General features: G+C 33.8%; 3 protein-coding genes across 10 annotated transcripts; all 3 read left to right on the top strand.

Annotated features, from left to right (window-relative positions):
• The first annotated feature begins 25,576 nt into the window (after positions 1 to 25,576).
• Positions 25,577 to 26,038, top strand: LOC107899874 (uncharacterized). Its single transcript, XM_016825618.1, has one exon. The coding sequence runs from the start codon at positions 25,577 to 25,579 to the stop codon at positions 26,036 to 26,038; it is 462 nt and encodes a 153-aa protein (XP_016681107.1).
• Positions 26,039 to 41,521: 15,483 nt separating this feature from the next.
• On the top strand, positions 41,522 to 46,242 carry LOC107900670 (zinc finger BED domain-containing protein DAYSLEEPER). Of its 5 annotated transcripts, none has more exons than XR_001685000.2 (5): positions 41,522 to 41,714; positions 42,730 to 42,777; positions 43,972 to 44,147; positions 45,833 to 45,957; positions 46,047 to 46,242. XR_001685000.2 is itself a non-coding variant. In XM_016826337.2 (5 exons), exons 3-5 carry the CDS (start codon positions 43,985 to 43,987, stop codon positions 46,122 to 46,124), a joined length of 744 nt encoding a protein of 247 aa, XP_016681826.2. In that variant the 5' UTR covers positions 41,527 to 41,714; positions 42,730 to 42,777; positions 43,972 to 43,984; the 3' UTR covers positions 46,125 to 46,242. The 5 variants fall into 5 exon arrangements, 3 of the variants coding, with proteins under 3 accessions (XP_016681826.2, XP_040954372.1, XP_016681827.2); XR_001685001.2 differs by having other exon boundaries at positions 41,527 to 41,714; positions 43,972 to 44,138; XM_016826337.2 differs by having other exon boundaries at positions 41,527 to 41,714; positions 45,455 to 45,957.
• Positions 46,243 to 46,982: 740 nt separating this feature from the next.
• On the top strand, positions 46,983 to 50,074 carry LOC107900672 (transmembrane protein 45B). Of its 4 annotated transcripts, XM_041098437.1 has the most exons (4): positions 47,029 to 47,495; positions 47,893 to 48,362; positions 49,324 to 49,800; positions 49,886 to 50,074. In XM_041098437.1, the coding sequence occupies exons 2-3, from the start codon at positions 48,016 to 48,018 to the stop codon at positions 49,793 to 49,795; spliced, it is 819 nt and encodes a 272-aa protein (XP_040954371.1). In that variant the 5' UTR covers positions 47,029 to 47,495; positions 47,893 to 48,015; the 3' UTR covers positions 49,796 to 49,800; positions 49,886 to 50,074. The 4 variants fall into 4 exon arrangements, with proteins under 4 accessions (XP_016681828.1, XP_016681831.1, XP_040954371.1 ...); XM_016826339.2 differs by having other exon boundaries at positions 46,983 to 47,495; positions 49,324 to 50,074; XM_016826342.2 differs by having other exon boundaries at positions 46,983 to 47,495; positions 47,890 to 48,362; positions 49,324 to 50,074.
• Positions 50,075 to 65,819: the final 15,745 nt, after the last annotated feature.

Below are 65,819 nucleotides of genomic sequence, written 5' to 3'. Positions count from 1 at the left end.
AAATTTGGAATTTTGCGAAAAATTTCCTATGGTTTTGATTAAATCCCGATTTGGTCCCAAAGTATGTTTTGGGCTTTGGAGACCCATCTAAAGGACGTCATGACATGTTTCAGTAAATGAATAGTAATTAACTCATAATAACAAAAAATTAATTCAGTAAACTCCGGTAATGCCTCGTACCCTATTCCAGCGATGAATACGGGAAGGGGGTGTTACATGAGCATCCTGATATTTAACCCTCTTGAGCTTCCCGTTAATAGCTCTTTTGAGTATCCCGATCGGTTGTGATCCTGCATGTGCTGTGGACACACTGCAGCTCTTATGAGCATCTCGTTATATGGCTCTTTAGGAGCTTCCCAATTAAAGGCTCTTTTTGAGCTTCTTGATTAATGGCTCTCCCGAGCTTCCCAATATGGCTCGCTTGAACTTCCCAATATATAGCTATCCGGAGCTTTTCGATTAATGGCTCTTCAGAGCTACTCGTTATTGGCTCGCATGAGCTTCCTGATTATGGCTCTTATGAGCTACCCGTTATACAGTATGGATAAGCTTCTAGTTACATGGCTCACATGAGCTTCCTATTACATGGCTCACATGATCTTCCCGTTATATGGCTCGAGAGGGGGCTTCCAGATTATGTGCTCTAATGAGCACTCTCGAATATGAATTGACGAATTACAGTTTGTACACTTCAAGTGTACTATCTGTGTATCTATTGATATTTCCAATAAATTCAACGGGAAAAGTTTCGACAAGAAATAATCTGAATTTGAGATGAATTATTATGAAAATGTATATGTTATATGGATATATGATATGGAAAGCATATGTATATAAAAACTTTTACATGATGAGCTCATCTTTGATTCTTGATATTCACATGAAGTGCGTGACTAACATGTTTCTTTAGATTATATATGTTTAGGTAAATTGCCAAATTTTCTTTGAATGAATTTTGCATGCTTATTTTAAATATAAATGAATGGTAAGTTAATTTCCCATTATATGAACTTACTAAGCATAATATTCTTACCTTGTAATATTTTTCCTGTTTTATAGTATTTCGGAAGCTCGTTGGGTTGGAAGCTTGGCAGAGATATCTCACACTATTAATCTAACCAACAGCTCGTTTCGGTATAAATAGTAAATTAAATATTAGGTTATAATGGCATGTATAAGCTAAATTTGACCATTGATGGCATGTAAATGTATGGTTAAAACAAGCCATTGGTATCGCTTGTGATTGATATGTGTTTTGGTATGTTTAAATGATAGTTAACTAATAGGTGTAGTTTGATTTGGTATAGTTAATGCAAATGAGTTATATATTATTGATCAGTTTGGTAAGATTGAATACTTGGATGTATGAGGTAATATGATATGTTTAAGATATGTATTTGGCTTGTTTGGTTGCTTGGTTATGGCTTATATATGTGCAATTTGATGTGTTTAGGTTGAAGCTAAAAAGGGGTGAGGAATATGGCTAGGAAGTGGCCTTATTTTGTCCACATGGGTAGAGACATAGGCTTCTGTCTCAGCCGTGTGTCAGCACATGGGCGTGTGTCTTGGTCGTGTGTCATATACATCTTAAAAATTTCAAAATAGAATGCTTAGAATTGATCATACGGCCTGACACACGGGCGTGTGGCTTGGCTGTGTGACCCCTGCACTTACATACGGCCTAGCACATGAGCGTGTGACTTGACTGTGTGACTTAAGTCAGAGAGTTACACAGGTATAGACATAGGTTGGGACACGGCCGTGTGACCTATTTTGAATGCCCACACGGCCTAAGACATGGGCGTGTCTCTTGGCCGTGTGATCCACATTGCCTGACCACATGGGCGTGTGTCCCTTGCACCTTGGAAAATTTTTGAAATTTCTTAAAAAATTCTCTGAATACCCGGTTTAGTCCTGACTTGTTTCTAAATTATGTTTTGGGCCTCGAGGGCTCATATAAGGGACTTTATGAATAATTTCTGACATGAATGTTAAATAATATGAAAGTTCTGTATTTGATTTGTATATTTTGGTAATGCTCCGTAACCCTATTTCGATGACAGATACAGGTTAAGGATGTTACATTTTTTGGTAATAAAGCTACGGTTTAGTCAATTCTCGGACTAACGTAGCATGTACGAGTTGAGTTATACATGCTATTATATAACATGTGATAGTGTGATATCTCCTAACCATTTTAAATATGATTTTTATATAGTAATGTTGTCCAACCGAGCTGAATCTAAAGAAGCTGAGAGCAGTGCTGAAGCTTCAGTTCAAATAGTAGCATCTAGTAGTAGAAGGCCTATATTTGAGGGCTGAGAAGGAGAGGCTAAAGAAGCCTTCTTCCAAATGATGAACGAATGATTTACAGATTTTATAAGAACAAATTCACTTGTGCAACAACCTCCACTCCCTCCTGTTTCTCAACCGGTTCCCGATATGCCACAAGGTATAGAACTTGTTAGAACTGGTAAGCCTCCTGTGGATAAAATTCATAAATATAGGGCAGAAGAATTCAAAGCCACAGCTGAAGATGATCTTGAAAGGGTCGAATTCTAGTTGGAAAATACTATTAGGGTTTTGGATGAATTATCATGTACACTGGCTGAATGTCTGAAATGTGCTGTATCTTTGATAAAAGACACAATTTACCAGTGACGGAATACCTTAATTTCTGTTGTGCCAAAAGAACAGGTTACTTGGTAATTTTTTCAAAATGAATTTAAAAAGAAGTATATTATTCAGTGATTTTTGGATAAAAAATGAAAGAAATTTTTAAAGCTTAAACAGGGTTACATGACTGTATCTGAGTGTGAACAAGAATTAGTCTGACTAAGTAAATATGCCAAAGAATGTGTTCTGACTGAAATCGCAATGTGCAAGAAGTTTGAAGAGGGTTTAAATGAGGACATAAAGTTGTTAGTTGGGATTCTTGAACTAAAAGAATTTGTTGTACTGGTTGACCGGGCCTATAATGTTGAAGAGTTTAGCAAAGAGAAAAGACAAGCTGAGATTAAAGCCCAAACTTCAAGTGAAAGATTTACGGGGAAGTCACAACAATCAACCTCAAAGAAATAAAAAAAGGTATCATGACCATTCTGCCACCTCTGTAGGATACTCTGGGAGAGACAGAAGTATTCAATACTCTAATTCGAGATCTCGAGCTACATCTGTAACAAGTGTAGGCAGTGTTGGAAATCCTAAACCTAGATGCAAACATTTTAATAAACTGCATTTTGGTGAGTGCCGTATGAGAAGCGGAGTATGTTTTAGATGTGGTTCCTTTTACCACTATCTAAGAGACTGCCCGAAAAAGCTTGAGAAAGATACTGTTCAAACTTCAAGACTGAGCAACCTCGCTACAAGAGGTAAATCATCTCGTGATCCCAGTAATGTAAGTGAAAGTCGAGGTACGGAAAAAGGTTCAATTGTCAAATCTTAGGCATGAGCACCAGCAAGGACATATGCTATTCATACAGGTAAGGATGTCTTTGCACCCAACGTTATCACTGGTACTTTTTCTCTTCTTGATACTGATATAATTTCTTTAATTGATCCTGGTTCGACACATTCATACATTTGCACGAATTTAGTGTCAAATAAACATTTGCCTACCGAGTCCACTGAATTCGTGGTTAGAGTATCGAACCCCTTGAGCCAGTATGTGATGGTGGATAAAATTTATAAAAAATTTTTGTTAATGATACGGATTTTCTATTTTTCGGTTGACTTAATGTTATTTTCATTTGATGTAATTCTAGGTATGGACTGGTTAACTCAACATGATGCCGTGGTAAATAGTAAACAGAAACATATTGTGTTAAAATGTCAGAATAGAGAATTACTCTGTATTGAATCTGATAATTTGAATGGGTTGTCAAATGTGATATCAGCCATGTCAGTACAGAAATATGTCAAAAAGGGTTATGATGTTTATCTTGCCTATGTATTGGACTCTAAAGTATTTGAATCCAAGATTAAATCAGTGCCAGTGGTATGTAAATATCCTGATGTGTTTTCAGAAGAGTGTCTCAGATTACCGCCGGTTAGAGAAGTGAAATTTTCTATAGATCTTGTTTTGGGGACAACACTGATATCTATAGCACCTTACAGAATGGCTCCTACTGAATGAAAAGAGTTAAAAGTGCAGTAGCAAGAACTAACTGACAGAGGCTTTGCTCAACCTAGTTTCTCACCATGGGGTACACCGGTTCTATTTGTTAAGAAAAAAGGATGAATCTTTGAGACTATGTATTAATTACCTACAATTTAATAAGGTTACAACCAAGAATAAATATCCACTTCCCCATATTGATGATTAGTTTAATCAGTTGAAAGGTTCTACAGTATTATAAAATTTGATCACCATTCTGGTTACTATCAGTTATGAGTGAAAGACTCAGATGTGCCAAAAATAGCTTTTAGAACTAGGTATGGGCATTATGAATTTCTTATGATGTCGTTTGGTTTAACAAATGCGCCTGCGGTATTTATGGATTTGATGAATAAAATTTTCAGACCGTATTTGGACAGATTTGTGATGGCATTTATTGATGATATTCTGGTATATTCTCGAGATGAAAATGAACACGCTGATGATTTAAGAATTGTTCTGCAAACTCTGCGTGAGAAATAATTGTATGCTAAATTAAGTAAATTTGAATTTTGGCTTCGGAAAGTTGGTTTTCTTGGACGTATAGTATCTGCTAAAGGCATTAGAGTTGACTCGAACAAAATTTCAGCTATTGTTAACTGGAAACCACTGAAAAGTGTGTCTGAAGTTAGAAGTTTTCTAGGATTAGCCTGTTATTATCAGATATTTGTATAAGGGTTTTTAATGATAGCTTCAAAAATGACACGACTATTACAAAAAGATGTAAAGTTTGAATAGTCTAGTAAATGCCAGTAAAGTTTTGACCGGTTGAAAACCCTGTTGACTGAAGCACCAGTTCTAGTTTAGCCTGAATCGGGTAAAGAATTTGTGATTTACAGTGATGCATCATTGAATGGTTTAGGCTGTGTTTTGATGCCATAAGGTAAAGTAATAGCCTATGCTTCTAGACAGCTTAACCACATGAAAAGAATTACTAGATACATGATCTAGAACTAGCTATTGTCTTTGCATTGAAAATCTACCATCACTATCTGTTTGGTGAAAAATGTCATATATTTACTGATCACAAAAGTTTGAAGTATTTGATGTCACAAAAAGGTTTAAATTTGAGACAGCGAAGGTGGCTTGAGCTATTGAAATATTATAATTTGGTAATTGATTATCATCCGAGAAAAGAAAATGTAGATGCTGATGTTCTGAGTAGAAAGTCTTTGTTTGCTTTACAAGTAATGAATACTCGATTGTCACTTTTTGATGATAGTTCAATGTTGGCTGAGCTAAAAGCTAAACCAATGTTTGTGCAATCGATCTGTAAAGCTCAGAAAAGTGATAGTGAGTTACAAGCTAAATGGGTACAGTGTGAATCGACTTTTGATTTAGAATTTCATATTGGACCTGATGACTGTCTGTTATTCAGAGGTAGAGTTTGTGTTCTGAAGAATTCAGAGCTTGTACATAGGATTTTATATAAAGCTCACAGTGGTACTATGTCAGTGCATCTAGGGTGTAATAAAATGTACAACAATTTGAAACAAGATATTTTTGAATTCTTATCTAGATATTTGATATGTCAGCAAGTTAAAGCTGAACAGTAGGTAGCTTCAGGACTATTACTGCCAGTTACGATACCGAAATGGAAATGAGAAGGAATTACTATAGACTTTGTATTAGGGTTACCCCTATCTCCGAAAAAGAAATATGCCATTTGGGTAATCGTTGACCGTTTAACAAAGTCTGCACATTTTATTCCGGCATGTACGGATTTCTCCCTAGATAGATTGGCTAAGTTATATGTTTCTAAGATTGTCAGAGTACACGTGTGCCAGTTTTGATCATTTCTGTTAGTGATCCACGGTTCACATCTCGATTCTGGAACAAGTTACAGGAAGCTATGGGTACGCAATTACATTTCAGTACTGCATTTCATCCTCAGACTGATGGTCAATCTGAACGTGTAATACAGATTCTAGAAGATATACTACAGTGTTGTGTTTTAGAATTTGAAGGCAATTGGGAAAAGTATCTGTCTTTAGTTGAATTTGCATATAATAATAGCTATCAGTGAAGCATAAAGATGACACCGTATGAAGCTCTGTATGGTCGTAAGTGTAGAACTCCGTTGTATTAGACTGAGCCCAGTAAGAAAAAGATACACGAAGTTGATTTGATTCGTGAAACCGAAGAAAAAGTGAAAGTAATCCGAGATAGTCTAAAAGCAAATTCTGATCGTTAGAAATCCTATGCGGATCTTAAACGTAAAGAGATAGAATTTTAAGTTGGTGACAAGGTATTCTTGAAAGTTTCACCGTGAAAAAAAGTTCTTCGATTTGGCCGTAAAGGAAAATTGAGTCCACGATTTATCAGTTCATATGAAATTATTAAAAGAATCGGACCTGTTGCGTACCAATTGGCTCTGCCACCGGAACTTGTTAGGATTCACAATGTCTTCCATGTGTCTATGTTAGGACGATATCGGTCAGACCTTTCACATGTTATCTCTCTGACAGATGTCGAGATTCAGCTTGACATAACATACAGTGAGGAATCGATAAAAATTCTGGCATATGAGACGAATGAATTAAGAAATAAAAAGGTAGCTTTAGTAAAAGTTTTCTGACAACGACATGGAATAGAGGAAGCTACTTGGGAACGGGAGGAAAAAATGAAAAAGTAATACCCGAACCTCTTTGCTGGTAAGATTTTCGAGGACAAAAATTCTTTAAGGGGGAGAGTTGTAACTTCCTGTTTTTAGTGAAATCGAAACAGTGGTTTTTGGACCACAAATCTGATTCCGAAAGAGAATTTATTTTAATACTATTTTATGATCTACTGTATGATAGGAATATCATATAAAAATTTCGTTAAGAAAAATTTTACCGATTACATGTTTAATTGATAAAAGGATCAAATTGCATGAAATGCAAAAGTTGAGTTCTAGTAGCTATAAGTATCAAATAGCTATGGAATTCAAAATTGGAGGTCCTTATATGGTAAATAAACCATTAAGAGGAGTTAGGAGATAAATATGATGATTCATCCATGGAAATTTAAGAAAAGAAAAGTACTAAATTGGAAAGTAAATAAATAAAATATGATAAATAGAATAAATATCTAATATCATTATTTTATATCATCTTTCCCAAAATTAAATACATGGAAACCCTAGTTAAGAGAAGAGAACTCGAGCAAGTTTACTTGGCTTAATTGAGTAAGTAATCTAGTCCTATTTTTAGTATTTTTTATATTTTCGAGATCGTAATAGCTTAATCTAGCTATCTCGAGGATTAATTTGTAAAGTTGTAAAAGTATTAAAGTTTTTCCATGGATTAGTATGCATGAATTATGAAATTTATGGTAGAAAATAAAATGTTGTTGATAGATAAACAACTTTTGTAAAGTGAATTTTGATGAAATTGGAATTTAGGGACTAAATTGTCAAGGTGTAAAATTTATGGAAAATTTCTGAATTTTATGAATTACATGGGCTACAAATGTTACATGTAAAAATCATTGAGGCTTGGAATAAGGGTTAAATTGCATGAATTTCATTTTTCTAAGCCTAGGGAAAATTCGTCATTTATTAATAGTATAAGGGCAAAATAATAATTTTTCCTAAGATGTGAATTGAATTGAATATGAATTGTATTAAATTTAGTTAAATTTATTCGTATAGATCCGAATAGACAAAATGCAAAATTAGATCGAGGAAAAGAAAAAGTGTCGGATTAGTAGACAACAAATCAACGAACATTTGTCAAGGTAAGTTCGTGTAACTAAATTGTGTATATTTATATGTTTGAATTGGATGTTGTATATGTGAATTGTATAAATACCATATGTATAAAATTGTTCACATATCTGATAATACTTGTTAAATAATAAATCTCGTTTGGATAAATGAGATTTGATAGATACAGGGTTCCCGAATTGGTTGTGGTCCTGCATATGTTGCGGACACACTATAGCTCGAAAGAGCGTCCCGTTATTAACTCTAATGGGCATTATGATATTTTTCCCTCTCAAGCTTTCCGTTATATGGTTCTTATGAGCTTCCCATTAATAGCTCTTTTGAGCATCCCGATCGGTTGTGATCCTGCTTGTGTTGTGGACACAACGCAACTCTTATGAGCGTCCCGATATATGACCCTTCGTGAGCTTCTTGATTAATGGCTCTCCGGAGCTTCTCGATATAACTCACTTGAACTTTCTGATATATGGCTATCCGGAGCTTCTCGATTAATGGCTCTTCGGAGCTACCCGTTATTAGCTCGCATGAGCTTCCCATTATATGGCTTACATGAGCTTCTCATCATATGGCTCAAGAGAGGGCTTTCCGATATGTGCTCTAATGAGCACTTCTGAATATGAATTGATGAATTACAGTTTGTACGCTTCAAGTGTAATACCTGTGTATCCATTGATATTTCTAATAAATTCAATGGGCAAAGTTCTGACAAGAAATAATTTGAATTTTGAGATGAATTATTATGAAAATGTACATGTTATATGGATATATGATGTGGAAAGCATATGTATATGAAAACTTTTACGTGATGAACTCATCTTTGATTCTTGATATTTATATGAAGTACGTGACTAACATGTTTCTTTAGATTATATGTGTTTAGGTAAATTGCCAAATTTTCTTTTGATGAATTTTGCATATTTACTTTAAATATAAATGAATGGTAATTTAATTTCCCATTATACGAACTTACTAAGCATTCTATGCTTACCCTGTAATATTTTTTCTATTTTATAGTACTTCGGAAGCTCGTTGGGTTGGAAGCTTGGCGGAGATATCTCACACTATCAATCTATCCAATAGCTCGTTTTGGTATAAATAGTAAATTAAATATTAGGTTATAATGGCATGTATAAGCTAAATTTGGCCATTGATGGCATGTAAATGTCTGGTTGAAACAAGCCATTGGTATGGCTTGTAATTGATATGTTTTTTGGTATGTTTAAATGATAGTTAACTAATAGGTGTGGTTTGATTTGGTATAGTTAATGCAGATGAGTTATATATTATTATTGATAAAATTGGTAAGATTGAATACTTGGATGTATGAGGTAATATGATATGTTTAAGACATGTATTTGGCTTGTTTGGTTGCTTGGTTATGGCTTATATATGTGCTATTTGATGTGTTTAGGTTGAAGCTAAAAAGGGGTGAGAAATATGGCTAGGAAATGGCCTTATTTTGTCCACATGGGCAGAGACACGAGAGTGTGTCTCGGCCGTGTGTCACACACGGCCTAGCACATGGGCGTCTGTCTTGGCCGTATGTCCCTTGCATCTTAAAATTTTCAAAATAGAATGCTCAGAATTGATCACATGGCCTGGCACATGGGCGTGTGGCTTGGTTGTCTAACCCCTGTACCTACACACGGACTGGACTAGATTGACAGTACATTGGACTGGACCCAAGAAGAATAGATCCTGAATTTGTTTATGGATTTATTCACTCTTAACATTCATAGTGTGACATACCTAAATCATGAATGGATGACAGACAATGTATGTGTGCCCCGTTTACTTTGGTGTAAGTAAAAACCTGAGTTCAAATAAATAAGGAACTGAAAGCTGGTACGTTAGTTATATGACTTCTACAGTATGTAGCGTAATTCACAATAGTGGTATTCATAACCTAAAACACGGCTAAATGATATTCTCCCATTAGCATTGCATGGTTGATGAAAAGTAAATGTGGTCATGGGTCGTTCTTCTTTATGATGAATGACTTTTGTATTGACATTCACAATAGTAGAATTCATAGCCTAAAATACAGGTAAATGATATCCCCTTATTGCCATTGCATGGTTAAGGAAAAGTAAATGTGGTAACGGGTCGTTCGTCTTTGTGATGAATGACTTGATTACTATTTGAAAGTAATGGACTTTTCATGAATAATGACTACCATGAGACAAAATAGAATCATATTGGGAGAATGAATACTATCCTAAAAAGATTAAAGATATCCTACGAGGGCAACACACTTTTGACAAGGTCATTGGACGAGCACTGATCGAGTTGCTTTCGTAATGGTATGTTGTTGGGCAAGCTTAGTCACGATACTATAGTGGAGTGACTTCGTGACTAAATGAGTTTATACTTAATAGGCGAAAATTCAAAACTTAATTATAAATGATTTGAGCCTTAATTACATATGTCCAATCGATCCCTCCGTTAGCTCGTAGAAACTATAAACGAATTGCATATTAAACCAAAATGAACAAAATGAATAAAAATAGAGAAATGAGTTTCTCAAAAATGGAAATGGAAATGGAAATGAAAATGAAAATGAAAATGAGAAATGGTTCTTTGGCAAATATATATGGATTACTAAGCAATGGTTAGAAGAATGAGTTTATATTTTTGAGTAGTTTTAAAGTCTGAAAATGAAAATAAATCATTTTTTCATGGTGAACAAGTTGAGTTGTTAAATATTGAATATTTTCTCAAAAATTTTACCAGAGGTAAAATCGTCATAATTTTTCCAAAGGTAAAATTGTGATGAGAAAATTATTTAATTGGAAAATTAATGTTTATTTTGGAAAATAGAAAAATATGTATTAGGTTGAATTAAATTATAAAGTGTTGTTTTAAAAGTTTAGAAAACATATAATTGGGCCCAATATAATAAGAGGTCGAATCCTCTTCATAATACATATGAGGGGAAACACACTCTATTAGTCTATCTCCCTCTCTTATTAGTACCTTTTCTCTTTATAAATAGATGACAGCGGTAGAGCTATTTATGCAACTTGAAAATATTGTTACTCTGGCGAAAAATAAGAGAATTTATTTTCAACTATTATATATATTTTTCTAAAATAATAATTATGTCGGTTTCTATTTTGAAGAGAGAATTTTTATTTTCACCCCAAAATAAAGAAAACTTGTTTTAATTCTATGTTTTGATTCGATTGGTTTGAGCCCATACTTGAAGCAGTTTGTGGTACGAGAATAGCGAAGAAGATCGTTTGGTTGAATGTAGGAAAACATTAAGAATCTGTTTATCCGAAAACACATGTATGATTTTTATTCAATGTTTATTGCTATAAATATTACAAATCGGGTTTGTTTTCAAAATTTTAATTTGTCGTTGTGTAAGAAAACTATTTTCAAACTGAATTTTTTCCAACATTTACTCTACTGAAAAATAGAGAGAATTTATTCTCAACTATTAAATATATTTTTTCAGAATAACAATTCTACCAGTTTCTATTAAAGAAGAAAGAATTTTTGTTTTCACCTCAAAAGGAAAAGAAAACTTTTTCTAGTTCTGTATTTTAATTCAATGGTTCGAGCCTACACTCGAAGTAGTTTGAGCAGAGAAGATTGTTTGGTTGAAAGCTGAAAAACATTAAGGATTCGTTTATCCGAAAACACATATATGATTTTGGTATAAGGTTTATTGCTATAAATATCACAAACCGAGTCAATATTCAAAATTTTAATTCTTCGCTATACAAGAAAACTATTTTCAAATCCAATTTTTTCAAAAATTGGTATCAGAACACCAAGTTGTACTATGTTTATTGTGTAAACTGAGACTGAATCTCTTTCTTTATCTTGTTTGATTAGTATCTGATAAGATATGACATTCTTATAATTATTCACATGTTTTGGGGAATTAATGTGAATGAATGCATATAATTATTTTATTATTATGGATGATAAAGTAATTTTGCCAAAGTTGGAATTCCTAGAAATTTATCTGTAATTTAATTTATTTTTCAGGCATGTATATTTTAGAATGTGGACTATTATCTTTACGTAGGATTTTAATTTTATTATTTTAGAATACAATATGTGAGCCAAAAATGAACATAAAATTTTTTGTAAGATTATTTTCTAACTAAACTTGAGAACCAAGACAACACAATATGAACCTAAACTGGAGGGTGGCAAACAGTGTTCCAACAGAAGGAGGCTGCCGGTGGTCCTACGGTGGCTGACGGTGGTCTGACGATGGCCAACGATAACCCAACTTTTCTTAAGAATGATTTGGCAATGGCCGACGGTGGTCGATGGTGACGATTTTGGCGACAGTCGGTGGTGGTTGGTGTGGCCCGATAGTGGTCAACGAGGGTGATGACATGGAAACAACGGTGGTGGTCAACGATGATATAAACGCGAATTGGTACAGCAACAAAAGTTTGTGGTGGCAAAATTGAAGACCCAATGTATGCCTTGGATTGAATTTTGTAATTTTATAATTTTATTATTTTTCTAGAATAGAATCATAGAAACTTTGGATGGTCAGAGTCATTTAAATTTTATGCTTTTATATTTATGATATAAACATGATGATATCTATATGACTACGAATGTATGTTTATGCATATATGAGATAAGCATGTCATATAGAATAGGAAAGAGTGTCACATGTACTTGTCATGAATTTATTGATCATTCATGATTGAAATTGAATTTAAAAAGTTGTATATTTTTTTAAAATATTGAGTAGGAGAAAGTCCCTAAGCAAGGCATACTACCTCCATCAATGATCTCTTGTAATGGCATGGCAAGTGCACTACCCTATAATAGGATTGCCATGTGGGTTTCATTAAGGAGATTTCCTGAAAGTAAGAAGAACTATCTTCTATTCATATGATAGTTGGACCGATATATTTGGTAGGTATTATCATATGGAATAACTAGAAACTCTATATTCAAATAGGACAACTAGCCAAAGTATACTACTCGGTGAGATTGTCCCATGATAACTAATTTGTAGTGTATGATGCAATAGGTGTTGAGTTGATGGTTATACACTCAAAATCTTCTAGTTAAGTAACTCCCCACGAAGCTCTACTTAAGTTAGAATGATGGTCAAACGTTATATGATTATTAGCATGTGCAAATCCATAAGGAATTAGGTTCATGTACTAATTGGATGAAAATCCATGTTCTTACTAGTTGATATGATCACCTCACAGTGACTTGATTAAATGGGTGTGGGAATTATCGTTGCAATGACTTACAAATGTTTTCAAGGTTTAATGTAAGACGCATGCATCATCTTAATGCATATCGTAATGTTGCAAAACCTTTTCAAGCATTTGCTTATACAAAGATATTAATAAATGAATGTTTTATTTCAGTTAAAAAATGAGACCCACTCCTTCATTGAACATACTCACTGAAAACAAACTGAATGAAAATAAATATAAGGAATAGAAAAAGAACATGATAATTTTCCTAAGCTATGAGAAAGTTAAAATAGTTTTTGATAATAAATGTCCTTCGGCCACTAATGTAATAGCCCGATTTTTAGAAATGTCTAAAATAGTGGTTCGAGACCACCAAATTCGACAAATAAGCTCATAAATTTTATTATTTAATAATTATGAGCCAAATATGATTTTTAAGAGATTTTTTGAATTAGTAATTTGTGTTTTATAAAGATTTATTAAGTCAAGAAATTGAGAAAAAGAGTGATCAAGACCTTGATGTTATAAGCCGAGTCGTAAATATTTTTATAAATATTTACGGAGTGTCAATATGGTAGTGTTAAAGTTTCATCAGAAAATTTTAACGCTTCGGCAATCAATTAATTAAAAATGACCAAATTGAAAAGATGCAAAACTTGCTAAAGTGATTAAATAGCTTAACAATTAAATAAGGAAGGACTAAAAGAGTAAATGGACCAATTTAAGTGGCTGAGGCGGCATACTTTTAAAAAATCAAATATTTTTATGCATTTAAGGACAAAATTGGAATTACAATAAAGTTTATGTGGCCAAAATTTATTTTAAGGATTTCAAGACCATTTCTTCATCAACTTCCTGTCAAAAATAGCCATGGAAGAGTGTTTTGAGTTGGTATTTCATATTTTAGTTTCAAGTAAGTTCAATTCTTGCTTTTTCCTTGAAATTTTTATATTTTTGGACTTTTACAATGAGGTCCAATTTAGTATTCTATTAGTTTCTGATTTTGTTGAAAGTTTTGGAAGATACCATTGATAAGTTCATATGGTTTTTGTTATTTGATGATGAAATTGAGATTTTAATGAATGTTTAAAGGTGTTTTACTAAAGAATTTTGGATGAAAACATGTTTTAGGGATTAAATTGAAAAGTATTGAATTTGTGGAAAAATTCTAAAATTTCATGGAATTCATGGGCTGTTATTGATATGTACGAGAATGATTAAGCTTGAAACAAGGATTAACTTGCAAGAATTTTATTTTCTGAGCCAAGGGATGAAATCGCCATCTATTAAAAGTTTAGGGTCAAAATGGTTATCAACATTTTGCACTAAAACAGTTTTGGGCAGCAGTAGTAGTCTAACTTTGACAAATCACCAAAAATTGTGGGAGTCGGATCAGAAGATAAATAAAATATGAAATTAAATATTATTGAGTGTAGTTTCTCATATAAGAAACGGTGTAAGCAATGGAATTGTAAATCATGATATATTATAAATTTTGTGATATAAGGTCAGAATGATTTTGGGTTCCCCTGTTTTTATTTTGGAAAATCATAAAAAATTGGAGAAAAATAATTATGAGCTTAAATTTATATGTTTAAATTCTTAATGAGTCTAATTTTAATAGAAACAAACGAGAGCATTATCTGAATCCCGTACAAGGAGATAATTAATTTTTAGTGACGAAGAGTCAAAGCTGATAGATAGCAGAATAGGGATGAATTTAAAGAAAAAATTGTACTTATTGGCGAAACCATAAATTTTGAAAATTTTATAGTAATAAGATATGTGAGGCTAGTTTCAGAGGAATTTAGAGGATCTTAAATTGGAGTTTTGTAGCTCAAGATAAAAATAATTTAGTGACTATGACACGGATAGACAACTTTGAATATACATATAAGTAAATAGTGAAATTATAGATAAAGTTACTTATAAGCGTGTTATATACATTAAGGATGTGGAATGGAGAAGAGGAAGAGGAAAATATATGAATGACTTGTGTATAAATTGGTCATATGCCCGATTATAATCGATAAACGTTGAATTAGAAATGATATAATGTTTTATATCAAATAGTTATTATGAAATTGTAATACCCAATTTGTACCCGGCTCGTACCAAATAAACAAATAAATAAAAACAGTCCATAGTGTCCGATTACAAACGGGCCACAAGGCCCAAACCAAAACAAAGTGGTGGCCCAAATTACAATGGCCCAAAACAGATGAAAAACCCTAGGGTTTCTAAGCTTCAGCCACCGCAACTCCAATCTTCCACGCAAGCCGAATCTCCACCCCGATCTTCATCTGCACACAAAAGGAAATAAGAATCAAAGATTACAGATCAAGAAGATATGGAATAGGATTAGTTTCTTTATTTTTTGTTATTATCGGCTATAAAAAAGGCCATCGAACACTGTAATAAGGATCCAGGAGAAATCAATAAGAGAAGTAGCAAATATTTTTCATAGCAAACACAAAAAACTCCATCAGAGGATTAATCAGGAAATACAAAGGTTGATACTTTTATTCTCGGTTTTTTTATGTTATTTTTTTTACTTAACGCAATAAAATAGAATAAAGGGTAAGAGACTTATCTTTGCTCGCTTCTGAATCGCCGTTAGGGTGGTCGAGGTTCGTCTCCGAGGATAGACGATCGGAAACCGAAGGGTTTTCTAGGCTTTTGAGGTCTTTTTGTTGATACTTTGACGGATTTGGACCCAGATTTAGGCTTAGAGTAGTCTAAAGATCCCAATAGGGTATTTTCCCCTTTCCGGCCACCGCGGATGTTGGTGCCGGCGCCAGAGATCGGTGGCTGGCGCGGTGGCTGATGACTGGTCGATGATCGGGACCTGGCCAGACTAATTGAAAAAGGAGAGAGTTTTTGTGGTTTTTTTAAAGAAGAATGAAAAATGAATTATTTTTGTAACTTTTTGGCTTAAATAGCCTATTGAAACGACGCCGTTTCACTCGGCCTCCCCAGGAGCCAAAACGGCGTCGTTTTGGGGAGGCCGACCCGACTCCGACCCGACCCGGCCTAGGATCTGCGTGTTTTTGAACGGAGGGATAAATTGCGCTTTTAGTCCCTCCGCCTTTTTTAATGTTTTATAATTAGGTTTTTTTTATTTTTTAATTCGCCTTTTAATTTATTTTTATTTTCAATTTAGCCCTATTGGAACGACGCCGTTTTGGAGGAGAAGGGAAAATTTCCCTTCCAGCCCCTCTATGTAATTCGCGTGTTCGATTTAGTCCTTTGGGCTTTAATTATTTTCGGATTTCCCGAGATTTTTTTATTTGCAGTTCAATTTAGTCTTTTTTTTAATATTTATCTTAAGATTAATTAATTTTAATAGTTTTTTTATATATTTTTCATAATTTTCATATGTAATTATTTTTTAAAATCTATATACATATATATTTTGTACATATTTATATTTTTTTTCCAACTAATATTTTTCTCATATTTATATATATACACATATTTTATTTATTTTGATAATATAAATATTATATATATTTTATATGTAAATCATATGTATATTTTTTAAGCTTCATAATTTCAACGTGTATATTATATACCTTCTATTCTTTATTTATTTTGGTTTTTTCTTCATTTGCTATTTAATTGTGTTTAAATTTATTTATGTATTCATTTGGGATTTTGGCATGTCATGGATTATTGTTTTTTAGTTCCATTTATTTATTTGTTTTATATTATTTCTATGCCATCGTTAAAATTATTATCATTGTATTTATTACTATTGTATTTGTTATCACGATATTTGCACATATAATATAATGTTACATCATCTTTTTCTCAAATTTAAAAATAGAAAATTTTCAAAATTGAGATAATGCTCGTATTTAGGATTTTCAAGGAAATTGAGCCCTAACGTATTGGGTTCCGATTTTCTTTGTTAAATCTAACAATCGAGCATTTCTCTTTCATCAAAAAATAAGAACTCATTATTGGGAATTCAACACATTGTGTCCTAACGTATTGGATGTGACACATTGATTTCTTGAAATGAAGATTTTTTTCTAAAAAATAATAAAGGAAATATTCCGAGTTTGGGATTTTGGAGGAATTGTGCCCTAACGTATTGGGCCGCGATTTCTTAAATTTTGAATAAATGGATATTCTTTTAAATTTTTACTACACGAGTATTCTGGCCTAATTCATTTTTGAGGAAATTAGAGTGTCGTGCCCTAACGCATTGGGTGTGGCATTTTCTTTCTCTGAAATGATAAGGGTCTTAATAGTAACGTTTAAGAGTTTTTGCTAAGGATTATATTTTTCAAATTTTCGACATTAAGACATTAATTAATTAACTAGGTACCAATTTTTGGGTGTAATGAGGGTGCTAATCCTTCCTTATACGTAACCGACTCCCGGACCCGTTTTTCTAAAATTCGTAGACCAAAGTCATTTTTAGGTGACCCAATCACACCTTAAAAACAGATTGGTGGCGACTCCTAATTTTTCCAAATTTTCATCGACAACTAATTTGTTTTTTTTCCAAAAATGAAAATGGTTTCGACAGCTTGGCGACTCCACTGGAGATCAAACATTTTTTAAAAAAATAAGAGAGTCGAGCCGCAAAGTTGATTAATTTTTGTCTTATCGTCGAAAAAATGAAATTCATTTTTAAAAATCCTCTTCCAGTCATACTTAATTGATTTAAGTACTTTAAATTATTTTGCATTATACATTACATGTACTGGATAATTTTACCCTCTAAGTGGGAGTGAGAAGCTATTCCTTCATGAGGTTTTCACCTTCGTATAGGATAGTGGATCGCTTTCGGGATACATCGGTACCTATGCCTTCGTGAGATTTTCATCTCCGTATAGTCATTGGGAAAATGTGTCCCCTTGAACTAAACTTGATCTATATGAGCCTATAATTAGTGAAGATCAAGGAATCTGCTGGTTCGGGTACCTTTACTTTAGAGCCAAACCGCATATAATGAGCCTTAGGAGCTTGCCTTAAGTAGAACTACACTAAACCCTAGTAGATATCCTAATAGACATTTTACTCTTCCTTGATTATATGCTTATATTTGATACTGGCTTTTGTGTTTTATTTTATTTGCATGACATGGCATTTCATTTCATCATAAAAGGCGTCAGTTCAGATTCAGTTGCTAGATAGAAGGCTTGTCATGGAAAAAGGGTTTCTTGATAAAGTGGAGGACAATTCGGCTGTCTGAACTTGGTCTGAAACAACACAGCAAGAAAAGGGCGATAGCCTGGCCGATGGGTATGTATCGGAATTATGGGATTTTACTCGCATCAATGTAACTCAAAACAATTTGCAGGAGTTGAAAGAAATTTTGGATCAGTGGAATAATGAGGTTAGACAATTATTTTATAAAAATTATGAGGATTTGCCTTATTTGCTTGATGTGAAGGTAGACAAGAATTTGTTTCGAGCCCTCGCCCAGTTTTGGAATCCTGCTTACAGTTGCTTCACGTTTGGGAATATTAATTTGGTGCCTACGATAGAAGAATATGTGGCTTTACTCCGATGTTCAAAGTTTCAAGTGGACAGGGTCTACTTGAGAGCGGTAAATGTGCCAACCTTTTCAAAGAAGCTGATAGGTATAACAGGGATGAGTGAGCAGTGGATTGCTGCACGGATTAAGCAAAAGGGGAATAGTAAATGCGTACCTTAGAGAAGTTTGAAAGATGCAATTCTAACACATCCAGATGTGAGAAAGAGGTTAGATGTCTTTGCTTTAAGTATATATGGCTTGGTTGTCTTCCCCAAGGCCTTGGGGCATGTGGATGAAGCAGTCATCGATTTATTTGACCAACTTGATAAGAAGGTTACACCAATTACGGCAATTTTGGCAGAAACCTTCAGGTCATTGAGTGCATGCCGAAAAACAAGTGGGGCCGATTTATTGGATGTGCACAGCTTCTACTTGTATGGTTTCACAGTCACTTTTGGAGGGTGGATAAGGTTTCGTATCGGGTTTTCTCTGAAAATTATTCACCACTAAAGGAGATAGTAGCTACGCCGAGGAGGGACGACATTTCAGAGGAGAAGTGGATGGCGATTCTTCAAAGTCTTCAGGAGGAAGATGTTGAGTGGAGAGCTCCTTGGTTTCTTCCAGATGAGATCCTATATATGTGTGGTAATTTCGATTGGGTTCCACTACTTGGGATTTGGGGAGTTAGTGGATATGCCCCATTGTTGGTGTTGAGACAGTATAGGTCAAGACAGTTTATACCTGCGACCCAAGGGATAGCTGATTGTGAATTTTCGTACAAAGATGATGGTTATAGAAAGAAGATTCAAGAGATGTCTAGCGCGTGAAAACAGACTCGCTGAATGAAGGGGTTAGCTGTGGGTCCGATGAGAACTCCTGAGTATAATGAATGGTGGGGGTAAGAGAATCAACGACAATATACCCAAGGTAAATCAAGAAGGTCGCCAACCAATAGAGGAGCATTTGCGAGTTATTCCTTCTGAGTTGGAAATTATAAGACGAGATTTTGAGAGAAGAAATACGGATTTAGAAAAGAAGATAGAGCAAATGGAGGAAGAAAAGATGAACTTGAGATTGGACATAGACGTTTAGAAGCTTGAAACTAAGAAATTAAGGAAAGAGAAAAACAAGGCTGAGGAGGAGCTGGGTAGTCTGAAGACGGATTATAAAAAGTTGCGTCTGTCAATGAAAACTATTGGGCTGGGAAAAATGTCAGAATAGTGGCGAGTAGAAATTCAAGAAGAAAAGGACAAAGCCGATAGATGGGAACAGAAATTCCAAGAAATGCAGAGGCAGAACGAGGCTTTAGAAAAGAGTTTGTCAGAAAGCCAAAAGGAAAAGGGCGAGTTAAAGGATAGGGTAATCATGTTGGAAGGATCTCTTCGTCAGTATCGAAATCAAAATTCCGCAATAGAGTTGAAAGCAAGCTTGAGCAAGATTGAGGAAATGAAGCAAAGAATTGAAGAGCTAGAAATGGCGTTGCAAAATTATGAAAACCGGATCAAGCACTTGGAAGCAAATGAAAATCGTAATAAGGAATGACTACAATACTTTTAGAACCAAGTTAGGAGCAGAGATAATATTATGGAGGAAGCTGTGGTCCAGATCCGAGAACTAGCTGATCACGTACAAGCTTTGGCAGTACAAGCAGACATGCTGAGTGTGAAGCATGAATTAGAATCAGATCAGGGGCAGGAGTTAGCTGTGTTACTTAGGAAGATTAGAACGTTGAGCAATAGGGAAAAGCTTTATTTGTAATTCACTTTATGTAAAGAAATTTGCTTTCTGGTAAAGTTTTCTTAAATGGAATTGAATCAAAATTGACGCCTTTTTTGCATTCATGCATTGCATTACTTCATATGCATTTAAAAATATTAAAAGATTCTAATTAATTTAAATCACTCCTCAGTTAATCTGGAAACCAACCAGCCTACTAAACACCACTACGGTACTCGATCAAAAACTAAGGATATGGATTAAAGGCTAGAAAGGCTAGAACAGTCCCAAAAGGAAATGCAGGAGCAACTTCAAAAAGCAAATGAATGAGCAGCAAAAAATGATAGACAAAATGATGGAATCTCAAGGGAGTATGATGGCTCAGTTAACTCAATGGTTCAACAAGGGAACTGATAAAGGAAAAGGCTTTGTGCTCAATGTTGAAGAAGTAGATAATGAGGGACCTGTCTATCCTCCAGACTTTACCCCCCAACAAGTTGAGATATACCCGCGTAGGACCTCTGTTACCATTAATCCTCAGCAATTTCAGGGCGACGCTGCAATACTAATGAATCTTCAGGCAGGATCAGGCTCTAACCTCGGAGCCAACCTTATTAATCCTGCTATCCCTGATTTCGATGAGACGGCTGGAAAGGAGAAAATGAATGATGAGTTGCCAAAATAGTTAGAGGAGAAGTACAAATGTCTGGAAGAGAAATTTAGAGCGATGGAATGTGCGGAGAGCTACTATGGGATGGATGCTAAAGAATTGAGCCTGGTCCCGGATTTAGTACTCCCTTACAAGTTCAAAATGCTAGAGTTTGAGAGGTACAATGGAACTAGTAGCCCAGAAGCTCATATTACCATGTTCTGTAGACGAATGAACGGTTATGTCAATAATGACCAACTCTTGATACATTGCTTCCAAGATAGCCTCACAGGGGCAGCATCCAAGTGGTACAATTGATTGAACCGTACCCAGATTAATTCATGGAGAGATCTGGCACAGACGTTCATAAAGTAGTACAACCATGTGACTGACATGGTACCTGATAGGATCGCTCTACAGAATATGGAAAAGAAACCAGGCGAAAGTTTTAGGCAATACGCACAGAGATGGAGGGAGGTTGCCATACAAGTTTAGCCATCTCTTCTAGAAGAGAGATGACGATGCTTTTCGTTAACACATTGAAGGCCCCATTTATTACACATATGTTAGGAAGTGCTACTAAAAGCTTTTCTGATATAGTTATGAATGACGAAATGATAGAAAATGCTATCAGAAGCGAGAAGATAGATGCGGGAGAAAGTAGTAAAAGGTCAGCCTCGAAGAAGAAGGAAAGTGATGTCAACAATACAAGTTCATATTCAAAGATGATTACAGTGAATCAATTGGGAAAAGTGGCTATTAACCAATAAGGATCATCAAAGCGAGAATCTGACACAAGGAAAAATACGGAGAAGCTTCAATTTACACCGATTCTGATGTCGTATAGGGAATTATATCAGAATCTATTCAATGCACACGTGGTTTCCCCTTACAACTTGAAACCTCTGCATCCTCCGTACCCCAAGTGGTATGATGCAAATGCACAACGCGATTATCACGCAGGAATCGTGAGGCATTCTATAGAACATTGTACGTCATTCAAGAAGCTGGTAGAAAGACTCATAAGCATGGGTGTTGTTAAAGTGGATGATTCGCCCAGTACGGAGAATCCATTACCTAATCATAATGAAAATGAAGTGAACATGATAGGAGGTAACATGGGTAGGAAAATCAAAGAAGATATCGCAGAAGTGAAGATTCCTTTGAGATGGATCTGTAAGAAGATGGTAGAAAGAGGGTTGCTTGTATGGGAAAGAAGCTTTGAAGAGGGGGAAAACTACTGTGAGTTCCATCATGAGGAGGGACATGAGATTCAAGAATGCACAGAATTCAGAGCCTTGGTTCAATGCCTCATGGATAACAAGGAAATGGAGTTTTATGAAGAAGTTAATGAGGAGGAGAGTATTTGTACATCCGAATCCATAAAGGTTCCAAGAGTAACTCAGCCTGTGGTCATCATCTCGTGACCAAGGAATGATGAAGTGAGAGCACCAGTAATGCCAAGAATCATAATAAAGAAACTTGCAACCTTTTCTTACCAAGATAGTAGTAAGGTTCTGTGGAACTATGAGTGCAATACAACTATCCCTGGAATGGAGACTACAAAGGACCAGGATGTGAGTACTAATCCAGAATATGTGAAAGGAAGGGCCATAATAGTGGAACAAGAGGGGAAAATAGCTAAGCTTGTGTTGTCTATCAACAAGCCAGTGAAGGAGGAAGAAGTCGTGGAATTCTTTAAATTCTTGAAGCATAGTGAGTGCAATGTTGTCGAACAGTTGCATAAACAACCGGCTCGCATATCCATACTAACCTTGCTCTTGAATTCAGAAGTACACTGAAGTGCGTTGATGAGGATGTTAAATGAGACCTATGTGGCCGATGATATTTCTGTCGGCAAGTTAGATCGGTTGGTCAATAATATCAGTGCTGATAATTTCATATTCTTCAATGATGATGAAATACCTCCTAAGGGCGTGGGATCTACTAAGGCTTTGCATATCACTGCACAATGCAAGAGGCATATTTTTCCAGGAGTGTTTATTGACAATTGATTAGCTTTGAACGTGTTGCCATTATTCACACTCAACAGGCTTCTCATAGACAGTTCGCACATGAAAACATGCCAAAATATGGTGAGGGCATTTGACGGTACAGAAAGAAAGGTCATGGGAAGAATTGAGATACCCCTACTGATTGGCCCAACATTTTATGAGGTAGATTTTATTGTGATGGATATCAAACCTTCCTACAATTGTTTATTAGGAAGACCATGAATACATTCCGCGGGGGCAGTACCGTCATCATTACATTAGAAACTGAAGTTAGTGTCAGAAGGTCGGCTAGTGACAATCAACGCCGAAGAGGATATAATAGCAGTTGTATCCAATGAGATGTTGTACGTGGAGACTAATGATGAGTCAGTAGAATGCTCATTTCGATCTTTGGAGTTTGTAAATGCGACATTTGTGCCTGAAGGAAGCAAAATTTTGGTGCCTAAATTATCCAAAACTACAGTGATGGGTTTGCAGTTGTTGGTAGGAAAATGAGCTTTACCAAGAAAAGGGCTGGGGAGATATCTTCAAGGGAGGATTAAGGTGCCAGTACTGAAAGGAAAGCAAGATCACTTTGGCTTAGGATACAAGCCAGACAGAGGACAGAGAAAGAATGAGCTAGAAAAAAGAAAGGAAAGAATAAGGGCGCGTCTAAGTGGGGAGGAAACCAAATGGGAGCCAATGATAATTCCACACGTATCCAAAACCTTTGTATCTGGAGGAGTTATTCATGCTGAGAGAAAGATGTCGGTTAAGGAAAGCATTGAAGAAATGTTGGGAAATTTGCACATCAATGCCGTTCATGAGCATGAGAATGAAGAGAGGAGCTGGTTAGATATTCGTCCTTATGAGCCTGGGACTGTTCTGGACAATTGGACTGCGGAAGAAATACCTAAAGTCTTTAGAACTGTCTTAGAGTAATATTCAGAACAAACTTATTGTTTTAGCCTAGAAATAACAAGAACTCTTTTGTGAAATAAGCTTATGTTTGAATATCATTATTTTAATAAAACATCTTTGCAATCGTTTCGAGCAAATATTCTTTCATTCTTTCCATACAAGTAAATATATTCTTTCATTTATAATCATTGCACAAGTAATTGTACGTAAATTTATACATTATTTTGTAACCTTATTAAGTCCCTGTATATCAACGACGTGAATGACGCCGCTACGAACTCAGAGTGTCCTTTTGAACGAAACATGTGTTTAGAGGGATCGCACGATTTTGAAGGTGATGAAGATTGTGGTTTATCTCTGGACTTGTTCAGGATGGTAGAATAAGAGGAAAAACAAATCCTAGCTCACAAAGAATCAGTAGAAGTTGTGAGCTTGGAAGAAGGAAAAGAGGTGAAAATTGGAACTGAGATTTCTGCAAAGACAAGACGAGACCTCATTGAATTACTCCGAGAGTTCAAAGACGTCTTCGCATGGTAATACCAGGATATGCCTGGATTGAGCACTGGCATCGTGGTACATCGCCTACCTATAAGGGAGGATTGTAAGCCAGTTCAGCAGAAACTGAGAAGAATGAGGCCCGATATTGTGCTTAAAATAAAGGAGGAAGTCAAGAAACAGTTTGATTTGGGGTTTTTACAAGAGGTCAAATATTCTGAATAGGTAGCCAACATTATTACAGTTCCTAAAAAAGATGGAAAAGTATGAATGTGTGTGGATTACAGAGATCTGAACAAAGCAAGCCCAAAACACAATTTCCCACTGCCGCATATCGATACTTTGGTTGACAATACGGCGGGATATTCATTGTTTTCCTTCATGGATGGTTTCTCAAGATACAATCAGATAAAGATGCACCCTGAAGATATGAGAAAGACTACATTTATTACTTTGTGGGGAACATTCTGCTACAAAGTAATGCCATTCGGATTAAAGAATGCGGGAGCAACATATCAGAGAGCCATGGTAGCCTTGTTCCACGACATGATGCATAAAGATATTGAGGTTTATGTTGATGATATGATTGCCAAATTGAGAACAGAGGATAAGCATGTGCAGGTCCTGAGAAAATTGTTCTTAAGACGAAGAAAGTTTCAGCTCAAACTCAACCCAACAAAATGCACTTTTGGAGCCAGGTCAGGAAAGCTGTTGGGATTCGTGGTTAGTGAGAAAGGGATCGAGATTGACCTAGACAAGGTTAGGTCAATACGGGATTTACCGCCACCACGTACTCAGAAAGAAGTTCGAGGTTTTTTAGGACAATTGAATTATATTGCTCGGTTTATTTCACAGTTGACTGAGAAATGTGACCCCATATTTCACCTTTTGAAGAAACATAATCTTGATGTCTGGAATGAAGAATGCCAGAAAGCCTTTAAAAGATAAAGCAATACTTATCCAATACTCTAGTACTGTCACCACCTAGCCCAGATAGACCCTTGATTTTGTATTTGACGGTGTTCGATAACTCTATGGGATGCGTGCTGGGTCAACATGATATGACTGGAAAGTAGGAAAAGGCGATATACTATCTCAGTAAGAAATTCACTGATTGTGAAATGAGATATTCGCCTATCGAAAAACTATGTTGCGCCTTGATTTGGACAACCAAGAGGTTGAGGCAATACTTACTCTATCACACGACTTGGCTAATTTCAAAATTAAACCCTTTAAAGTATATGATGGAATCAACGGCGTTGACGGGAATAATGGCTAGATGGAAAATCTTGCTTTCCGAGTTTGATATAGTATATGTAAGCCAGAAAGCCATCAAAGGGAGTGCGATAGCAGATTTCTTGGCTAGCAGAGCTCTAGAATATTATGAGCCTCTGGACTTTGATTTCCCGAATGAAGATTTGATGTATGTGGAAAATGCTGAAGAGGATCCCCAAGAAAATCATTCTTGGAGATTAAAATTTGACAGAGCATCGAATGCACTAGGCAATGGGATTGGGGTAGTCCTGGTGTCTCTGAATGGAGATTATCATCCTTTCACCAGTAAATTGGACTTTGATTGCACTAATAACATGGTTGAGTATAAAGCTTGCATCATGGGTATACGGGCAGCCATAGAGCGAAAAATCAAGACATTAGAAGTGTACGGAGACTCAGCATTGGTAATATACCAACTAAGAGGGGAATGAGAGACAAGAGACCCTAAGTTGATCCGTTATCGGAGATTGGTTCTGGAATTGATCGAGGAGTTTGACAACATTACCTTCTGTTATCTCCCATGGGAGGAAAATCAGATGGCTGACGCTCTTGCTACTTTAGCTTCCATGATTAAAGTGAATCAGTTGGAGGACATGAAGCCCATTCAAATTAGTATTTATGAGATCCCGGCCCCCTGTTACAACATTGAAGAAATAGAGAATGATAATCGTCCATGGTACCAAGATATATTACTATATGTGAAAAAATCTCGAATATCCTGATCAGGCAACGGAGAATGATAAGAGGACATTGAGGAGATTAGCTATTGACTATGTCCTAGATTGAGAGATCCTATACAAAAGGGGAAAGGATCAAGTACTGTTGAGATGCGTGGACACTGTAGAGGCTAAGGAAATTCTAGAAGAAGTCCATGAGGGTGTTTGTGGAACGCAGGCCAATTGATTCACAATGGCTAGACAGATCATGAGATTTGGATATTACTGGGCCACTATGAAAAGAGATTGCATCAATCATACCAAGAAATGCCATAAATGCCAAATTTATGGGGGTAAAATGCACGCGCCTCCTTTACCTCTTCATGTTATGACTTCTCCATGGCCTTTCTCCATGTAGGGTATGGACGTCATTGGACCAATATCACCGAAGGCTTCTAATGGACATCGTTTCATTTTTGTGGTTATTGACTATTTCACTAAATGGGTAGAAGCAGCCTCATATGCTAATGTCACAAAGTCAGAAGTCAGTAAGTTTTTGAAGAAAGAGATCATATGTCGATATAGAATGCCTGAAAGAATCATATCTGACAATACGCTGAATCTGAATAATAGTACAATAGCGGAAGTCTGCAGTCAGTTCAACATTAGACACCATAATTCGTCACCGTATCGTCCAAAAATGAATGGTGCAGTAGAGGCGGCCAACAAAAATATTAGGAAGATTGTGGCGAAAATGGTTGAAACTTACAAGGATTGGCATGAGAAGTTACTATTCGCTCTTCTGGCTTACTGAACATCTGTCAGGACTTCTACTGGGGCAACACCTTTTTCTTTGGTTTATCGAATGGAGGCAGTGTTACCTATTGAGGTTGAAATTCCTTCTCTCCGGGTATTGGTTGAGCTAAAGTTGGATGAGGCCGAATGGATCCAAATCTCGGTATGATCAGTTGAGCCTGATTGAAGAGAAAAGACTAAAAGCTATTCGTCATGGTCAAATGTATCAGAAGTGAATGATGCGAGATTATAATAAGAAGGTTCGTCCTAGAGAATTTCATGAGGGGGATTTGGTTTTGAAAAAGATCCTCCCTTTACAAAAACATTTCAGAGGGAAATGGATGCCAAACTGGGAAGGACCTTATGTTGTGAAAAAGACTTTTTCTGGAGGCGCTTTGATTTTGAGTGAAATGGATAGCAAAAATCTTTCGAATCCTGTAAATTCAGATTCAGTCAAGAAATATTTCACTGAAGGAAGGAAGGAATCAAAGTGAAAACCCGCGAAGGGCGCTCTGATTGCTTAAAAAAAAGATGGAGAGGACAAGGTGAAAAACCCGAAAAGAGCGTTGAAAACCCGAAAAGGACGGCTCAAACACTGTCAGATTGGGGCATATGGTGATCCTACTACACTTAAGTCAACAAGAAAGGGATATACGACGTCTTGGGGCATTGACAAAGTACTGTAGATCCCCTAAACACATGTTAAATTCAGAATGGTTCTTGGTTTGCACGGAGAAGTTCAGGCGGCGATATCCAAAGTACCTAGTCTTCATATTATTTGTACCAAGTTTGTTGGTTCTTGTAAATACTTCATTCTTCGATGTTCTTGAACACTTTTTCTTTTCAAGACACTTGCTATCAATAAATTCCTTTTCTATTATTCGAGTTATCCCTTGAATTAATGTCTTAGTCAGTATCTTGATCTTTGTACAATCATGTCGCATTAGAGTAATGATGGATGGACTAATAAACTTTCACAAAAGAAGTTTTGCATATTACTATGAGAATTTCTAAACCTGAAACAAGATTTTTGTCTAGAACATACCAAGTTTAAAAGAGAAAGTCTAAGTTAAGATTGTTTTTTTTGGAGTTGGTTGTCTAAATATTGAATGAGATGACAAGAAGTCTTGGAAGTTCCCTCTGGAAAGAAAATCCTTCATTTATGAATGAGCATTTGGTAGGACACCCAGGGAATGGTGCAAAAGAGTTTCATGATCTGCATCCTTGAATAACGATAGGAGAGGATTGAGAAGAGTCAAACTTTCCTACCATTGGGTTACAGCGGAAGAAGGATGGTACAAGTTCTGCGTCCTAATGGATTGAGCTTTGAAGTTCACAATTGAGGGCAATTTGATTAACTGTTTCTTTAGTGATGTCAACCAAGCAAAAGGCGTCAGTGACAAAACCTTAATAAACTTTAAATAATAACTTGAGTGGTAATTCTCAAAAAATGACATTCTGCATTCATTCAAATGTCATTCATACATGTCTAGTTAGGAGCATTGAATTCATTTTGATCATAACATCCTAATCACTAGGCATAACTAAGTTCATAGAATAGATTTTTACAGGTCATGTTCCCTAGAGAATAGATCGAAAGCCAATGATCCTATCTCCCTGAAGTTGCAGTGGAGCGGATTAAAACCATAGATCTTATCTCTCTGAAGTTGCAGAGAGCAGATCGCATCTAGTCTTATCTCTCTGAAGTTGCAGTGGAGCAAACTAAGTACGCAAGTCTTATCCTTCTGAAGTTGCAGTGGGGCAGACTGAAGATGCCAAACCTTATCTCCCTGAAGTTGCAGTGGAGCAGGTTAAAGCCGATAATCCTATCTCCCTAAAGTTGTAATGGAGTAGACTGCAGCAATAGTTCCTATACCTCTAAAGATGCAGTAGGAGGAAATGAGGCTATTTGAAGAAGAATAGTTCAAAGGTCCAGCACAACCGGGTAAAATTGGGAATTTTTAAAGTCGTTGCTCCGCTCCCGTTTCACGACAACGAGCAAAGAGGGGCAGCTGTAATACCCAATTTGTACCCGGCCCGTACCAAATAAACAAATAAATACAAACAGTCCATAGTATCCGATTACAAACGGGCCATAAGGCCCAAACCAAAACAAAGCGGTGGCCCAAATTACAATGGCCCAAAACAGATAAAAAACCCTAGGGTTTCTAAGCTTCAGCCGCCGCAACTCCAATCTTCCACGCAGGCCGAATCTCTACCCCGATCTTCATCTTCACACAGAAGGAAATAAGAATCAAAGATTACAGATCAAGAAGATATGGAATAGGATTAGTTTCTTTATTTTTTGTTATTATCGGCTATTAAAATGCCATCGAACACTGTAATAAGGATCCGGGAGAAATCAATAAGAGAAGTAGCAAATATTTTTCACAGCAAACACAAAAAACACTATCAGAGGATTAATCAGGAAGTACAAAGGTTGATACTTTTATTTTCGTTTTTTATGTTATTTTTTTACTTAATGCAATAAAACAGAATAAAGGGTAAGAGACTTATCTTTGCCTGCTTCTGAAACTCCGTTAGGGCGGTCGAGGTTCGTCTCCGAGGATAGACGATCGGAAACCCAAGGGTTTCTTAGGCTTTTGAGGTCTTTTTGTTGATACTTTGACGGATTTGGACCCAGATTTGGACTTAGAGGAGTCTAAAGAACCCAGTAGGGTATTTTCTCCTTTTTGGCCACCGCGGACGGTGGTGCCGGTGTCGGGGATCGGCGGCCAGCCCGGTGGCTGATGACTGGTCGATGATCGGGCCCTGGCCGGACTAATTGAAAAAGGAGAGAGTTTTTGTGGTTTTTTTTAAAAGGAGAATGAAAAATGAATTATTTTTGTAACTTTTTGGCTTAAATAGCCTAGTGAAACGACGCCGTTTCACTCGGCCTCCCTAGGCACCAAAACGGCATCGTTTTGGGGAGGCTGACCCGACTTTGACTCGACCCGGCCTATGATCCGCGTGTTTTTGAGCGGAGGGATAAATTGCACTTTTAGTCCCTCCGCCTTTTTTAATGTTTTATAATTAGGTTTTTCTATTTTTTAATTCGCCTTTTAATTTATTTTTAATTTCAATTTAGCCCTATTAAAACGACGCTGTTTTGGAGGAGAAGGGAAAATTTCCCTTCCAGCCCCTATATGTAATTCGCGTGTTCGATTTAGTCCTTTGGGCTTTAATTATTTACAGATTTCCCCAGATTTTTTTATTTGCAGTTCAATTTAGTCTTTTTTTTAATATTTATCTTAAGATTAATTAATTTTAATAGTTTTTTATATATTTTTCATAATTTTCATATGCAATTATTTTTTAAAATCTATATACATATATATTTTTGTACATATTTATATATATATTGTCCAACTAATATTTTTCTCATATTTATATATATACACATATTTTATTTATTTTGATAATATAAATATTATATAAATATTTTATATGTAAATCATATGTATATTTTTTAAGCTTCATAATTTCAACGTGTATATTTTATACCTTCTATTCTTTATTTATTTTGGTCGTTTTCTTCATTTGCTATTTAATTGTGTTTAAATTTATTTATTTATTCATTTGGTATTTTGGCATGTCATGGATTATTGTTTTTTAGTTCCATTTATTTATTTGTTTATATTATTTCTATGCCATCGTTAAAATTATTATCATTGTATTTATTACTATTGTATTTGTTATCATGATATTTGCACATATAATATAACGTTACATCATCTTTTTCTCAAATTTAAAAATAGAAAATTTTCAAAATTAAGATAATGCTCGTATTTAAGATTTTCAAGGAAATTGAGCCCTAACGTATTGGGTTCCAATTTTCTTCGTTAAATCTAACTATCGATCATTTCTCTTTCATCAAAAAATAAGAACTCATTATTGGGAATTCAACACGTTGTGTCCTAACGTATTGGATGTGACGCATTGATTTCTCGAAATGAAGATTTGTTCTAAAAAATAATAAAGGAAATATTCCGAGTTTGGGATTTTGGAGGAATTGTGCCCTAACGTATTGGGCCGTGATTTCTTAAATCTTGAATAAATTGATATTATTTTAAATTTTTACTACACAAGTATTCTGGCCTAATTCATTTTTGAGGAAATTAGAATGTCGTGCCCTAACGCATTGGGTGTGGCATTTTCTTTCTCTGAAATGATAAGGGTCTTAATACGTAACGTTTAAGAGTTTTTGCTAAGGATTATATTTTTCAAATTTTTGACATTAAGACACTAATTAATTAACTAGGTACCAATTTTTGGGCATAATGAGGGTGCTAATCCTTCCTCATACGTAACCGACTCCCGGACCCGTTTTTCTAAAATTCGTAGACCAAAGTCATTTTTAGGTGACCCAATCACACCTTAATAAAAGATTGGTGGCGACTCCTAATTTTTCCAAATTTTCATCGACAACTAATTTGTTTTTTTTCCAAAAATGAAAATGGTTTCGACAGAAATTATGATTATCGTTATGTTATAAAAATCGAATTGTAAGTTCATATAGTGGAATTTAATAATTATTTTTTAGTAAATGAAAGAAATGGTGAATCATTTCATATGTTCGTATTTAAAGTTTGAATATTGTAAAAGTACGAAAAAGGAACTAATCAAATTGAGTAGAACGCAGGAATGAGTACTTTTGTTTAGTGATATGTGATGAATTGACGGAAAAGACCATGGTTTGACCATGGCAACATGTGAAAATGTGATTATGTGATTCCGTATAATACCATAGCTAGGCTATGGCATCGATGTGATGTGATATGTGATTTTCATGTAAGACCATATCTGGCATATGGTATCGGTGTGATATGTGTTTCCGTGTAAGACCATAGGTGGGTTATGGCTTCGGTGTGTGATATGTGACGATGTGCAAGACCATAGTTATACTATGGCAATGTGAAAATGAAGTACTGAATTCCGTAAGACGTTCTCTAATTTGACAAATTGTGGTAAGTGTTAAGCAAATTTTATGTGATAAAACATATTGAACAAAGAAATTGAGCTCAATTATGTGATCTCATCATTTAGAGATTGTGTTTGACAAGTTATGTTAATAAATTATGTGTATGTGAATTTAAGTGACAGAAATTAAACAGCTAGCGATAATGAGCTCATTTTCATGAATCTACCATTTGAAATTGTGATTGACAAAAAGAAATAGTGAATTGAATATGAAAATGTGAATAGAAATCATGAACTAAATGTTCATGAGATAAATAATGGCTCAATGTGATAATATATGATGTTATCTAATGAAACCCAAATTGAATTGTAGATGACTCAAATTATCCGAAAATGTTCTGTAATATCTGATAATGCCTCGAAACCCTATTTCGGTGATGGATACGGGTTAGGGGTGTTGCAACTAAAGTTGAGGCTAGAAAACGATGGGAAAAGTCTGATAAGATAACACATTGCTATATGCTAGTAAGCGTGACCAACACACTGTATAAGTAACTGGAGAGCTGTAAGACTGCTAAAGTGATTCTAGATAAGCTAGAAGACATGTTCAGAGGACAAGATGCCTTGGCTTGACAGTTTGCTATAACTAGCTTGATAAATGCCTAACAAAAACCTAATACTCCGATTAAAAACCATATGATCATTCTTATGGGCTAATTTGTGGAGTCTATGAATAATGAGGCCAATTTGGACTAGAACACCCAAATTGAGATGGTGTTGAAAAGCTTATCCAAAGATTTTATTGCCTTTCACGTTGCTTATAACCTTGTAAACAAGAACCCGATGTTTACACAACTTATGAAAGAACTACAGTCCTATGAGTTGATGTTGAATGATGGTCAGTCGGTCCAAAGAGCAGAAGCAAACATAATTGTCGCTTCTTCTTCAAAAGGGGAGGGAAAGCACACTAAGAAAGGTAAGACTAAGGTCTTTAGGTCACCACAAGTGGAAAGGAAGAGAATGATGAAGCTTAAAGACTTATCTAAGTCTAAATGTTTCTTTTGTAGTAAAAAGTGCACTTCAAAGTGAATTGTAAAAAGTGGAACGAATACATGGCTGCCAAAGGCAAAGGTATGAAACTTTTAACGATAAAAACTTGTTTAGTAGAGGATTCAATAGACCATTGGGTCATTGATTCGGGAGCCACTAATCATGTTTTTTTTCTCTACAAGGGTTTGAGGAGATGAGGGATCTTAGAGATAACAAATTATCTTTGCGGACCAGGAAAGGGAAAAATATCCAAATGAAGCAGTGGGACACATACATCTTTATTTCAGTTGCATGTATATATAAAGATGGCTTGATCGTGAATTTTAATAATGGAATTGCAATATTTAGAAATAAAAATATTATTTGTAATGGATGGATGTTAAATAATCTCTATTTTATCAAACACACTGTTTGAGACTGAAATATCAAATAAAAGACTTAAAACTTCTCACTTTAATGAGTCGTACCTTTGGCATTTGAGACATAGTCTTATTAATCGATAAAGAATCACTAGACTTATGAAATACAACATCTTAAGTTTGCTTAAAGAAGTTAATCTTTCACAATGTAAATCTTGCTTGGAAGATAAGATGACTAAGCGATCTTTTACTACAAAAGGAACGAGGGCCGAAAACCCGTTAGAAGTTGTGCACGTTGATATATGTGGCCTTATGAGTGTCAGTGTAAGAGGTGGTTATGAGTACTATGTAATCTTTATTGATGACTATTCCAATTATGTGTATGTATACCTAATGCATCACAAGAGTGAAACCTAATGCGGAAGTGGAGAAACAACTAGGTTTACACATAAAGACATTTCGGTCAGATCGAGGTGGGCAATATTTATCTAATGAGTTCTTAGGGTACCTCATAGGGGAATATTTATCTAATGAGGTGGGGAAGATGCGAGGAAGTTGGAATCACAAACAGAATAGTGCATGTTTGTAGGATACCTAAAGGGAAAAAATTGGGGTTTGTTTTAGAACCCGAAAGAGCAAACTATAGTCGTGTCAAATCATGCTACTTTTCTTGAAGAAAGCTACATGAATGACTTCAAACCTTGGAGTAAAGAGGTACTCGAGGAAATTTCAGAAATTATAAAAAAACCCTATAGAAACTATTCTAGAACCAAGTCCTAATAGTAGACTTGTAAATGATCAGCAACATAGGGTGCTTCGTCATAGTGGGAGGGTCTCTCGTAGGTTTGAGTTCTTCAAATTTGGTGGAAATGTTTTTAACACTGAGTTTTCTGAATAGGAAGATGATGACGTATTTACATATGACGAAGCGATGTAGAATGTTGATTCCAAGCTATAGGAAATAACTATGAAAACTGAGATGGACTCTATGTATTCCAACTTCGTGTGAGAACTTGTAGACTTACCGAAAGGGATAAAACCCATAGGGTGTAACTAGAGAAAAGAAATGCGGATGAAAAAGTGAAAACTTATAAAGCCAGACTTATAACACCCCTAACCCAAATCTGTCGTCGGAACAGGGTCACGGAGCATTACCAGAGTTTACAAATTAAATACAGTCATTTCTTAAATTTTCAAATTTTTTTCTTAGAAGTAGGGGACACATGCCCGTGTCTCTGCCCGTGTGAATGGAAATAGGCCATTATTAAACAAAATACCCTTACATGCCACTATATCCAAAATCCAATCATTCGAACATATCGATATAACCAATGGATAGTCTGATATATCTCCGACAAGCTTCCAACCCAATCGAGCTTCTGATAATTTTTAGGGTAAATAAAAAAACAAATACGTAAGCAATGAATGCTTAGTAAGCTCGTGTAGTCTTTAATCATACTAGTTCATTTAAAATATAAAATCTATACATATCAAGGATAACCCAATATTGATATCACAATACTCATGAAACTATATTCATCAACTCACAAGGTGATTACTTCCACAATATCACTTAAATATATTATCCCAACCTTAGTAGGATTTTAAATAACCCTAATACTTCATAATTTCTTTTTTCAAATACAATATAATCAATAAACACACTTCTTTCAGATCGATATAAATAATAATCTATAAATCTTTCAATTCAAACACATAAGTCTCTTACCATTTCTTACTGAATTGAAGAACAACTTACAGATATGAAGACATCATTCTTTTTGTGCCATAGTCCAACTATGGTCTTACACATACATTGCCATGGCCCTACCATGATCTTACATTTGTAGTGCCATAACCCAGTTATGGTCTTATCCGGCAATTCATCCTTTGCCACAGAACGATTGTACTCAATCCTGCGTTCAATCTAAACTGAGTATTAAATTCGATAATATATTTCCAATAACTATTCAATTTTTCTTTTACTAGTTAATATCATATACTATCACATTGAGCCATTATTTATCTCATGAATATTTAGTTCATGTTTTCATTTCACATTTTCATATTGAATTAACGTTTTCAAATTATATTCCACAATCACGTTTCTTTTAATAGCTCAACTCATTTCGTTCGTTTTAAATTTTCATTTAATTACCCCTATTAACATACTCGGGCTTTGGCGGATACGTGGATTCCAACCAAACACACCAGTACGGCACATTGTGCCTAAACGGTACATAGTACCTGATCAGTAATCAGTAACGGTAGCAGTAACAGTAAAAGTATTCAACACATAAAGTGTCGAATCGATAACAATAACAGTAACAGTATTCGACACACAAAGTGCGGAATCAGTAACAGTAACGGTAACAATATTCAACACACAAAGTGCCAAATCAGTAATAATAATGGTAACAGTATTCGACACACAAAGTGTCGAATCGATAACAGTAATATTCGACACACAAAGTGCTGAATCGGTAACAGTAACGGCAATATTCGACACATAAAGTGCCAAATCGGTAACAGTAACAGTAGTCGGCACATAAGAGCCTAATCAGTAAATCGACAAAAACCCCATACCTTTTCAATCTTATGACATGCCAACTATATCCGACTCAACCCGACTATTTAATAGGGTTTTCGAATCACATTTCAATTCAATCGTGATACTTACCTCATTTCTCTTATCATGTATATTAATTTAAATTTTAACAAGTAATAATTAACTTCGAATTATAGTAATACTAACACATATTTCTTATTCAATTCAATTTTCTAAATTCATTTCAATACTAACACATATACATATATATTATTCATCACCAAATAACATTTACTTAATCAAAATTGTACAGAATATAGTTCATACGAACTTACCAGGCTAATTTGTAGAAATAACAAGATATAGGGGCATTTTGGTAATTTTCCATTTCCTTCGATTTTCTACCCGATCTTGATCTAAATTAATAATTCATTCAATTTATTAACTTAAATAATAAAACAATTCATTTCATGCAATTTGATCTTTTTGAAATTTTTACAAAATTACCCTAAAATTTTATTTTTATTCAATTTAGTCCCTAAACCTATAACATGTAAATTGCTATATTAAAATAAACTCATATTATCTGAGTATTCACATATATTTTTCCTCCTCGTCCACTCCATTCCACATCCTTGATATATACATAATACCACTATTTACTTGTTTACTCATAACAAGTTGTTCACTTGAGTCATAGTCACTAAATTAATTATATCTTAAGTTAAAAAAAATCCAAATTGAAATCTGCAAATTTTATCTAAAACTAGACTCACATATCTCCTTACCATAAATTTTTTTAGAATTTTTCCTTTAGCCAATAAGTATAGTTTATTCTTTAAACTCATCCCTGTTCTGCTGTCTAATAATTCAAACCCTACTTCACTAAAAATTAATTATCTCATCGTATAGGATTCGGATGATGTTATCATTTTCTTCTCTTGAAAATAGACTCATCCAGGATTTTAAACATATAAATTTAAGCCCTAATTATTTTTATTCAATTTTTTATGATTTTCCAAATTCAGAACAAGGGAACCCAAATTCATTCTGACCTTGTCTCACAAAATTTATTATATCTCATGATTTATAAATCCATTACTTACACCTTTTCTTCTATAAGAAGCTAGACTCAATAAGATTTAATTCCATATTTTTTAATTCTCTAATTCAGCTTCTACAATTTTTGGTGAATTTTCAAAGTCACACAATTGTTGTTGTCTAAACTGTTTTGTTGTTGAACGTACTCTTTCCTAATTTTTCACTTTTTCTCACTTTTCTTTTTATCGATCAATGTCACTTTCTCATCTTTCTTTATTTATAACAACACATTTAACTTATTTAACACTCACATTATTCAATTTAGTTCAAAAATCACTCTTTGGAAAAATTACATTTTTGCCCCTAAACTTTTCATTAATTCCTATTTCGTCCCTAGGCTCGAAAAAAATGAAATCCATGCAATTCAATCCCCTTTTCAATCCTAAACGAAATTCATATCTATCTATAAAAGTCCATAGATTTCATAAAAATCATAATTTTCCTTTAAATTTCACAAGTTTACCATTTAGTCCCTAAATCTCAATTTCACCCAAAATCACTTTTAAAAGTTGTTTATTTACTAACAACCTTTCATTTTCTACCATAAATTTTCAATTTTCAGCATGTTCATCCATGGCACAATTTTCATACACTGATAACTTTTCAAATAAATCCTCAAAATAGAGAGAACATGTTATCTCGATCTCAAAAATATAAAAATTATTAAAAACAGGACATGATTACTTACCAATTTATGCCAAGAAAGTCTCTTTTCTCTCTCCTAGGGTTTCCATGTAAATTTTGGGGAAGAAGATGATAGAAAAAGATGATATGTTCATGTAATTAATTATCATGTTTTAATTTCCCCAAATTCCAATTTAGTCCTTTTCTTTTTCCTAAATTCCATGGATGATTCATCCATAAAAATCTACCATCTTTTGATTGATAGTCTATTTACCAGATAAGGACCTCTAGTTTTGAATTTCATAGCTATTTAACCCTTCTAGCTTCTAGAATTCAATTTCTACATTTTATACAAATAGGTCATTTCCTTAATTAATCACTAAATCGATAAAATTTTCATATCAGTATTTTCATGCAACCTTCCTATCATAATGCAACCCATGTCAAAATTCTAAAATAATTTTTTTCCCTCGTCGAATTTGTGGTCCTGAAACCACTATTCCGACTAGACGCAAAATTGGGTTGTTACAAGACTTGTAGCAAAAATGTTATTCTCAAAACGAAGGCATCGATTACGAAGAAACCTTCTCTCTGGTTGCCATACTCAAGTCAATCCGCATATTACTATCCATTGCAGCGACTCTCTGTTACAAGATCTGACAAATAAATGTTAAGACAACATTTTTGAATGACTATCTTGAAGAAAACATATACATGATGCAACCCATTGGATATATAACTAAAGGAAATAAGCATAATAATTGCAAACTTCTTAAATCCATAAATGGACTTAAACAAGTACGCCCCTCATGGAATCAAAGATTTGATCAAGCAATTAAGACTTTTGGAGTAAAACATTAATGAACCTTGCATTTATAAGTGTTTAGGGGATGGAAATGTGGTTTTTCTTATTCTATACGTCGACGACATTTTACTTATTGGGAATGATGTAAGGACATTGTCATTGGTTAAATTGTGATTAACCTAAAAGTTTAGCATGAAGGACTTGGAAGAAATTGATTTTTTATAGGAATTTGAATCCTAAAGGTCAAAAGAATAAAGTGATAGCATTATCTCAGGCTTTATACATAGACAAGATATTGAAACGTTATTCAATAACCGATTTGAAGAAGGAAAATCAACCTTTCATTTCAGGATTTCATCTCTAATTGGAAAACTATCTTAAAACAGCGGAAGAAAGAGAGAACATGAGAAATGTTCCTTATGCTTCGGTAGTAGGAAGTCTCATGTATACTATGTTATGCACACGCTTAGATATTTGTTTTGCAGTGGGGTTGGTGAGTCAATATCAGACAAATCCAAGACCAAGAAACTGACAAGAAGTTAAGCACATACTCAAGTATTTACGGAGAACGAGGGATTATATGCTTTTGTATTCTGGAGGAGATCTTACTCCTATCGAATATACTGATTCTAACTTCCAAACATGTCAAGATTCGAGAAAATCGACATTAGGCTGTGTTTTTGTCCTAAACAGCGGGTCTATAGTGTGAATAATTGTGAAACAAGGTTGCATTACTAACTTCACTATGGAGGGTTGAATATGATGTATGGAAAAGCTATAGCATTGTAATAGTGCAAGTATAGCTAAAACTCAAAGAAATCACATAAAGACAAAACACATTGATACAACAATGGAATTAATAGCCCAAAACTTGAGTAAATGATATCTTTTCATTGAAATTAAATGGTTGATGAAAAGTAAATGTGGCCTGGGTCATCCCTCTTTGTGATGGATGACTTGATCACAATATGATAGTGATTAACTTTTCATGAAAGAAGATGTAATAGTTACCATGAGATAAAATAGGATCATATTGGGAGAATGAATATTATCCCAAAGGGACCAATGATATCTTATGAGGGCAACACACTTATGACAAGGTCATTGGACGAGCATAAAGTAGTTGCTTTTGTAATGATATGTTATTTGGGAAAGCTCAGCAATGATACTATAGTGGAATGACTTCGTCACTAAATGAGTTTATAATTAATGGCGAAAAGCCAAAACTTAATTTTAAATCATTTAAGCCCTAATTACATATGTCCAATCAGTCTCTCCACTAGCTCGTTGAAACCATAAATGAATTACGTATTTGAATCAAAATGAACAGAAGGAATAGAAATAGAGAAATAGAAAATACTAAGAAATGATTATGGTTTTATTTGAAATGGATAAATGTAATAATTTGGAAATGAATGTTGTTTTCTCAAAATGGAAATGGAAATGGAAATAAAAATGAGAAATAATTCATTTGCAAATGTAGATGAATTAGTTAAAAATGATCAGGATAATTAGTTTAGGTTTTTGAGCTATTTTAAAACCTAAAAATGAAAATAAATCATTTGATTATAATGAACATGTTGAGTGGTGAAATATTCGATCATACTAAATGGTTTTGTTTAATTATCTTCATTTTAAATAATTATCTTCATTTAAAAAATAAAATAAAATAAATTCAAAAAATGTCATTAAATTAAAATAATTATTAGAAAAATAATTATCTATTTTTTAATTTTATTTCTTATTTTCTAAAAAAATTAAATAAAAAACGAGAGAACTTCACTTGTGGCATATATAACCTATCTACATTGTTATATTATATATATGATAGATTAATTTATAGCTAAAAAACAAATTAATTTATTTATTTTAGTTATATAAACCTTTTAATCCTATTTAACAATTTATGCAACAATAATTAAGTTTGAATCAAAATTCTATGCTGATCAAATTTGGGAGAAAATAGGTTGTGAAAGGAGAGCTGTGATTGTCATTTGTCATGTGTTGGGGGGTTCACCCGATTTTAACTTTGACAAGTATATTTGAACTTCAACAGATTAAAGTCATGGAAGCTTCTATTCAATTTTTGTCTATGATTTGTTTTAACCTTCTTTTCTATTCTATTCTTTGATTGCAACTTATGGTTGAATCTTCAAAGGTTAGTACGACAACTCAATTTCCAAAAATTTCAACTTACAATACAAACACTAAACACTTTTTATTTACTCATTCTTTTAATGGGATTGTTTGATATTAATAATTATAATAGACCTCAATTAAATTAGGGGTCAAGTCAGTATTCAATAATTACGACGGTTGGTTGACTTTTTTAAGAAAAGTATTTGAATTGTTATCTACTGAGCAGTTAAGTGAACTCCTAACAATCGAAAGTATTGTTCTTGGGAAGAGTTTTAATTTTTGTGCTTTATCAAGAGCCAAAATACCGTGAATGTCTGTCTTGAAGGTCTAATTCATAAGGTCGAGAGCGTCTCGACCATATATGGACGTACGACCACCCATTAAGAAATAATGTGGTTGAGGCATTTAAGGCTCTGTAAATTAAACCCTCAATATATAGCTCTCAATAGAAAATGAAAAATAAAATCTTCTTCCGAAAGATAATACATTTAGTTATTGAGGGAATGAGTGAATCGCTCATGAAAAACATTTCGAATCTTTTTTTTTCCAAAAAGACGATCCATCAAAAATAACAAAATTTTATATATAAAAAATCAGTTGAGATCAAACAACAAAACCGAATAAGTTGTTATCTAAACAACCATTCATATCAATTTCCCTTTTGAACGGCTTTTTTATCTGCAGCCTGAACTCATAGTCCATCTTAGAGATGTCCATGGACCGGACGGCCCGGCCTGACCCGACGGCCCGCCCGAAATATAGGAGGGTTTGGGTAAAAATATAGGCCCGAAATATGGGCTTGGGCAAAAAACGAGGCCAATTTTCTCAGGCAAAATTTTTTTGGCCCGGGCCCGGCCCGAAAATATATTAAATATATATTTTTTATTTTTTAAATATAATAGTTAATTTTAGTTTTCACTTTAAGTTTTTAGTTTTATTTTTCACTTTCCCACGCCGACAGTCTATCTTCCAAATTCCAAAATCCCTAACCCTGTGCCTTCTAAAATCCCTAACCCTGTCTGTCTCCACCGATTTCGAGTCATCGATCCACCTCCACCGTCAAGACCTCCATCGATCCACCTCTGGTTCTCCAACAGAATCATATTTAAGGTAACTCGAAAGTGTTTGTTTATTCTTTAAATGATACCTGATGAAAGTAGTGTAGGATCTTATGATAATATCAAAGAACTGATCGAGTGTATAGATTCTGTTAATCGTAGTAGTTCTGAATATAATCACTGCTTCCTGCACTCAAAAGATGTTTTTCTCATTTTCTTCCTGCTTTCTGCTTCCTAAAATTATATATAATCACTGTTTCAACTGGATTCTTCTTATTTTCTTCAATGGAATCCAAACCCAAATCTTCATTTCTATTTGAATATGTTTTTGCAGTCTTTTTATGAACTTGAGATCTTTGCTTCCTCATAAGAATTGGGTTTCTCTCATTTACATCAGATCTTCCTTTCTTGACCTGAATCGGACTCTTCTTCTTAATCCCATTATCAATTAAATTGCATGCCATGTTAATTGAGAAAGAAGAAGGAAACGAGGCAAGAAACAAAGAAATTTTAGATGAGCGCTATGATCAATCTGCATGTGCAAGTAATATTAGATGAGCATGAGCCATCATTATATATCATTATGTACCGTCCCCATCATTATATATTATTATATATCATTATATATAATTTTAGGCAAATAAAATAGCAATTTCTGTACAACAAAAGAGATGCGTCAGCGACATCTTTTTTGTTTAATTGTCTGTTGTGTAGACCCTTTTGAGGGCTTTAGCTTGACAAAATCATTGCTCAACATATATAAATGTTTGATGCATGCTTAAAGGCCTTTTCCACTCTTTCTAGTATTTAAAAAGTATAAGCTACGCGTAATTAAGAGGAGAGAAATCAAATGAGTCGTATCTTAAAGAGTAAAATTGAAGAATCCAATATCGTATAATCCTTTTTATATGAAGATTTTCTTATATAGTAGAAGTTTGTCTATGTGTTCTTAGCAGATTTTAATTTACTATATTTTCGTTTAATCTCATCTTTTTTGTTTACTGAGATCACAAGCTTAGTTTCTTCATTTAATCTCATCTTTTTTGTTTTGCTTTGTTTTATTGCAGAAACAATCGACATTGAAATCGACTTGGCTTACCTTAGCTTCCTTTCCCGTAAGCTTTCATTTACATTTTCTTTTTACAATTTAATTTAATTTAATTTGATTTTCCTTTATTTTACTTTGTACAACATTTTGCAGATTAGCAGATTTTCCCGTAAGCTAAAATTGCTTGTCTACTAGTAGGAAAATAATGGGATTGAGAAATAGAGATGTAGTTTGAATTTCATTAATTTCTTTTTTGGTACAAATGTAATTTATTTTATAGAATAAGTATGACTATCTCAATTGTTTAAACGCAAAGTATGTTTTCTAGTTTAGGTTTATGTTATATATACAATAATATGCTTTCTACGTTTATATATAAATTTGAAATCTAATAAATGTTTTTGTTCCATTCAATTCTTATTCCTTTTTTGTTTGCGTTTTCCTCTACATAACGGTAACGGACTTTCAAAGTTAAACTATTTTATCTAGTTTTCATTTGTAGACCATGATATCTTTTTAAAATTATTTCAATTTTTTTATACAAGATAATTTTAAAGATAACTTATTATAGCTTAAAATTATTTCAAAAGTTAGTATGAATTTTATTAAAAAATATTTAATAACAAATTATATATTTATAAATTTTAAAAGATTAAATTAATTTTATATTATTTTAAATAGTTCAAACTTCAAAGTACAATTTTACTATTATTAATTTAAAATTCTATATATTATAAAAGTATGCATCTAAGTGGATGAGTAGTGTTTTTTTTGTTAATATAGCAGCAAGTTAATTAGTAGTTTAAAGAGTTATTAATTTAAAATTCTATATATTACAAAAGTATGCATTTAAAGAGTTCAAAATATGCATCTAAGCTTCTGTTGGTGACTTCCTATAAAGCAAGCAAATAAAATATTATGGTCAACCTTTTAAAATTATAAATGGAACATTAGCCTATTGTTTATATAATGGTAATAATGATTCTTAATATGAAGTAGATGAAAGAAAAATCATTGCCCTAAATAAAATGAAGGTACATTAATTAGAGTCACTGCATCATCCTATTTGTTTTAACCTATTTGTTTGGCATAATGACACTGTTGTGCTTGAAATTTCACATTATTGCCTTGCTCTCCTTTATGCTTGGCTGCTTAATCGTGACTGTTATACAATATTTATGTTCAGTTATTTAATAAAATATTTGTATATATATATATATTCAATAACCGAGTTATAAATAAGATTATTTTTGGATTTCAGGACTTGAATTTTTATGACTATGGCTAGTTCGAACACTCCTATACCTGTGGACGATGGGTTTAATGAGTATGAAAGTGTTGCCAAACGTCAAAAGTCTACCACTTCAAAGGTGGGGGATGAAATGACAAAGCTTGAATGCGAGAACAAAAATGAATTGAAGGCACAATGTAATCACTGTAAGACTATTTTCTCTGCTAAGTCTTCTAGTGGAACCTCTAATTTAAGATGTCATCTAAATAGCTGTTTGAAAAAAAGTTAATAATGACATCACTCAATACACCATAGTCACTCAACCATCACTAGAAGGTGTTCCATCTATAAAAAACTACAAGTTTGATGTTGATGAGTGTCGTCAAGCTATTTCTACTTTTCTTGTGTGTGGCAAGCATTCATTTAGGACAGTTGAAGAACCGGGATTTAGATACATGATGAGAATTGCTAGTCCTAATTTTAAGAATATAAGTAGACAAACAGCTACTAGGGATGTCCTAAAGTATTATGCAAAAGAGAGAGATGGTGTTAAAGAAGAGTTGGCTAAAGCACTTAGTTTAATTTGTCTAACTTCTGATAATTGGAATTCGAAGCATACAAATGATGAATATATCTGCATTACTGCTCATTGGGTTGACAAAGATTAGAAGCTACAAAAGAGAATCATAAGATTTAGAGCTTTATTTCCTCCGTATGATGGTTTGAACATAGCGGATGAACTTGTTTTATGTTTATCTCAATGGGGTATAGATAAGAAAATTTTTAGCATCACTTTGGATAATTCTTCTTATAATGATGTTATGGTTTCTTGTCTTAAAAATCGTTTTCGTGCAAACCGAGCTATTTTGTGTGATGGTGCTTTTTTTCAAGTTAGATGTTGTGCACATATATTGAATCTTATAGTTAAAGCTGGTTTGGAACTTGCCGATGATGTTTTTTTGTAAGATTCGAAATGGGATTAGGTACATAAAAAAGTCAGGAATTCGTAGGAAAAGATTTTATGATGTGGCCGACAAAAGTTTTCATTTGAATGTGACCAAAAAGTTGCATCAAGATGTGTGTGTGTGATGGAATTCTACTTATTTGATGCTTGAATCTTTTCTTTACTATAAAGATGTGCTAGATTATTGGGGCCAACGAGATAAAGATTATCAAATGTTTGCACTTTCTAACGAGGAGTGGAGAAATGTTGTTATTCTTTGCAAATTTTTGAAAGTATTTTATGATGTGACTTGTGTTTTTTCTAGTTCTAATTATCCAACGGCTAATCTTTATTTTAGAGGGGTTTGGAAGGTTCACAAGCTCTTGATTGATATAGTTAAAGGCCCTTGTTCGTTTTTAACTCCAATGGTTAAGCAAATGCAAGAGAAATTTAATAAGTACTGGGCTGAGTATTCGTTGATATTGTCATGTGCTGCAAGTTTAGATCCTCGTTACAAGTTGAATTATGTGCAGTATTGCTTTAATACAATCTATGGTATTCATGCTTCAGATTTTGTTGAGACCATTCTTAGCAATCTTAGACTCTTGTTTGATGAGTATGTTAAGAAATCCAAATCCACGTCTTCCTCTTTGGCTGGGAGTTCTAATGTTTCGAATAAAAATCCTGTTGATTCTGGTTTGGATGAACACAATGATAATAATGCTGATTTTGGGGGATATTTTGATGAGAGTGATGATTATAAACGGTATTTAAATGAATCTAGTACTAAGAGTGAAAAGTCACAGTTGGACATTTATTTGGAAGAACCGGAGCTTGAGTTGAATAGTCAAATAGATGTTTTAGATTATTGGAGCAAAAGTTCAGTTCGATACAATGAGCTTTCATTATTGGCTCATGATCTTTTGGCAATTCCAATATCGATTGTAGCTTCCGAATCGACTTTTAGCATGGGTAAGAAAGTTATCACACCTTTGAGGAGTTCACTTAAGCCAAAACGGTTCAAGCCATTGTTTTCTTGGATGATTGGATGCGAGCTAAGGGATTTTCAGCAGGTAATTATTATTCTCGTTTTATTGTTGTAATTTTATATTATTTTTTCATCAATTTGATTATCTAATTATTTATTCTTATTTCATGTTAGAAATTGGTTGCAAAAAGGACGATGAGGACGATGAGGACGGTGTTTCTTCAGTTTCTTTTTAAGATACATTCTTTCTAAATGTTTAAAATTTAATTTAGCTTACAATTTATATTTTGTTATAAAATTAAATATGTTGATGGATTAATGTATGAATATTATGGTTTGTTGTTTATTGCTATAAAATTATGTTTAAATATTTTGTTATAAAATTTAGGTGACAGGATAGAATTGGAAGTGATAAAATTGAACTTATAGCAATGAACTACCTATGGGAGATTTGAGAGTATTGTTACTGATATTACAAAGGTTTGTTCAAGACTCTCCTACCAAATTTTAATTTCTATATTTCTTTATTTGTCCAACTAATTTATGTATAAATAAGAAATAGAACAAATTTGCTCATTGGCCAAGAAATATCAAAATAGAAATAGAAATGGAATAAATAAATCCATGTATTGTATGGCTTTAATAATGCACATAAATAATACATAACTCCTTTTAATTGTTTAATAGAAAGAGACCCAAGTGATTCAATGAATAGGATGGTGCAAACATGCAATGAATTTCAGCCGAATAATAGAAATGAAAGCAGTATTTGATAAAATGATTTGATATGATTTGATAATTTTAGTAGCAATTAATACAATTAACAATTAATAATTTTATTAACAAAATATTAGATTTTACAAAATGTTGACAAAAAATATAATTTGATACAATTTTAATAACAATTTATTTTGATAACAATTAATTTTAATTTTATTAAAAATATAATTTTAATTTTAATTAAAAAATGGGCTAGGTCGGGTAAAGATCAGATTTCATATTTTTTCTCGGGCCGGACCTGAACAAAATCTCAGCCTCATATTTTGGGCCAGACCCGACCTAAGAAGCGAGCTAAAATTTTTTATCCCGGCCCGGCCATGGACACTTCTTGTCCATCCCCATAATTAGCCAGCTTTTCCACAATTTGGAACGCCCATGATTGGAAACTAACAGAGACCGGCGCCGCCGGCAGTAGGCGGGCCAATTAAGGGAACCGTATCACCCTAGACAAGATTTAGTTCCATCAAAAGGCCCACACGTGTTACGTCCCATGATCCAACGGATATCAACATCTAAAACTGTAGCGGTAGCCCTGCCAGTGCCAGACTACAGATGCTATGCCACTTCATTCTTTAATCCCAACACCACCATGGTTTTGGTTCCATGCAATGAGACTCATGGAAAAAAACACACACAGTCACATGATAACTGCTATGATTGAGTCCTTTTCTTATGATTGAGCTCCATTACCCTTTTTTTCTTTTTGCCTCTTTCTATCTCAGATCGCCACTCTCTATCTTCCTTTGTGTTTTTTTTTTGGCTTTCTTAATTTCAGTGAATGATTATTTTGTTGACTTTCTCTTTTGAAGAAGATTAGGAGAACTCAATCATCTCTTGTAAGCCGTAAGTAACTTCTTTTTATTATTATTACTTCTTGTATCTTTCTTTTCCTTTTAATCAAAATTACCCATGAAGAAAAATTTACTTTTTCTCTCTTTTTTCTAATTATTTTTCCTTCTGTAATGATTTCTATTCTGACTTTTCAAGTGGGAAACTTTTTCCTTTCAATCTAATCCTAATTACCTAAAAAGGTGGAAAATTTTCTTTCGACCTTTTCCTTTTGATGCAGCACTAATTTTTCAGATTTTTTTTATTCTGCTTGTTCCTTGTAAAGTTGACCGAACTTTCTTTTCTGTCAGAAAGTCTGTTCAATCAACTTGTTCAAAGATTTACTACTCTTCTCTTTTAAGTTAATCATATTCAATGTATGAACAACAAAACTGTTTACCCTTTGAAGCAGAGAAGAATATATCTTGATATAATAACAAGAAGAAGGGGAGGAAGAGATTGTGCACTTGCCGGCTGATTGTTTGTGAACTGGGAAGTTAAAGATAAAGAGACTGATAGATATATCAACAAAGAGATGGGATCTTTCAAGGGTCATGCTTTGCCAGGGACACTGTTTCTGATGGTGGGTGTATGGCACATATGGAGTTCCGTGGTTCGGTTTGTGTCAAACCCCAAGTCTTTTGAGGTCAGAGTATGGAACCCAGTTCCTGGTTTTAATGGGAAGTTGAAGCACTTGGAGCTATATGTTGTAGCCTTTGGTGCTTTCATTGACCTGTGTATCGAGCTTTTGTATTCAACCCACCTCAAGTTTTTTGTGGATGGAGTCTTGAATCCATCACACTTGAACGATTTTGAGCATTCAGGGATGCTTCTCATGTTTTTCCTCTTAGGCGCTATCGCTTTGCTTTCAGAGAAAACGAGGTTAGTCATGGTCTTTTTCTTTTTTAATTTGGCCATGGACTTTCATTGTCATGTGATACTGGTTTATGTTTTGTTATGCAAAAAATCTAAATGAAAGGGGAAGAAGAAGAAGTGGGGAGGTGGATCAAAGGGACTTTCTTTTTTGCCTTTATTTTTTGTTTGCTATGGAAAAATCGACACAATCAAAGATTCCTTTTTGTTCAACATCATGTGAAAATCATAGAGAACCTCCTTTTAGAGAATCAAATATGAACTGTGGACACTAATCAAGACAGCAAGAAAAGAAATTGCTTTTAGGGACAAATCTTTCTCTCGATCTCTCTTTTTTGAATAGTTTAACAATGCCTGTAATCATTAAAGTTGCTCCCAGTTGGTTCTTTTTATCTTTTATTTGCCTGCACTTTACAGTTTTGCCTCTTATTTTATAGGTAAATTCAAGGAAACTAACATTACCCCCTTTTTATTACTTGATGCAAAAGATCCTAAACCTCCATTAAACTGAGCAAAGATGAACTTAAATAGCATGCTTTTGACAGAACAAGTTGTGTGAACTAGGCAATACCAGACTTTTTCATTGGAACAAAATGTTTCTGACAAGCTTTTTTTTATCAAGTTCTAATTGATTAGTTCTGGATAGGATTCTAGCCTATCAGGGGACTGCTGCTGTCCAACTGGGAAAGATGTAATGATGATGGTAATAATTTCATTAGATTACATGCATAGAACCATAAGGGATGGTAGGATGAGATTTATAAAAGGTTTTATAAGAAACAGACTTTGCATGGACTGCTTTGTCTTAATACCTTTTTTTGGGGGGGAATGATTGCATACCTAGTGCATTATTACGGAACAACAAAGTTCATCTCTAATTATAATTACTTTATAAGTGAAATATTAGTTGTTTTGAATACAGAATGTTCACTTTTATCTCATAAATTACATTTTCATCTCTTGTTGGTAGTTTTGTTACCTTACCACAAGGAGCCCTTTGTCTTATTGCGGCCGCAGCATTCACTGCAGAGTATCTGTTATTCTACTTTCACTCAACCACTCACAAGGGCCTTGAAGGATACTACCATCTTGTTCTTGTCCTTTTAATAGGACTCTGCATCTTGACCACGCTTGCTGGAGCTCTCTTCCCAAACAGCTTCCCGGTTGATTTGTGTAGTGGAATTGCTATAACTCTCCAAGGCCTCTGGTTCTACCAGACTGCTTTCACCCTCTATGGCCTCATGATGCCGGACGGTTGTCGACTCAAGGATAATGCAATACATTGCCTTCCGGATAATGAAGTTCGAGGCCAATTGATTGCCAACTTCCAGCTCTTTTCTCTGGTACTTGGTGTCCTCATCGCCGTTGTGGGATTATACAATTTCGCAGCTTCAAGATACGGGAATTCCGATCTTAGAAGCATGCAATCAGTTCAAAATTGATGAGGGTCTGCAATCTTTAACTTTGGGTGTAAATTTAATGCATTTTCAATTTAGCTGGTGCTTGGTTTTGAGTTGCCTATTATTTCACAGGCTGAAGCCGCATGAAGGACTTATGCTAAGGAGTTCACTGTTTTTTTTTTTGAGTTTTCATTGTTGGTGAAATAGAATTTAGGTGGTTACTGTATTATTAGTTCATCAAAATCAACAGCACAGGGAACACAAAAAAAATAATGGGTGATGTACAAACAACCACAGAAGAAAAAAAAAATTATTCCACAATTCCATTATTCATTATTGATTTGTTGACTATGGTTATTGTCTTGAACCACAAGCATTGTCATTTAGCCTACTGGATTCTCTTCCTTGGCGGAGGGGCAATGCTTATGCTTATTTTAGCCCTGCATGCATTGTTCATCGTTGGGGCAGTGCTTGTTTCGTGAGTTAATTTAACTTCAAAACCAGCTGTTGTGATGTCAAGTAACTCTTTGGTTTTAATTGTTTTACTCCCTGCCCACCTATGGTCCCTGACCCCTGGCCGCCTCACAGATGGATTTGTTTAAGAGATTGTTTACAGTAAAAAAACCTCCTTTGCCAAAATTTTGGATATTAAAAAGAGAAAAGATTACAGATTGTTGAATATTTATAATTGCATTTGAGATATTTATAATAATATTTGACGTTTAGATTATATTTAAAATTTTAAATTAAAAAATTGTAATATAATAATATTAATTAATGAAATTTAAATTGTATGTTTAATAAAATTTACACATGTAATTCTATTTGTTAAAGATTATTTTTTATTTAATAAAATGTTATTAATATATTTTTATATAAAATTTAAATATTTTATTGAACTAATATCGCAATTGGTAAGAACTAAAAGAATTATAGATTGAATAATAGAGAAGAATAAAAAAATGAAAGAATGATTTAACTTTCACTTGAATACAATAAGTTCGTGCATGCCCTTGATCTATAGGGCTTCATAAGTTACAAAGTATTAAAGACCAACATTAAGGTATCCTATAAATGATTTAGGCGTTACAAGATAATGAATTTAGGGGTTATGGACATTCATTCTTTAGGGGTTACAATAGGATAAATTTGAGGGGGTTATGGACATTCATTTATCAATAGATTTACAACACTCCCCCTTGGATGTCCATAAATGAAAATGTCTCAGTAAAAAAATATTATTAGGAAAAATCCTATAGGATAAAAACCTAATGAAAAAAGAGAGTATATAATTTATTTTTACAAGTTACCTTGTTAAAGACCTTTATCAGGAAAACCTAGTGGGGCAAAACCTTGGTTAAAGGAAAATAGTGCAATGTGCTTTTGACTTCCCCTCATGACAACATCACATTACATCTTTGAGTCGATGCATTCCAATTTTGTGTAGTATTTTTTCAAACGTTTAAGTTGACAATACATTGGTAAAAAGATCGGCTAAATTATCACTAGAACAAATTTGTTGAACTTCTATATCACCTGTCTTCTCAAGATCATGAGTGGAGAATAATTTTGGTGAAATATGTTTCGTTCTATCACCTTTGATGTAACCCCCTTCAATTGAGCTATACATGTTGCATTATCTTCATATAAGATAGTTGATATCTTTTATTGTAAAGGTAAATTACATATCTTTTGTATATGTTGGGTCAATAACCTTAGTCAAACATACTCTCGGCTTGCCTCATGTATTGCAATTATTTCTGCATGATTTGAAGAGGTGACAGCTAATGTCTGTTTTGTTGAATGTCATGATATGACAGTACCCCCGCATGTAAATAAATATCCGTTTTAGATCGACCTTTATGTGGATCCGATAAATATCCAGCATCAGCATAACTGACTAATAGGGATTTTGAATCATTTGAATAAAATAACCCCATATCAATAGTCCCTCTGAGATATCTAAATACTTTGATAGGAAATAACCTGTGTATGCAACAAACAAGAAAATAAAGTAAAATCGACAAGATCGAACACACAAATTTTATGTGAAAAAATTCCTCAAAAGAGGATAAAAAACCAAGGATAAAAGGAGATTTAACTATAATAAAGGAAAGTACAAAAGATAGAGAGAATTAAAAGAAAACTCAAAACTCCAAAATAAAAGCCCTTCAAAATAAAGAACAAAATTCTCTAAATCTCAATTTTTTTTATATAAAACCTAGAGTAACTAAGGCTTATTTATAGGTTGAAATTTGTAGCATATATGACTAGAAAATCCCTAATTTAATTAGAGTTTAAGTGGGAATATGAAAAAATGTTTAATTGAGAGAAAAAAATCGAGAAACTTGAGAAACATATCGACTCTTCATGACATGGCATTCACGCTGTCAGGACGAAAGGGCATCATGTCATTGGGACGAACACTCTCTTCTCGTGTGATGTCAGTTGTTTTTCGGGACGAAGAACACTTTCTCTATGCGACATTACACACTATTTGGCCCAAAAATGCGATGCATAACTCCACAAATCTCTACCTTGACTCGTATTTGACTTAACTCTATTGCCAAGCCTTATTATGGGTCTAATTTGATATTTTTCGACTACTCACCAAGTCCAAGCAATGCTCGAACTTTGAAACTGGAAGACTCTTTGTCAACATGTCGATCAGAATGTGTTCTATGCAAATTTTATGAATTTGAACACCCCTTTGAATTATCACATTTTGAACAAAATGATAACAAATATCTTTGTGCTTTTTTTCCTTTCGTGAAGCATCTGATATTTGGTGAGATGTATGACACTTTCACTATCCCAATATATGATAGTTTCCCCCTTTTCACTTACCAATTTACTAAATAGACCCCTTAACCAAATTGCTTCTCTTACTGCTTTAGTAATTGTCATGTATTCTGTTTCAGTAGTCGATAAGGCCACTGTAGCTTGAAGTGTAACTTTCCAACTAATGGCACAATTCCCAAAAGCAAATAGGTAACCTGTGAGAGACCTCATTCGATCTAAGTCTCTTGGATGATCTGAATAAACGTATCCGACTAAGCCCTTTTGGCTTCTATCTAACTCTAAGCACATGCTAAAAGTACTTCGTAAATATCTGAATATCCAGTTAATTGCATACCAGTGTAACTTACCCGATTTGGCCATGTATCTACTAACAACACTAACAACATGTGAAATATCGGGATAAGTAAATACCATTGCATACATTAAACTTCCAACAACGCTTGAATAAGGTAAATTTGACATGTACCTCTCTTTTTTTTCGTTTTGGGGAGAATTTGAAATTGACAATTTAAAATGTACAACTAGGAGAGTACTTACTAGTTTTGAACCTTGTATCTCAAATCACTCAAGGATCTTCTTAATGTACCTTTGTTGCGATAAAAACAATTTCTCGGAACATCTATCTCTTGAAATTTCCATCCCTAAAATTTTTTGTTGTATCTAAATCCTTCATCTTAAACTTAAAGTTAAGCATGGTTTTAAGTTTTTCAATTTCGGATGGATCCTTAGCCGCAATCAACATATTATCAGCATAAATCAACAACTATGAAACACCCGAAATTCGAATACTGAATCGGGTTTGGGGTGTTACCAAATGCAAATGTAACAATTTTAATCTGTTGAGAAACTTTTACTGAATTACAAATTTATCTCTCAATCATTTGGAGACATCAATAATAAGAAAAATAAATTATAGTACCTAAAATAATTTATTACAAAGCCTTTCCATACAATTCCCTTACTTTACAAAAATACCCTAAGAAATAGACTTTTAAAGACAACTCAACACAATAAAAAAAATACTATATGCCACTACCATAGCACTGTATGCATAATAACCCGATATGTCGTTATCCTTGGCGTAGTCTTGGCATCATCCCTCCTGTCGCAACTTCACAATACTTAAACCTGAAACAAATCATATATCGCAAATAATTTCATAAGAACTTAGCAATAGAACACCGTTTACCTTAGTTGATACTTAGATAAAGTATATGATAGTTCATCATAGCGATCTTCTCGGTCTCAGTCACATGGTTTTGCTTCTAACGAATACTTTCCCCAAACTCAATCTTTCTTTTCTGTAAACACATCAATTACCAAGCCTTGATCTGTACTCATTTTTGTATTCAATTGATGACTTCAATTTTTCACTGATTTTCTTCACTCTTATTATTCATAAGTCTATGCAAATTATCCTTAGGAGACCAATGCAACCAAAATATCACTTCATACGTATACTTAACCCGGAACAATGTACACAATCACAATTCATAGACGAATACCTACACAATTGGAAATCTTTTTCAGACATTTATATTCACACTTTTGTTCAAAACATCCTTCCACTATTATACCATTTCAACCCAGTATCTTTTCAGTCCATTAAATTTCTTTCATATCTTAACCATGTACAATGCCTAACATATGGTTGACTGGTAATTTATAATAGTTATTTAACTAAGCACACTAGAGAACCATACAGAATACGCCATAAAGTCTCATACAGAACAAGCCACAAAAGTAATTCATTTAGAGTACGCCACAAAGGCATTCCTTTCACAGTACGACACAAAGGCATTCCTTTCATAGTACACCACAAAGGCTAACAGGATGCCACCTAGGCACCTCAAGACTATCGTTTTTGTTATATGAATTTTCCTAAAATTACATCAAGTGAGGTTTGCCCATCACTGCTCTGAGACATGCAGTGAACCCCATTAGATAAACGCCATTCAACATTTCTTTTTAGAGTGTGTCATGGTCATGGACTTTTTCCTTCAAAATTTCATATCAGAGTTTGAGTTTACTGTCCAGATAGACTTCTTTAGTTACCATGGCGGTGACTCGACTTACTTTACGAACTGTATAAATACAGACACATCCCATACCCAACATTTCATATCACTGTTCATGCATCTAATATAAATTATTTTCAAAAAGACTAACTTACATTTTAATCTAAAAATAACTTTATTCCTATAGTCGTATAAGTATCATAGTCATACTATACTATCCATGATTTTTAGATTCCTGTTTGATCACTTTCATATAAATATACTTTAGTATGAACAATGTACATGCAAGGGTCAGAGTAGAAACTCACTTGACTGATTCATACCTTTCATTATTGGACTTTCCCTGCATACTAATCATTCAACTTCTTAATCCTGAAATACTTTTGAAAAATTATCTTTGCACATGTAACATCTTTCTTATGTTTTACTCGTTCACTAATTACTCAAATTTCATCATTATTTTAATTACTTACTTGTACTGTTCGCATGTAGAAGTCAGAGTAGAGACTCACCTAATTCTAACTTACTGTAGTTCAAAACTCCAAATTTAGATAACCGTCTCGAGCCTGCAGCAATCACTGCTTAGAAACATAATTTCACTATTACTACTTTTGTACATACAAATTACATATCACATCAATCACTGACAATCTCATACAGAAACCTTATACTTACAGTCTTACTATTCAATTTCCACATACGAATTTACTCATTCAAAACTTAACATGTAGAACTGAAATACTTATCCTAATGTGAAATAACCACTGATCATAAAAGAACAATAACTTCTAGATTATCGATGTAAGATACATTCAGGCTTAAGGAAGCTATCAATAAATAACACTTAAAAAAGAGGAAGAAGAAAGAAGAACCATTTGAGAACCCTTTTAGAACTTATCTCTCACATGTAAATATGACTCAATTTACTCAGTGAAATTTAACAAATGTCATATATTTCAGAACTTGCCTTCTTAATGGCTTACAGTTTTCGAGAGAAATATTAATAAATACATTACAATCACAACTATCCAGCTGGGCTATCTAGTTGATTTCTACCCAAGTTACTTAAAATCTAACTCACATGATATTCCAAACAAATCAAGCGTACTATACCTTTGGCGAATACTTATTCCATACATACCATTTGTCTTTTAACATAGACTTCTCTTTAATATAGCAGAATATCATGAAATCAAATTTTTACTAACTCAAGCGGTGGTTCTATACACCCACACGTATACGCCAAAATAATTATTTGGGCAGATAACACTATGTCAAATAGACTATTTACTGTTATACGCCAAAACTTTAGACCCACCAGATCTGGGGTGCTATAAAATATATGAATAAACCATCATCAAGACATTGTAAATATAGACAATTGTCATACTTTATGAAAAAACAATACTTAAAATGAAAGAGTCAAACTTTTTGTACCATTACTGATGAGACTACTTCAAACCGTTGACCACCCTTGAACATACTAACATCCAGAGTGTGATTGCTGCAATAAAATATATAAATATGAGGCGGTATCTATAGGTATTTAGGTCAAGTTGTAATATAGTTTTTACAACAGAGTAGGTGAGTACTCCAAGGATCATACCCAATAGAGGCGAGTGTTAAATCAATTTCAACCTAAACACTAAAATATATAATTAGTAATTTAAATTAGTTATAGTACAAAAACATAAAATAAAATATTTTTAGGTTTTTTATAATAATAAAGATAAAATAACATAAAAAGATAAAAATTTATGAAACTAAAGAGTAGAGTAAAACAAATCTTGATTATGGGTGATTAGCTCACTTCGATAATCCTCATCAACTGTCTCTTTGGGTTCCTCGTCAATCAACTAGTCGTTACCTTAGTAGGATCTTTCGATCTTCCACTAACATAACGAGTTAGCAATGACTACTTATTTTTTGACCTTACAGTGTAAACTAGTTTGGGGTGAAGGTGTTCACAGATGGGTCATACTAATTTTGGGTCAATTCCTACCTTAATAACTTTTCAGAGTTGTCAAACCTAGGGTTTGTTTCACGTTCTCCCTTTCCCAAATAGCTAATCTGCTAGGTAACCTTACAAAACAGTTAATAGATCATAGCTCCACTCGCTAATCCCTCATGGAGGGATTGGTTCTTCATGACATTCATAGATAATATAAGATCAATATAAAGAGGAAACATGCTAAATAAATTTCAAGTATAGAGTTTACGAAAGAGTCTAATTGTATTAAGAATTGATTATGAATCCATAAAGTTTGATGATCTCCCAAAATTAGATCTCTTGAAAACAAAGAAAAACTGAAAATAAATTCTAAAAACCTAAGAAAGAAAGAAAACTAAGCTAAAATTAAAAGACTAGTTCTAAATTGAATGAATGATCCCTATAACATGTGCCAAAGGAGCCTATTTATAGATTCTCAATGGTCGTCGTCCTTAACCCTAGGTTAGCTGACATTATTTAGTTTTAAGTTTGATTGTGTAGACCAAAACGCTCATGTTTCGTGTTTATCTCCCATCCAGAGTCGATATGTCGACGCACCAGGACTTGTGTCATGACACAACAATCAGTGTACTCTTGGAATATCTTTTGACACCACTAGTGTAACAACTTAATTTTTAGTGGTGTCAAAAACAGTGGTTCGAGACCACCAAATTCGATGAGTAAGCTCATAAATTTTATTATTTAGTATTTATGAGTCAAATGTGAATTTAGAAAGATTTTTACATTAGTAATTTGTGTTTTATAAGGATTTAATAGGTCAAGTGGTTTAAAAAATGAGGTATTGAGATCTCGTTTCTATAAACTGAGCCGTAAATATTTTATAAATATTTACGAAGTGTCATTAAGGTAGTATTGAAGTTTCCTTAGAAAATTTTAACGTTTTGATAGTTAATTAATTAAAAAAAAGACTAAATTAAAAAAGGTGCAAAACTTGCTAATTAAAGAAATTGTGATTAAATAGCCTAAATAGTAAATAAAAGAGGACGAAAAGGGAAAATAGACACACATAGGATGGCTGAGGTGGCATAAGTAGAAAAAATAATGAAATTATGTGATTTAAGGGCAAAATTAGAAATAAAACAAAATTAAAAATAATTTTATATTTTAGATTAAGAGCCCATAGACACTCATGAAAAAGGAAATTAGCACGATAGTTTGTGAACTTCTACAAATTTTACAATTAAAACCAGGTAAGTCTGTATGGTTAAACTTTAATATATAAAAATATAAATATATATGTATATTGAATTGATGAATCATATTGTGTATTTATTGATATTTATTGTTGAAAATAAAATATTGTTAAAGTTATAAAATTAAATTGAATGTTCGAAACGAGTGGAACTTGGGATATGAGTACATTCAACAATCGATGAATTGACGGCATTGGAGGAAAGTGACATCAAATTACCCAAGTAAACCGAGGCTCAGCAATTGTTGCAAACTTTCGTCTTTACTTTCTGTTTAGCTCTTACGAGCTTCTGTTTAACTCATATGAGTGTCCGTTTAGCTCTATTGACCTTTTGTTTAACCCTTATGGGTTTCCGTTCAGCTTATATGAGCTTCCATTTAACCCTTATGGGTTCTATTTAGCACTTATGTGCTTCTATTCAGTCTTCGAGCTTCTAAAAACAATATACTCTTATCTGTAAGCTGTTCTCCGATTTGGTAAGACCTGGTAAGTGACTTATGTAATTGAAATGGAAAGGTTTATTGTTTATTATTGATATTGAATTGAAATAAGTGTGTTCATCGATTAAGGTTACAATTGACAGGGAGATTGCATGAATAATTTGCTTATTTGATTTGTTATAATAGGTTCAGTAAGATTTATGTTTAACCCATCAAAATTACTAAGCTTCATTAAGCGTACTTATGTTATTTAATGTCCTTGTAGATTAACATGAGGTCGGAAGATCGAATCAACATATCAAGCTACACTATCCAACTTGTTCCGGTAGTTTTTGCAACGTATACTATGATTTAAATGGCATGTATAGGGATTTTGAGTATAGTTAGTTTGCATAAATATTATGAATTACATTTTTTATATTTCTAATCAACTTATATAAGTATTTGTAGTCTTAACTTGCTTGATTTATGTTTGGGTATGAATAATTTATGGATAAGTTATAGGCATCTTGGTGAATGTGTTGATAAAATATGGTTGATATAGGTAATCAAATGTGTGAGTTGATTTATGTGGTACATTAGAATGTTAGGATATATGTGATAATATGGCATTTTTAGAGCTAAGAATTGGTTGTATTGAAGGTCTTGTTATGGCCTATGAGTATGAAATTTTGAAGTGTTTAGGTTGAAATAGAAAATGGGTGAGATATGTGGCCTTAAAATGACCTATTTTAGTCCACACAGGTGTGTGTGACACACGGGCTAGCACATGGGTGTGTGGTCTAGCCGCGTGTCCCCTGCATCCTTAAAATTTAGAAACAAAATGCCTAGGTATTTTCACACGGCCTAGCACACAGGCGTGTGGCTTGGCCGTGTGACCCATGCACCTTAATTTCACAAATTAATATGCTCACACAACCTAGCACGCAGGCGTGTAACTTAGTCGTGTAACCCAAGTTAGAGAGTTACACGGGCATAGACAGGCTGAGACACTGCTGTGTGCCCCACATTGAATACGCACACGATTTTTGGGTGAGCCTAGGAAGAATTTTAAAATGTTGTGAAAAATTCCTGAGTTTTTGGTTTCATCCAGATTCATTTCTAATGTGTATTTTGGGCCTCGAAGGCTCATATAAGGGACAATATGAGTGATTTTGATTAGTTTCTAATATGTATGTTAAATGATATGAAAAGCTCATACTTGATTAGAAATGTTTGATAATGCTCCGTAATTTTGTTCCAACAACGAATTAAGGTTAGGAGTGTTACATTTAGTGGTATCAGAGCTTTAGTTTAGCCAATTCTCAAAATAAACGTAGTGGTAAAATGCCTAGAAATACATGTCATATACATTTGTGATAGTGTGATGTGTATGGTCCAATCTAACCTTTGTTTTCTTATAGATTGTAAAGATGTCAGATGGATCTGAACATGCTGACCATGATGAAGTCAACAGTAAAGCATTGACTTCTAAACATGGGACGAGTAGTAATGTCTCGATCCCTTCGGCTCAAGAACAATGGTTTAGTAAGTTTATGTAGGGAAGAAATCTGGCTCAGTAACCTCTTCCACTTATTGTACCACCTGTAGTGCCTCCGGTTGCACCTCCACCTCCTCCAGTGATTGAATCTAGTAAACATATTTCGATTAAGAAACTCAGAAAGTGTGAATTTGAGGAATTTTGGAGTAGGTCAGATGATGATCTAGTTAAAGCTGAATATTGGCTTCAAAATACAATAAGGGTTTTCGAAGAAATAGCTTACTCCCCTGATAATTATTTGAGATGTGTTGTTTCATTACTAAAAGAATAAGCATACAACTGGTGGTCGACAATAGTGGCTGTAGTGCTAAAGGAGAAAATTTTTTGGGAATTCTTCCAAATTAAATTCAAGAAGAAATATGTTGGCAAAAGGTATCTAAACAAGAAAAAGAGGGAATTCCTTGAGTTGCGGCAAGGGAACAAATTAGTAGCTGAGTATGAAAGGGAATTTGTATACCTCAGTAAATATACCTGGGAAATTGTGCCAATCGAAGAAGAAATGTGCATTCAATTTGAAGAAGGGTTGAATGATTGGGGGCACTGGAATACGACAATTTGTCGTTCTGTCAGATCGTGCACAGAAGATGGAAAAGGTGTACAATAGAAAAATACAACGAGATAGATGGAATCGAGAGTCTTACAAAAAAAGTTCCTCCAAATCATTTTCAGCATTACCTGCGAAAACTTCTAAAGATGATTTCAATCGAGCCACCTCAATGCCTGAACGTTCAAATAAAAATAAGACGATTCAACAAGATTACAGGGTATCTACTAGACTCGTGTGGGTAGTGTGCAGAATGCTCTTAGGCCTAAATGTAAATATTATGGGAAATATCATCCTAGTGAGTGTAAAAGTAGAGTAAGGGCTTTTTACAAATATGGAGCAACTGATCATTTTATCTGAAATTTTCTCCAACTGTAAAAAGAGGAGGAAGAGCATAAAGAAAAGTAATTGGCTACCTCTCAGAGAAGTAAGCGTTTAGGGCTAAAATAGTGCCACTAGGACTGCTCGTTTGGAAATGAAATATACTGTTGCTTGGTTAGAGGCTAAAGCACATGCACGAACCTATGTCATCCGAGCAAGAGAGGAAGCTACGATTTCAAACGTGATTGCTGGTACATTCTATCTATTTGATGTTACTGTGTATGTATTGATTGACCCTGGGTCTACTCATTCTTATATTTGCACTGAATTAGTAGCAGAAAAAAAGTTACCTGTTGAATCCACTAATTATGATATTCAAGTTACTAATCCATTATGTTAAAGTGTAATAGTTAATTTAGTGTGTTGTAATTGTCCACTGAAAGTGAAAGGCTATGAATTCCCTGCTGATTTGATGTTGCTACCCTTTCGGGAATTTAATGTTATTCTGGGAATAGATTGGTTATCTTTATATGATACCGTGGTAAATTGTAGACAGAAATGGATTGATTTGAAATGTTGGACAGGAGAGATCATTTTAGTTGAGTCTAAGAATCTGAAAGAAATTGTTAGTATTATTTCAGCTTTTTCTACTCAGAGATTGAAGCAAAAAGGTAATGAGGCATTTTTAGCTTACATTCTTGATACCTAAAGTTTATAATCGAAGCTAGATCAGTTATTGGTTGTTAGTAAGTTTGCAGACGTATTTCCTGAGGAATTATCGGGTTTACCACCTGATTGTGAAGTTAAGTTTGTAATTGATGTGATTCCTAGAACTGTTCTAATATCAGTAACACCATATTGTATGGCACCAACTAAATTAAATGAATTAAAAGCATAGTTGCAAGATTTATTATATTGAGGGTTAATCAGATCGAGTATGTCTCCTTAGGGTACACATGTTTTATTTGTGAAAAAGAAAGAGGATTCTTTGAGACTGTGCATAGACTACAGAAAGTTGAACAAGGTCACAATTAAAAAAATACCCTTTGCCACATACCGATAATTTGTTTGATCAATTGAAAGGTGTTGCAGTGTTCTCAAAAATAGACCTTAGATTTGAGTATTATCATTTGAAGGATAAAGAGTGTAATGTGCCAAAGACTGCTTTTAGAACTCAACACGATTACTATGAGTTTCTTGGAATGCCATTTGGCTTAACTAATGCCCCTGCTACTTTCATAGATCTAATAAATCAGATTTTTTAACCCTATTTAGATAGATTTGTGGTTGTGTTTATCGATGATATACTAATCTATTCCAAAACGAAATTCGAGCATGCACAACATTTGAATATTATGCTACAAACTTTGAGAGAAAAGCAGTTGTACGAAAAGCTTAGTAAATGTAAATTTTGGCTTCACGAGGTTGGATTTTCGGGTCATATTGTATCAGCCGTTGAATTCGAATTGAGCTGAGCTAAGTATCTGTTGTGGTAAATTGGAAAGAATGTTTTAGAAGTGCGAAGTTTTTTGGGTCTAGTAGGTTTCTACCGACGTTTTGTCAAAAACTTTTCGATGATTGCTTCGCCGTTAACCCAATTACTATAGAAAAATGTTGAATTTGTTTGGTTCGATAAGTGTTAGCAGAGCTTTGATCAGTTGAAGAAAATATTGACAGAAGCTTCGGTCTTGACTCAGCAAGAATCTAGCATACCGTATGTTGCTTAGAGTGATGTGTCTCTAAATGGTTTAGGTTGTGTACTAATGCAGTCAAGAAAGATAGTGGCCTATGCTTCTCAACAGTTAAAGTCGCACGAGAAGAATTATCCTACATATGATCTTGAGTTGGTTGCAATCATATTCGCTTGCAGATTTGGAGACATTATTTATATGGCGAGAAATGTTATGTGTTTATGAGTCACAAAAGTTTGAAGTATTTGATGACTCAGAAAAAGCTAAATTTAATACAGAGATGGTGGCTAGAATTACTGAAAGATTATGACCTGGTTATTGACTACCACTCGGGAAAGGCTAATGTGGTTGCAGATGCACTTAATTGGAAATCGTCAATGTTCCAACTTCAAGCGTTGAATACTTATTTATCTCTTAATGAAGATGGTTCTATATTAGTAGAGTTGAGAACGAAACCTCTGTTTCTTCAACAAATTAAGAAATTGCAAGATGATGATTCGAAATTGGTGTTGAAACGACAGATGGTTCAGGACAATCTGAGTTCAGAGTATAGCATTGACGATAGTGGTATGTTACGTTATCACAATAGAATTTGTGTTCCGAATAATTTAGATTTGAAAAATAATATTCTTTTTAAAGCCAACAGTAGCATGTACTCTATTGATCCGGGTAGTTTGAAGATGTATTGTGATTTGAAACGGATGTATTGGTGGCCGGGTATGAAATGGGAAATTTGTGAATTCGTAGCTAAGTGTTTGATTTGTCAGCAAGTGAAAGCAGAACATCAGGTACCAACGGGTTTGTTACAACTTGTCATGATTTCTGAGTAGAAGTGGAAGCATGTTACGCTGGATTTTGTATCCAATTTACCTGTGACTCTGGGAATGAAAGATTCGATCTTGGTGATTGTTGACAGACTAACCAAATCGACACATTATATTCAAGTCCGAATAGACTAATCACTTGAGAAATTAGCAGAATTATATATATCTGAATTTGTGAGGTTACACGGGGTTCCAACATCCATTATTTTAGATTGACATTCGAGATTTACATCAAGATTTTGGAGTAAATTGCAAGAGACTCTGGGTACAAAGCTAAATTTCAACACAACATTTCATCCTCAGACTGACGGGCAATCAGAACTAGTGATTCAAATTCTGGAAGATATGTTGAGATGTTGTATACTCGAGTTTGAAGGTAGCTGGGAAAAGTATTTACCATTAGTTGAATTTACATATAATAATAGCTATCAATCCAATATAAAAATGGCACCGTTCGAAGCTCTTTATGGAAAGAAATATAAGACACCATTATATTTGTCTAAATTGAGTGAATACAAACTAGTAGGAGTTGACTTGATTCAAGAGAATGAGGCAAAGTTCGGATTATCCGGGACATTTTGAAAGCTGCTTCTGATCGTCAGAAGTCGTATGTGTCAAATGTGAATTTAGAAAGATTTTTACGTTAGTAATTTAGGTTTTATAAGGATTTAATAGGTCAAGTGGTTTAGAAAATGAGGTATCGAGACCTCAGTTCTATAATCGAGCCGTAAATATTTTTATAAATACTTACAAAGTGTCATTAAGGTAGTATTGAAGTTTCCTTAGAAAATTTTAATGTATTGATAGTTAATTAATTAAAAATGACTAAATTGAAAAAGGTGCAAAACTTGCTAACTAAAGAAATAGTAAATAATGAAATAACCTAAATAGTGATTGAAAAAGGGCAAATAGACACACATGGGATGGCTGAGGCGGCATAAGCATAAAAAATAATGAAATTATGTGATTTAAGGGTAAAATTAGAAATAAAACAAAATAGTTTCTAGATCAGTTCTTCTCCAATTTTCTGTCCAAAAACACCATTGAAGAGCTCTAAAAGCTAGTTTTCATATTTTATCTTCATGTGAGTTTAATTCTTGCATTTTTCTTGTATTTTTTTGTGTTTTTTAAGACTTTTATAATTAGGTCCAACTAGCTATTTCATTAGTTTTTTTTTATTTTATTGACAATTTTGAAAATTATCATTGATGAATATTGGATATTTTTGATGACATAACATGGATTTAGAGTTTTAATTTTTTTTTATGATGATTTTATAAAGTGATTTTGTTAGATATTGATTTTAGGACAAAATTGTGAAAAAGTTAAATATTAGGGTTCGATATTAAATTCTATTTAGTAAGGGCTGTACGATAGCCTAGAATATTTAGATAAATTATCGATTGAGAAAAATTAGTTCATTTAATGGAGTAACTAGTTAAAGGATTAAATTACAAAATTTGTAAAAGTTGGGGTAATTGTGTAATTTTAAAAAAATAAGGGGTGTTAATTGTGAAGTGAATTGGAACTGAAATATATGCTAGTGAATGAATAATTTTATATTTTAGATCAAGATCCCGTAGAAACTTGCAAAAAAAAGTAGAATAGTCCCTGAACTTCTACAAATTTTACAATTAGAACCAGGTAAGTTCGTATGACTAAACTTAAATATATATAAATATAAATACATATGTATATTGAATTGATGAATGGTATTGTGTATTTATTCATATATATTGTTGAAAATAAAATATTTTTCAAGTTATAAAATTAAATTGAATGTTTGAAACGAGTGGAACACGAAATATGAGTACACTCAACAATCGATTAATTGACGGAATTGGAGGAAAGTGACATCAAATTACCCAAGTAAATTGAGGTTCAACTTTTGTTGTGAACTTTCATGTTTACTTTCTGCTTAGCTCCCATGAGCTTTTGTTTAACTCATATGAGTTTCCGTTCAGCTCTATTGAGCTTCTGTTTAACCCTTATAGGTTTCAGTTCAGCTCTTATGAGCTACCATTTAACCCTTATGGGTTTCTGTTTAGCATTTATGTGCTTCTATTCAGTCTTTGGGCTTCTGAAAATAATATACTCTTATTCGTAAGTCGTTCTCCGATTTGGTAAGATGTGGTAAGTGACTTATGTAATTGAAATGGAAAGGTTTATTGTTTATTATTGATATTAAATTGAAATAAGTGTGTTAATCGATTAAGGTTGCGATTGACAGGGAGATTGCATGAATAATTTGCTTATTTGATTTGTTATAATAAGTTCGATAAGATTTATGTTTAACCCATCAAACTTACTAAGCTTCATTAAGCTTACTTGTGTTATTTAATGTCCTTGTAGATTAACATGAGGTCGGGAGATCGAATCAACACATCAAGCTACACTATCCAACTTGTTCTGGTAGTTTTTGCAATTTATAATATGATTATATGACATGTATAGGGTTGGAATGATTTTGAGTAAAGTTAGTTTGCATAAATATTATGAATTACATTTTGTTTATATTTCTAATCAACTTACATACGTACGTGTAGTCCTAACTTGCTTAATCTATGTTTGGGTGTGAATAATTGATAGGATAAGTTATAGGCCTCTTGGTGAATGTGTTGATAAAATAAGGTAGATAAAGGTAATCAAATGTGTGACTTGATTTATGTGGTACATTAGAATG

This window comes from Gossypium hirsutum, chromosome D08 (assembly GCF_007990345.1).
Source record: "Gossypium hirsutum isolate 1008001.06 chromosome D08, Gossypium_hirsutum_v2.1, whole genome shotgun sequence".
In the NCBI taxonomy this organism is placed as follows: Eukaryota; Viridiplantae; Streptophyta; class Magnoliopsida; order Malvales; family Malvaceae; genus Gossypium; species Gossypium hirsutum.
The sequence above is the reverse complement of the archived record's forward strand: the minus strand, read 5'-3'. Positions and strand labels throughout refer to the sequence as shown.

What these genes read in the sequence shown, in the direction of transcription:
- LOC107900672 (XM_016826339.2), top strand. Translation starts at nt 48,016, where the DNA reads ATGGGATCTTTCAAGGGTCATGCTTTGCCAGGGACACTGTTTCTGATG. An exon ending in TTGCTTTCAGAGAAAACGAG is followed by an intron (nt 48,363 to 49,323) that starts GTTAGTCATGGT and finishes TCTTGTTGGTAG; the next exon opens with TTTTGTTACCTTACCACAAG.
- LOC107900670 (XM_041098438.1), top strand. Translation starts at nt 45,049, where the DNA reads ATGCTTGAATCTTTTCTTTACTATAAAGATGTGCTAGATTATTGGGGC. An exon ending in AGCTAAGGGATTTTCAGCAG is followed by an intron (nt 45,958 to 46,046) that starts GTAATTATTATT and finishes ATTTCATGTTAG; the next exon opens with AAATTGGTTGCAAAAAGGAC.
- LOC107899874 (XM_016825618.1), top strand. Translation starts at nt 25,577, where the DNA reads ATGGAATCAACGGCGTTGACGGGAATAATGGCTAGATGGAAAATCTTG.